Source organism: Sminthopsis crassicaudata, chromosome 2 (genome assembly GCF_048593235.1).
Source record: "Sminthopsis crassicaudata isolate SCR6 chromosome 2, ASM4859323v1, whole genome shotgun sequence".
NCBI lineage: Eukaryota > Metazoa > Chordata > Mammalia > Dasyuromorphia > Dasyuridae > Sminthopsis > Sminthopsis crassicaudata.
The window spans coordinates 4,753,312-4,825,400 of NC_133618.1; the positions used below are offsets into that span (position 1 = coordinate 4,753,312).

The following is a 72,089-nucleotide window of genomic DNA, read 5'->3' on the forward strand; positions in this document are numbered from 1 at the left end:
GGAATTATATGAGAAAAATTACAAAATACTTGCCACAAAAATAAAATCAGATTTAAATAATTGGAAAGACATTCAGTGCTCTTGGATAGGCTGAGCGAATATAATAAAGATGACAATACTCCCCAAACTAATCTATTTATTTAGTGCTATACCAATCCATCTCCCGAGAAACTATTTCAACGACCTAGAAAAAATAACAACAAAATTCATATGGAAGAATAAAAGGTCGAGAATTGCAAGGGAACTAATGAAAAAAAACTCAGAGGAAGGTGGTCTAAGTGTACCTGATCTAAAGCTATATTATATAGCAGCAGTCACCAAAACCATTTGGTATTGGCTAAGAAATAGACCGGTAGATCAGTGGAACAGATTAGATACAAAGGACAAAAAAGGGTACATATATAGCAACCTAATCTTTGACAAACCCAAAGATACCAACATTAGGGATAAAAATTCATTATTCGGAAAAAACTGTTGGGAAAACTGGAAATTAGTATGGCAGAAATTAGATATGGATCCACACTTAACACCATATACCAAGATAAGATCAAAATGGGTCCATGATTTAGGCATAAAGAGGGAGATAATAAATAGATTAGAGGAACAGAGGATAATCTACCTCTCAGACTTGTGGAGGAGGAAGGAATTTATGACCAGAGGAGAACTAGAGATCATTATAGATCACAAAATAGAAGATTTTGATTACATCAAACTAAAAAGTTTCTGTACAAATAATACTAATGCAAACAAGATTAGAAGGGAAGTAACAAATTGGGAAAATATTTTTAAAAACAAAGGTTCTGACAAAGGTCTCATTTCCAAAATATATAGAGAACTGACCCTAATTTATAAGAAACCGAACCATTCTCCAATTGATAAATGGTCAAAGGATATGAACAGACAATTCTCAGAGGAAGAAATTGAAACTATATCCACTCACATGAAAGAGTGTTCCAAATCACTACTGATCAGAGAAATGCAAATTAAGACCACTCTGAGATACCACTACACACCTGTCAGATTGGCTAAGATGACAGGAACAAATAATGATGAATGTTGGAGGGGATGTGGGGAAACTGGGACACTAATACATTGCTGGTGGAGTTGCGAAAGAATCCAGCCAATCTGGAATTATGCCCAAAAAGTTATCAAACTGTGCATACCCTTTGACCCAGCAGCGCTACTGCTGGGATTATATCCCAAAGAAATACTAAAGAGCGGAAAGAGACATATATGTGCCAAAATGTTTGTGGCAGCTCTTTTTGTTGTAGCTAGAAACTGGAAGATGAATGGATGTCCATCAGTTGGAGAATGGTTGGGTAAATTGTGGTATATGAAGGTTATGGAATATTATTGCTCGGTAAGAAATGACCAGCAGGAGGAATACAGAGAGGCCTGGAGAGACTTAAATCAACTGATGCTGCGTGAAATGAGCAGAACCAGAAGATCACTGTATACTTCAACAACAATACTGTATGAGGATGTATTCTGATGGAAGTGGAAATCTTCAACATAAAGAGGATCCAACTCACTTCCAGTTGATCAATGATGGACAGAGGTAGCTACACCCAGAGAAGAAACACTGGGAAGTGAATGTAAATTGTTAGCACTAATATCTGTCTGCCCAGGTTGCATGTACCTTCGGATTCTAATGTTTATTGTGCAACAAGAAAATGATATTCACACACATGTATTGTACCTAGACTATATTGTAACACATGTAAAATGTATGGGATTGCTTGTCATCGGGGGGAGGGAATAGAGGGAGGGGGGGATAATTTGGAAAAATGAATACAAGGGATAATATTAAAAATATATATATAATAAAAAATTAAAAAAAAAATACCACTCTTGGACACAGAGCTAGAAAGACATCATCAAAGCAAAATCCCATTACCGGCCATCTCGGATCTGCTAGTTTCAGTTTTCTCTCATAGAAGGAGAAGTTTTAGAAATAAAAAGCCTCAGAATTTCCCAGTGGGAGCCGGCAGCCTCCACCCACTGCTAACATATTCTGGAGGGCCGAGGAGCTCCGTCCTCTCTGCTGCTTCTGTGCCAAGAACGCACGCACTTCCATTTCATGAGTACCATTGCTCGAGTCCTTAGATGAACTCTGAGTCAAGAAATTCATGGATTCTACTCATTTCCTCTTCTGTCGTATTTTTTCTCAGACACTTCCAAAACCCAATGAGGTGAAATCCTTTCACGACTTCTTTCTGTTCTTCATGCTCACAGCATCCTCTTCATCTTCACTCTTAAATTAAAATATCGAATATCTAGCACCTACTGTGTGCAGAGCCCAGTGCCAGGCTTAGGGGAGCCCTAAATTTAGATGAGACATAGTAAGTCCACAGGCTAATGAGGGAGTGATATGCATACATAGATTAAGAACAAAGCACAGTGTCACATAATGTATATGTTAGAGAGACTGCTTGGAAAAGTCCAATGGGCAAGTTGGTACCAATTGTGAAAGCAAATCAAGCTTCCTGGAGGAAGAGGCAAGGCAAGCTAGGCTTTTGAGCAGAGGAAGAATGTGGCTAGATTCGTGCAGGAGCAGATTATGTGGTGGATAGATGGGTGACTTGGGGATGATGGAGGCTGGAGGGAGGGGAGAAGACCAGAAAGGAAACCATCAGATCTGCCCCTTTAGGCCAGCGGTTCCTGGGGGCTGCTGTAAGATGGTGGTAGCACTAGTGGAAAGAAGGCAATGGATGCTAGAGACCCTGAGGAAGCAGAATCCACAGGACTCAAATGGCCGGTAATAAGAAAATAAAGTCTGTGGACTAAAGAACCGAATGCAAGGCTCCGAGGACAGGGACTGTCCAGAATAGGATCATGGTGTTAAAAGTAAAATTTATCTTTGAGATCATCTAGATCTTTTCTGATGATAATAAGATAATTCCGCTTTGTAGAGTAGGAGGTGGAGGAGATGGTGGAGAAGGAGGGGATAGTGGAGGAGAAAGAGGAGGAGGAGGAGGAGGAGGAGGAGGAGGAGGAAGAAGAGAAGGAGGAGGAGAAGGAAGAGGAGGAGATGGTGGAGGAGGAGGAGGAGGAGGAGAAGGAGGATTAGGAGGAAATGGAGGAAGAGAAGGAGGAGGATGTTGAACAGGAGGAGGAGGAGATGGTGGAGAAGGAAGAGGTGATAGAGGAGGAGGAAGAAGAGGAGATGGTGGAGGAGAAGGTAGAGGTGGTGGTGGAGGAGATGGTGGAAGAGGAGGAGCAGGAGGAAGAGGAGGAGGAGGAGGAGGGAGAAAGAGGCAGCTTGTCCAGGTGCACAGAGCTAGGTACCACCACCTCATCCTTCTCCTCCACCATCTCCTAATTCTCCACCATGGAGAAGGAGGAGATGGTGGAGAGGGAGAAGATGGTGGAGGAAAAGGAAGCGGAGGAGGAGCAGGAGGAGGAGGAGGAGGAAGAGGAGGAGGGAGAAAGAGGCAGCTTGTCCAGGTGCACAGAGCTAGGTACCACCACCTCATCCTTCTCCTCGACCATCTTCCTTCTAGAAGAGATGGTGGAGAAGGAGGAGATGGTGGAGATGGAGAAGATGGTGGAGGAAAACGAGGAGGAGGAGGAGGAGGAGGAGGAGGAAGAGGAAAAGGAGGAGGAGGAGAGGAGGAGGAGGAGGTGGAAGAGGAGGAGGAGGAGGTGGAGGAGGACAAGGACATGGAGAAGGAGAAGGAGGAGGAGATGGTGAATGAGGAGAATGAAGAAAAATTAGGAGGAGATGGTGGAGGAAAAGGAGGAGGAGGAGGATTAGAAGGAAATAGAGGAGAAGAAGGAGATGGTGGAGAAGGAGGAGATAGATGGTGGAGGAAAAGGAGAAGGGGGTGGAGATGATAGAGAACAAGGAGGTGATGGAGGAGGAGGAAGAGGAGAAGGAGGAGGAGAACGAGATCATGGAGGAGGAGAAGAGATGGTCAAGGAGGAGGCGGAGAAGGAGGAAGAGGAAGAACAGAAGGAGATAGTGGAGAAGGAGCAGATGGTGGAAGAGGAGGAGGTGTTGAAGAAGGAAGTGGAGGAGATGGTGGAGGAGGAGGAGGAGGACATGGGGGAGGAAGAGGAGGAGGAGATGGTGGAGAAGGAGCAGATGGTGGAAGAGAAGGAAAAGGTGTTGAAGAAGGAGGTGGAGGAGATACTGGAAAAGGAGGAGATAGTGGAGGAGAAGGATGAGGTGAAGGTGGAGGAGATGGTGGAGGAGGAGGAGGAGGAGGTAGAGGAGGAGATGGTGGAGAATTAGGAGATGGTGGAGGAAAAGGATGAGGTGATGGTACCTAGCTCTGTGCACCTGGACAAGCTTCCTCTTTCTCCCTCCTCCTGCTCTTCCTCCTCCACCATCTCCTCCTCCTCCTCCTCCTCCTCTTCCTCCACCTCCTCCTCCTCCACCTTCTCTTCCGCCTCCTCCTTTTCCACCATCTCCTCCTCCTGCAGGAGATAGTGGAGGAGGAGGAACAGGAGGAAGAGGAGGAGGGAGAAAGAGGCAGCTTGTCCAGGTGCACAGAGCTAGGTACCATCACCTCATCCTTTTCCTCCATCATCTCCTAATTCTCCACCATCTCCTCCTCTACCTCCTCCTCCTCCTCCTCCTCCACCATCTCCTCCACCACCACCTCATCCTTCTCCAATATATGTATACATTGGAGACGCACTCCCCTCCTAGTCTGTGTCAAGGTGTGCACAAGCAAGATAAGGAAGAGGAGGAGGAGATGGTGGAAGAGAAGGAGAAGGAGGAGGTGGTGGTACCCAAACAAATAAAAAGAAAATAGAAAAGCATCTATTTGTGCTATATAGATAGATAGAGATAGATAGATAGATAGATATAGATATGTATATATATATAGCATATATATGTGTGTGTATATTATATTATATTATATATTACACACACACACACACACACACACACACACACACACACACACACACACACACACTCACCACCGTTCTGTTATGGTGGCAGAGCATTGGAATGGAGGAACGGCCCCTGAGTTGGGCAGCTCCAGTCGTGCTCCGTGCCTGGGTTGAAAGGGCACAAGGGGACAAACAGATTTGGGAAACCCTGGGAAAGGCTTCCGTGAGCCGGCGCCCATCAGAGTGAGCACAAACAGAGCTTTGTGCACAGTCACAGCGATGGGGTCCAAGAACCAGTTCTCAGCCGGGCGGAGATGCAGGCCCATTCCCAAGGACTCCGGCTGAAAGACCCTCTAGAGAAAAACCAAAGGAAACGAAACGAAACCAAAAAACGAAAAACAAAACCAAACAACAACAAAACCCGAAGGAGAACGGATGAGAATCAGGCAGACTTTTAAAAAACACGTTTCTTTGTCTTGGCTTGGCTTGGGTTGGGGGGGGGGGTTGGGAATTCTTTAAAAACACATCCATGCGGATGCATGAATGAAATGTTGCCCCTAAGACCCTGTGAGCTCCGTGCTCCGGCTGAGGGCCTTCCAGCGAGTGTAGAAGGGGAGGACGTGCTCGATGGCCACCCCCGCCTCGTGCGCAGCCTCGAAGGCCGAGCTCAGGGGAGGGGACAAGGGCCCGGCCCCCGCCAGGTCCAGAGCCGTGAGGACGGTCACCATCCCCCTGGCGCTGTCCGCCTCCTCCCCGACGGCGCGCAGCAGCTCCCCGTAGCCGCGGAGGATGCTGTGGAGGTTCCAGGCAGCCGCGTTTTCTCCTCCTATCTTGGGCCACCTCCACTTGCCCCGCACTTGCACCTGGCACCGAAAGCGCCCGTTCCTTTGCTTCAGCTGCTCTTCCAAGAACCGCAGGGCGAACCGGGCCGGGGCCTCCTTCTTCCTCCGGTCCAACTCGTCGATCACGATCCTGGGTACTATGAGCACGAACCTCCCGCTCTGGGCCATCTCCCGCACGAGGGGCAGGTGCTGCCACAGAGCCACGGCGTCTGGGATGAGGTAAGGGGAAAGGGCCGTCTGAATGCGGAGCAGCCGCAGGGCCGTCTCCATGGACTGCACTTGTCTCTGCAGCTGGGCCGGACCTTCCCGGGCCGGGGGCGGCGCCCCTTTCTCCCGAGCCTCCCCCGAAGGAGGAACCGTCCAGAGAAAGAGGCCCAGCTTCGGATCGAACACGACGAGACTGTCAGGCAGGTGGGCAGCGAAGTGGCCAAACGTGCGCAGGACGCAGGCGCGCAGAGCCACGTCTTCCCTGGAAAAAGTGGGAAACACGTCGAGGTCAAAGTTTAAGCTCGCGTGGGCAGCCTGGAAGGGGAGGAGGGAGCGCAGGATGGTGTCCTCCAGGAGGGGCATAGAGATGGGGGGGCTGGGCCGCTCAAAGTGGGGGAGCAGCTCGCGGAGCCGGGGGGGGCAGCCCGAGGTGGGGGGTTTCCGAGCTCCTGGGCGCTGGGCAGCAGGTTGAGCAGCAGCAGCAGGTCCCTCCAGAGGCCCGGCCACGCGCGCATGCTGAGGGCGCTGAGGGCCGGCTCGGTGAGCAGCCACTGCAGGACGACCCGGAGAGCCGGGAGCAGCCCTTCTGCGCACAGAATGTCCAGCCGCTCTTGCAAAGCCTGGGAGTTGGGCAGGGTCCACCTGCTGTAAATGGCGTTTTCCTCCGAGGCTCTCTCCTCTTCTCCTTTTTCTGAGGCTACTTCGCTGAAGCTGCTGTCCGAGTCGGGGAGCGAACAGAAAGAAACGTCCCCCCAATCTTCGCCGTCGTCTAAGACATGGTAGGAGTCCCGGGGGAGTCCCGGCTCCCGTCCGGCTCCCAGACTTCCATGGACTCGCTGTCCTCCCAGGAATCTTCAGGGCAGGAAGGTGGAATGGAGAAACGCGGCTCCTGATCGCTCTCTGGGAACTCGCCGACGAAAACCGAGACGGAGTGGGGAGCGGGAAACTCTGGTCCCGGTTCTCCCTCTTCCAGCCAAGGCTTCTCAGGCTCCTGCGTTTCGTCCCTCCCTGGCGCCACCCGGCTGTGCAGCGCCTCCCGGATGTTGCCCGCCCACCAGACGCACGATATGAGAGAAGAAAACCAGGCTGAAGGAGATGGCCGTGTGGCTCAGTTCCGAGCCGGCTCTCTTCAAGTTCTCCAGAGTCAAGAGGCAGAGGATGACCATTTGGAAGACCAGTTGATTTGGCAAGAGCGAGGAGCCATGCCCCTGCTCCGTCCCCGCTCTCCTGGCCCAGCCTTGCCCGGCTTGGATCGACAGGTGGGAGAGACACAGCTGAAAGTCCTCCAGGACCCTCCCGCACAGCCTCTCCAGCGCCGGGTGTCTTCTGCCTTGGGGCGTCAGGAGGCTCTGGAGATACATAAAGCTGACCAGCAGCCTTCTCACATCTTCCCGCGCCTGGTGCTCTGGACCTAGTTTCCCCAGCGGAACACTCGGGAGCTGTCTGTATTCCTCCTGAATCTTCAGATAGATCTGCTCCAGACCCAGGAAGGCTGCAGCGTGGGGGACTTTGGAATGGATGCAACACTGATAAAAACACGTGGCCTCGACGTAAGAAAATTTAGCTCTCCGGACAGAGTTGCCAGGTGCACGAAGGGCAAGCCCAGGTCGGGTATGAGCGACAGAGCTCGGTAGTAGTAGAGCTTAGCTTGCTCCTCTCCCTCGGAGGCCGTGAACTCCCTCAGATAGTGGTACAAGTCTCCAATCCGAAGCAGACAAAGATGGCAGAACTTCCTGGCCCAGTCCATCTCTTCTGCGGAGGGAGAGCCCGCCCTCCTCGCTTGGCTCCCAGGCTGGCTGGAAGGCCAGTAGATGTAGTTTTCCAATTGCAGCTCGAACTGTGCTTGCATAGAAAAGAAAAGGCAATGATAGACATGAATTCCATTTTTGAGGTGCTCCCGGTAAGCACCTTCTGGGCCCCAAGCGTCCATAAGGGCTCCCCTGGTCTTCCGGAGGGTTTGCAGATCGTAGTACACTTTCCTCCACAGCAGCTCTTCCGCGACCATCCCATAATATCGTGGGCTCAGCAGGATGAGGCAAACGGCAGATTGTTCCAGTTGGCTCCTCAGGGCCGCATTCTGGGGCTGGAAAACTTCTTGGTGGGCCGTCTCCCTCGCGAGGAGGGCGTCCAGCTGCTGTGCTGATCCCACCATCTTCAGGAGAAGTCCTTTGGTTTGGTTGAGTTCCATAGTTCCAGATCGCTCTTCACGCGTCGCTTTGGTAACTGGCTCAGTGAGCTCCAAGTCCGCTCTCCCCAGAAAATCAGGGATCTCCTCAGGGAAAGAAAGGGAGACCGAGAGAACCCGTCCTCTCCCTAATCGGCGCAGTGAAAATCAAGAACACTTTTCCCAAAAAAATCACGAAAGGGAGACCGAGAGAGAACTATCTCGTCACTTACCTAGTGCAGTGAAATCCAAGTCCACTCTTCCTAGAAAATCACGAATCTCTTCAGGGAGAGAACCAGTCCGTCACCAGTGCAGTGAAAGAATGACAAGCCCGCAGGCAGAACCTGCTTTATATACTCCTCCTCCACCACTTCCTCCTCCTCCTCCTCCTCATCCTCCTCCTCCTCCTCCTCCTCCTCCTCCTCCTCCTCCTCCTCCTCCTCCTTTTTCAAAATTGACCCTAGCAAAACTTTTCCCCCTCTCCTTCCCCCACCTCCTCCCCTTGTAGTCCAAAAACATGTTAAATATGTTAAAATACATGTTAAATCCAATATATATACAATTATCGTGCTTGTGAAGACTAGGAGACCCACTCCGGGCCTGTATCCCAAAGAAATAAAAAGCAAAATAGAAAAACATCTATTTGTGCAAAATATATCTACAACCGTTCTGTAAAGCATTGGAGTGGAGGCATCGCCCCTCAAGTGGGCAGCTCCAGTTGTGCTCCGTGACTGGGTTGAAAGAATTCTAAAAGGGGACAAACAGATTTAAGAAAACCCTCGGAAAGACTTCAATGAAATGAGGCAAAGCAGAGTGAGCAGAAACAGAACTTTGGCCACAGTCACAGCGATTTGGTCCAATGATCCAGTCTGAACAAATTGTCTCAGCAGTGCGGAGATGCAGGACGATTCCAAAGGAGTCTGCATGAAAGATGCTATCCCCTCTAGAGGAACAGCCAAACCAAACCCCAAAACAAAAGGAAAATGAAGGAGAATCAGGCAGACTTTTAAAAAACTCTGCCTTTTTTCAACTCAGACTTTTTAAAAACTCATTTCTTTCTCTGGGGTTGGGGTGGGAGGAGGGGAAGCAGGTACTTAAGGAAGTGCTCAGTCCCGGAAAGTCCCTGAAGATGTAAACTCTTGGCACAGTTTTCAGAGTGCCCCTTGAAGGCCTGTTCCTAGTCCCAAAACACTGTTTAGAAAAAAACAAAACAAAACAAAACAAAACAAAACAAAACAAAACAAAACAACCTTTATTGTCACCACTAAAAAGAAAAAAAAAAGATCATTTTCATTTTTTTATTTGTTTATTTTTGGATTGATATAGACTTGGTAATAGTATTGCTGATCAAAGGGTTTGCGGTTTTACAGCTTTTTGGGCACAGCGCCAAAGTAATCCCCAGACTGGTGCGAACAATATACACCTTCCAGGACTTTGCCCCAGGTGCTTTGCTCCGAGCACATAAAGCAGGGTTCTGCCTGCCGGCCACTCATTCCTTCCCTGCACCAGTTAGGTGAGGGACGGGTTCTCTCCGTCTCTCTTCTGTTCAATTAAATTCAACTCAATTCTGTAAATATTTATGAAGAGCTGGAATGTCCTGGTCCTGAATTGGTCAGGCAAGCCCATGTCTTCTGAGTCCCAGCCTTCCCTATGCTTCTGCACACATCCCCCAGATGTGCTATTCAATGCAAGGAAATGCAAAAAGCCAGAGAACCTGGATTCCAGTCCTGGTCTATTAGTGCCTAGCTCTGTACCCCTGGACAAGCTGCCTCTTTCTTTCCTCCTCCTCCTCCTCCTGCTCCTTCTTCTCCTTCTCCTCCTCCTGCTCCTTCTCCTCCTCCTCCTCCTCCTCCTCCTCCTCCTCCTCCTCCTCCTCCTCCTCCTCCTCCTCCTCCTCCTCCTCCTCCTCCTCCTCCTCCTCCTCCTCCTCCTCCTCCTTCTTCTTCTTCTTCTCTCTCTCTCTCTCTCTCTCTCTCTCTCTCTCTCTCTCTCTCTCTCTCTCTCTCTCTCTCTCTCTCTCTCTCTCAAAAGCAAATATTCTCTTCTTTAATTTTTTGTACCACATTTATCTGTGAGATGTTGTCCCCCAGTAGAATGTAAGTCCCTTGGGGCCAGACACTAGATGATTATCCTTGCTGATTTTCAGATGGAAAGCACTTTAGATGCCATTGAACCCATCCTTCACTTTACAGGTAAAGAAAAATGAAGCAGAAGAAATAACAGAAGGGACTTATCAGTGTCTGAGTCCGAATTTCAGTTTATGTCTTTTGGATGTCTAGACAATCCACCATTATTTCAATTCACCGTGGCTTCTGGAACACTGGTTGATTTTTGTCTAACGTAGTAACGTGAGAAGTGTTGTTGGATTGAATCAAATGAGAACCTAGGGAAGGGTGTTAGAATTGGACCAGAGTCCAGTAGGATGTGATCATTCTACTCACAGAAGCTGGCCCTTTGCCTGGCTCTTTCTTTGTCTTGTTAAAAATTTTCGAGACCCACCTCTACCATGAAGTTTTCTTGGATGTCCCTAATTGGGAGTGCTTTCTCTTTCCTCACATTTTCGGGAGACTCTTTTATCTACATTTCTCCTTTGTTTCTCCTATCACATTTGCTCTTATGACCCTTTTATATAATCAGTTCGACAATTTTTAGTAATATAATAATATAATCTTTATATAATGACCCTTTAAAAAAATCTTCACTAGACTCTGGTTCATGGAGTTACAAGAATGTCTGGTACATAGTAGGCGATAAATACTTGGTTTTGAATGAGTTAATTGATCTGGTCAAATTTCATTTTAAAGAGAAGGCAAATAAGGGTCAAAGAGGAGACCTCCGCAGTATTATCTTGGGAACCTTTCATCTTTGGGACATTCACTTCCAAGCACCCCATGGTGCAAAATAGTTGTTCGTTAAAATTGAGTTTTTCATCAATTGGGAATGACTAAACAAACATGATTGTAATGGAACATTATTGTGCTGTAAGAAATGATAAGCAGGATGATTTCAGAAAAAAAAAAAAAACCTGAAAAGATTTATGTGAACTGATACAGAGTGAACAGAAGCACAAGAACATTGTGCACAGTAACAGCCACAGAGTTTGATGAAGAATTGTGAACGACTTAATTATTCTCAGTAATACAATGATCCGAGACAATCCCAAAGCATTCACGATGAAGATACCGTCCACCGCCAGAGAAAGAACTGATATCGATTGAATTCATAAAACCTGCTGTTTTTCACTTTCTTTATTTCCTTTTTTGTCAAGTCTTCTTGTTTTACATAATTGCTCTTGTATCTGATTGTTTACCATCTGGGTGGGGGGAAGTAAGTAGGGGAAGGAGGCAGGGATAGAATTTAGAACTCAAAACTTGAGTTTAAATAAAATAAAATAAATAAAATATAATTTTACATTTATATTATATGTACATAATATAAGTATACACAATATTAATAAAATAAAATAAAAATAATTAAAATGTTTTAAAATTGCAAAAAGTAATTGTATTTCTTCACTTCCATCCCAGGAACATGGTGGTTTGGAAGCCAGATTCTGGATGGGAAGAAGGCATACAAATGTTCCAGAAAATGGGCAATAGGGGAACACCGGATGAAACATGGGGGATTCCTTGGGGGTGAATGTGGAGCGTAAGAAGAATACAAGTCCTCCCTGGAGCGCCAACCTTAGAGTCACAGAATCCCAATTCTGTCACCTCTCACTTGTGTGACCCCTGGCAGATTGTGTCACTTTCTCGGGCACTCAGTTCCCTTGAGGGGGTTGGAATAGTGGCAAATTAATTTCTCAAGTACTACAGCCTCCCCCCACCAAAAAAAAAACCCTCTTAGTAAGATCTAAGGTGAATAATTTAATGTTCCTGGACTTATTTCCTCGTCTAAGCTTTCTTCCAGCTCCAGGCCTCTGATCCTATGATCCCTCTCCTCTAAAGGTAGAACAAGGATGGGACACAAGGTTGGGAAGGAAATTCCCATTTCTAATGACAGTGTCTGGATCCCCATAGGGATGAAGAGACACATTAATAGAACATCAGACTGGCCCATGAGAGCATAAATGCTTGTTAAATTACTGACTGATTAATAAATGAACTTTAGCGGGCATATGTACAATTTCTCCCACAGTTCGGGGTACATTGGACAGAGCTCTGCTCTTGGATTCAAGACCAGTTTACTGCAGTCAATAGTTTCCTTCGGATTGGACAAGTCACTTCCCCCCTTTCTCCTCAATTTCTTCATCTGTAAAGAGAATGAAATGGTGAACCACTCCAAGATCTTAGCCAAGAAAGCACCAAATGCGATCACCAAGAGTTGGACACATTTTAATTGACTGAAGATCACCACCACAAAGCTGTCTACTAAGAAATAGTTAGGGAGACCCATAGCCACCTAAGATGATTATTGACTCTAGCATGGAGGGCCTGTGATCTCAGCAAAATGTCTGACTACATGACCAATGACCCTCCCTCCTTTATGGATTATAAGATCCATGAGGCAGGGTCTGGCTTTGCCTTTGTATCTCCCCCATGTCTTAGCAGAGAGTCTTAGTGAGACTTCATCAGTTAGGATTAGAGTTAGCTTTGTGGAATGAAGGCATGAAGAGCCCCCTCTCTGGGCTTACCCTCTCGATTCCAGCTGGACCAGCCATATGGGAGTCCAAGGGCAAATGACTATTTCTTTCCCTTAATATTCGAGGCAATCGAGGTTTAGTGCTTTTAATACTATTGTTCATAAGTAACCCACAAGCATTTAACTAGTGTTTCTATTAAGCTCTGGTGATATAAGTACAGAGAAAGGTAATGAGCCCCCATCGGTGTATCGCTCAATATCATATAACCAGTTCATATCCCTCTAATAATAATTAACACCAATCGGATTTTACAAAGAAATATTTACTGAGAAAACAGAGCAAGGTCCGAAGTAGAACATCTTCCCAAACCGAGAGGTTCACATCATCCCTACACTCCCACTGAGTTCTAGAAAAACTTGACTCAGCCTGAAAATGGTTGTTTAAAAAATCGTCACCTAATTTTGTGCTTCTTTATGGAATCCCCTCACGTTCACTTCTGGAGATGACATAACTGTGGACAAGGTGAATTGCTCTCTTGCTTCTGTGGGATGGGTCTTTGATGGGTTGAGTCAAGTAGGTCACTCCTTGGGGCTGTCCTTGGGGAGTCCTCCCTGGTTCCTGGCTGCTGATGTGAGCTGTGATAGCTTGATGGATCACGCCATCTCACCAGGCACCTGGGTGCTGTCATCTCAGTATATTCATTCCCAGCAATCATTTCTTCTCAAAAGCCATCAGAGAAGAGAGAGAGAGAGAGGAGACAGAGGCAGAGACAGAGAGACAGAGACAGAGACAGACAGACAGACAGACAAAGAGGCAGAGAAAGAGAAAGGAGACAGAGAAAGAGATAGCGAGACATAGAGAGAGAAGGAACATTTGCTGTGTGCCTAGCACACCCTAAGCCCTAGGTTAGAAAAATAAGAAAACAAAATGGTACTTCTCTGGAACAAACCTACAAAGACTGGAGGGGAGCAGGAGAACAAGGGGCCTGTGGAGAGAGGCTTGAGGGTCCCAGTAGCCCGGTGGGGAGGTGGGTCAGAGGGTGGACAGCATGACTGGGGAGTTGCCACTACTCATTGGTCATTGTGCACAGTGACCCTCCATTGTGTGCAATGTCCCCGGCTGAGGGAACACATCCCTGCAGCATCCAAAAATCTCAGCTCCCCAGATCGCAGTTGTTCAGAATTCCTCCCTGAAGGAATTGGAGAGGATTCCCTGGCCATCTAGTCTACCTCCTCCCTGACCGACAAACCCTTACAGAATATTCCCAACAAGGGATCATCCAAGGTCTTCTGGGAAACATCCAGGAAGGGGGACCCCGCCTTCCACTCTGGAACAGCTCTCCCCTCTGAGAAGTTCCTTCCCACACCCGGCCTCCTAGGGCCTCTTTGTAACTTCTCTTCATCACTCCTGGGGCCAAGCAGAGCAAGATTAAACTGACTTCTATTCCTCAAAGGCTGTTCCATTATCCACCTTCCATCCCCTAGAACCTAGAATTTTAGGTTCTAAAGTTCTCTTCTAGCTCTGACATTCTATGTTCTAAGTTTTCCTCTAGTTCTGACATTCTATGTTCTAAATTCCACCCCCAGCTCTGATCTTTATTCTATGTTCTAAATAATTCTGACATTCTACATTCTGAGCTCTGTCCCAGATCTGGACTTCTCTGTTTTAAGCACCCACACACATAGCTCTTACACTATGTTCCAAGGTTCTTTTCAGCTCTAAATTGTTCTAAAATATTCTCATGCTCTTGTTCTAAGATTCATCCAAGATCTAAGGTTCTAGGATTCTCTTTCCCAAGAGAGAGCAGATAAGTATTTATGGACATTAGCATTATCAGCACTTTGATGGAAATAAAGGAAGCTGGAACACCTCAGGGTCCCTGTGCCAATGAATGGTTATTCTTGCTGTCCAAGGTAGGACTTTGGTCCTTCATCATCTCAAGTCAATGAGAACCTCTCATAGCATCCAATGCACTTTTATTTTTCTTTCAAACCTCCTTTGATTCCCTTCCCCTGGAGGGTCTTTAGTAAGAATAGCCATTGGGCTATTCCTGAACAACCTTAGCTGCCATTAGAGTGGCTCAGTGGAAATGGCTGAGGACCCATTCTTAAGCTTATGGGGACTTCACAATGGATAGAAGGACAAGAGCAGTAGACCCAAGGCTGGTTCTAGGTACATCATAATTGTCTGAGCTGATGATTGGGATGGCTAAAGAATGTATGACACAAAGAGTTTGGTAACTTGCCCAACCACACAGCTGGGAACTCTCTGAGGTAAGATTTGAACCCAGGGATTCCTGACCCAAAAAGTGCAATACTCTACTCTCTCAGCCACACTGCTTCTAAAGCTCTATGACATTGGGTAAGAGCAGTTCTCTTCCTAAGATCCATTTTCCTCATTTCAAAAATGGGGATAATAATTGGTGCGATCCCTGTCTCATTGAGTGGGTGTGTGATTGAATCTCAGTAAAATACAAATTGAATGATCACTATGGCTTTTGGTAAAAATAAAATCTGAATCGTATTCAGCGTTTTAGGATTTGCTTTACTCTTCCACTAAAGTGAGCTCACAACACACTAATTAAGCACTTATTTCCTCCAGATATCACATTCTTTGGAGGAAAGGTGGAGATAGGATGAGTTTCCTCCATAAGTTTCCATTCTGCTGGAGGAGGGGGAAACATCTAGGATCTCAGTAATATAGACATCACCTCCATGATGCAGGTTACGGCCCTTCAAGCAAGAACCTTGTCCATATCTTCATCAGAGAAGGTCCATCTAATGCAATGAGGGCCTTGATTCCTCTGGATATTGTCAGAGTCGCCAGGGGAACCATACGGGCTGCTGTAGTCCAGCTCTCAACATTATCCTGTGACCAGTTCATCTTCCACACCATTCTTAGATGACATCCTTCATTGTGCATTGGCTGAGTGGCTGATGCTGCTTTTTCTTTGCAGATTCCCTTTGGTACGTGTCACAACCTGCTCATACCCAGCATCCACCTCTTCTTTGACCTCTGGGAGATACTCATTTTTAATTCCTTGGAGGCTTTAGTATTCTATGACTCACAATCATTCAAGCAGCCTGAGAGAATCTTGGCATTGAGAATGTGAGCTTTTATTCCAAGGAGACATTGGGGGTGTTTAAAAGAGCTTTGCAATGTCCAAAACATTTCAGATTATTCTTTTTCTGTTTCATTCGGGACCTAACTCAAGGTCATTTGCTGGGTGTGACCAACTGAGACAGAGATACAGAGAGACAGAAGCAGAGATAGGCAGAGAGACAGAGACAGAGATGAGAAAGAAAGTGAAATAGAGGCAGAGTCACATAAACAGAGAGAGAGAAGGATGGAAAAAAGGAGAGAAGAAGGCAAAGGGAGGGAGGGAGGGACAGAGAGACAAAGAGTAAAAGGCAAATAGGCAGAGACAAAACCAGATAGGGTTAGAGAGGAAGACAATAAATACTTGCATACAAGCTCCACGGGTTGTCCATCTAACAATAATCCAGACAATGAGCATTTTTGATCCACTTGGGTTTTTTTTCGGTCCCAAGCTCTCCTGAGTGGCTACAAACCATGTCCAGTTAGTTATTCAATAAACATTTATTAAGTCTCTACTATTTGCCACGTACCATGCTAAGCCCTGGGGAAAAGAAGGCACAAACATACCCTTTTCCCTCTAGTGGGGGAGACAACCTGTAAACGCCCATGTCCGTGCGAGGCATCTCTGCAATCAGCATGGAGTCATCCATGAAGAACAGCATCCTCCTCATCCTCAGAGGATGGTCCTTCCACTTCTATCTTCGGCCTCCCCTTGATGATGGCAAACACCTAAGACAAGCTTCAGGCACCCGGTTTTACACCCCAGCTGGTACCAATGACCAGAGAGCTGCTGAACAAGCTTCTTTCTTCTCTTAAGAAAGCTGGAATAATTTTCACTTAAACATGGGCAACCCCCATTATTGTACAGGCTCCAAAGTTTTATGTCATTGTCTTGGACATATATGTGTATATAACCAGCAGTTCATAAGCCCAACTTCTTCCCACCTAATATTCTCTTCATCTTCCCACTAATTATGTGATGGTAAAAGTGGGATGTCTCTTGCAAAGGCCTGTCTGCTCACTACTAGTGAGCGCCTCTTCCAGTCATGACTTTAATATGTGTTTATTAATCTCGTGAACATTTGTGTAGGTGGAAAACTAGAACTCGCAGAAGTTGGCGGTAGATGTCTCATTTTATTGTACAAAGTCCAAGCAACTTTTCTATTTCTTGATGGAGTAGCGTAGGATTCAAGCTTCAAAAATCCTGGAAACCACTTTGTTCAGAACCTTCCTTTTTACCAAGATGACATCTAAGTCGAAGAGAGGGTGAGTCTCGGCTCACACGGCCCGCAATCAACAGAAGCAAGTGTGTAACTGAAGCCAGTTCTCTCCATGGGACTGTCCTGCTCCTTTCTTCCCCATGACTTCTCCATCAAAGCTGCAATTGCCTCCCAGCTTGTCGCCTTCAGCCTGGATCTCTTGTCTAGGCTTTTTATCTTTCCAATATCTTTCTACTCCAACAGACATTCAGTAGTGTAATGGTTAAGTCCAAATGTGATGAGCCTTTTCTCTTTGATGATAAAGAGATTCTGCAGATCTTTCACATTCTCTTTTGTTTGTTTCTTGCTTCTGATAAAATCTTCAAATACTCTGAGGATGATTTGACCTGGATCTTTTGCCAAGCTTTCTTTAAGCTAGTTTTCCCTTTCACTATTGCTCATTGACTCATTATTTGATATTGCTTATCATCCTTTCTCTAGAAGACTTGACAAATATGTTTATATTCCAAACCTGCCTCATCCTTGCTCGCCATAGCTCTCCACTTATCAACTGTCAAGCCAAGATATATTTATTAAGCACTTTGTGCCAAGCATCTGGAATACAAATACAAGTAGAAATATTGCTCTCAAGTAGTACACATTCTAATGAGGTGAAACAATACATAAAAGGAAACTGGAAAGGAGAAGAGATGAGGGAATTAAATTAACTTATAAACCAAGTGTTTGCTGATTGAGGCTCTTCTAATCTTGTGTCATTTGATTTATAACTATTAAATTAGCTTAGTGCAGTGCCTGGCACATAGTAGGTACTTATTAATGAATGAGTGATTAAAATTTCTCTATATTTTTCAATTATTAAAAGCATTTAAGTGTTACTTTCTTCTCAGTATTTGCTTTACTTCTTCCTTTTACAAAGTTTCACGGAGTTCACAGCTTTGTACCATAAAATGAAAGGAGGCCAGGATATTTGTTTATTAAATATTGCAGAGCTGTCTCACCATGATTGATTTTTAAAAAAGAAATTTCTGCACAACAGTACTGTAATTGATATGCACATGTTTTCCTCCCTCCAAATCCCAATTTTGTCATCAATAACTTCCACAAATAATTCCAATCGAAATGATATTAATTGTATGCCATATTTTTCCCCTGAGTTTTACTCTTTCCTCTAGCTTTGTGCTAATTCTGATCCTGGCTCTAAATCTCAGTGCACACAGACAGATGATTCAGAAATGAAGCTCACACTAGTAACCAAATTGAATGCTGTTAGTCAATTGTCTAGCACTTTCTGATAAGAAGTCTTGTAAAGGTGTTCAGCTTTTGTTCTTGTGGTAGTAGTAGTAGAGGTAGTAATAGTAGTAGTAGTAGTGAGGGAGTGAGGAGAATGATAGACATAGTAGTAGTAGTAGTAGTAGTAGTAGTAGTAGTAGTAGTAGTAGTAGTAGTAGTAGTAGTGGTAGTAGTAGGTAGTAATAGTGATAATAGTTCATAGTGGCAGTAATGGTAGTAATGGTAGTAGTAGTGGTGGTGATAGGGATTGGGTGGGAATGGTAGAAGTAGTAGTAGTAGTTGTTGTAGTACTAATAGTAGTAGAAATGATAGTAATAGTAGTAGTGGTAGTAATGGTAGTAGTAGTGGTGGTAGTGATAGAAGTAGTGGTAATGAGGGTGTGTGGGGATGGTAGAAGTAGTAGTAATACTAGTAGTGGTAGTAATAGCAATAATGATAGTAGTAGTGGTAGTAATGGTAGTAAGATGTGTACAAAGACTGTGACCCTGTGTTGCAAGAATCAGCCACACAAATCACATTGTAGACTCTTCGGTTCACAAGTGTCCTTGCTCAGACCTGCAGTAGAGCCTGGAGGACCTGCAACATCGTCCCTCCTCCTTTTCGGAATATCTCAATACATCTCGCCAAGGCCATGGCAGCATGGTCCGGGGGCTGGAGAGTTGCCATAGAGACAGGGAGAGCAGTCCCAGTCCTGCTGCTTTCACCCTGGCTGTGTGTCCCTGAAAAAATCACTCCCAGTGACCCCATCTCTCAGTTCTCGAACAACTCTGAACATAAGTTGCAGAGAAGAGGCTGGCCTGTATGGATGGAACAACTTCCCTAAACATGGAATTGCTGGTCACCAGTGATGCCTCAGCTTCAGCATCCTTCTGATCCCTTCTAAGGAAGACTCCAATGTCCACAGCAAGTCCTACGGATCCCTGTGGCAATAAAAGTCTTCTTCTCCCCATGGATCTCACAGAGCTTTGTATTCTGTACCTCCGAAGAATGTATCATGCATTATGTATTATAGTCATCTATTTGTATCGGTTTCTCATTTCTTTACATGACTGGTGAGCTCCAATGAACCTTTCTGTTTTGCAAAGGGCTCTAAAACATCCTTTATTAGTTATTTGATTTTTCACTTCATATTTATGGGAAAGGGGGAGAGAGAAAAATGAAGCAATAAAGACAAATGGCTTTGAAAAACGAGCTAGGCTCTCTCCATGAAAATTCCCAGAGATATCCAAAATCGATACACAACTAACACGAATATATATGACCAAAAGTCGCTGTTAGATATATCAGAGGTAAAAAGATTTGAATGAACAGTTTTCAAAGGAAGAATTCCAAACTAACAGCTAATATATAGTATTACGTGTGTGTACATCTATCAATAGAAATTTCTTGGATCACTCCCATGGCTTATCACGTTTACACACGTGCTGCCGCGTGAAGAGAAAAATCTCACAACCATTGAATGGACCCACTACAATCTCAGGGAGACCCTCATTGCTGCTCAACAATCCATACCACCCTTGCCAGCTCACTCTCCCACTCTCCTCAATGGCTCTTTGATGGCTTTCCGTCCCTCTTCAAAGCTTCCATGACTCCCCTAACCCCCCCATCCAAGAACCTTGATTCACAGTTTACAGAAAAACAGCTGAGTCCATTGGCCATGAGCTCCCTTTTTTCCTCTCTTCCTATTTCCTGTCACCCAGAGGCCTTCTGCCTCCCTCTCCTCTTTCATCCCTGTCTCACATAAAGAGGCAGCCCTCCTCCTTGCCCAAGCCAACCCATCTACTAGTTCAAGTGACCCTATTCCATCCCATTTCTTCCAACATATCACCCACTGTGACACTGCCATTTTTTCACTGACCTTCCTGTCTATTGGTTCCTTCCTTATTGCCTATAAACATGACATCATATCTCCCCATCCTCAAAAGCGCACCCCTTCATCTTTCTATCCCTGCTACCTATTGCTCTATATTTCTTCTGCCTTCTGTGTCAACACTTCTTGAGAAGACCAGGCACAGTAGGTGCCTCCACTTTCTCACCTCTCATTCTCTTCTGCTAACCCTTATAATCTGCTTCCAACCTCATCACTCCACCATTAACCCACTTCGGGACTATTGCAATAGCTGCCAAAGAGCCTTCTTGCCTCAAATCTCCCCCTACTCCAGTCTATCCTCTATTCAACCACTAACGGGACTTTTCCTAAAGAGCAGATGTGATTAACTCACCCCCTACTCAATAAATTTCAATGGCTCCCTGTTATTTCCAGAGTCAGACACAAAATCCTGTTTAGTGTTCAGCCTTCATAACAACTGTTTTCTGGTAAACCTTTCCAGTCTTACTCTTTACTCCCCACCACATGTCCTCCATGACACTGGATTGCTTACTTTCCAAAACAATTTCTTGGCTCTAGGCATTCTCTCTGGCTCATAGCCAGAATTCTCTTCCTCCTCATCTCTGCTCTCTGACTTTCTTAAGTCCCAACTGAAACCTCATCTGTGGGAAGTCATTCCCAACCCCTCTTAATTCTAGTCACTTCCCTCTGTTAATTATTTTCTATTAATCCCATATATATTTGGCTTTATACGTATTTGCTTGTATACCATCTGCTCCCTTGGACTGCAAATTTCTTGTTTTATTTATTTGTTTTTATTTTCAATATGACTTTTTAGTCATAAGTTAGTTTTCAACATTTACCCTTGCAGATCCTTGTTTTCCAAATGTTTCTCCCTCCATTCCTCCACCACCTCTCCTACACAGCAAGTAATCCAATATGTGTCAAACACTAAACAATTCTACACATATTTCCAGATTTATCATGCTGCATAAGAAAAATGAGACCAAGAAGGAGGAAAAATGAGAAAGAAAGAAAAAGCAAGCAAACAAGAACAAAAAGGTGAATATATTATGTTGTGATCTACATTCAGTCCCCATAGGACTCTCTCTGGAAATGGCTCTCTCCATCACAAGTCTATTGAAATTGTCCTGAATCACCTCATTGTAGAAAAGAGCCACGTGCATCAGAATTGATTATCTCATAATGTTGTTGCTGTATATGATGCTCTCTTGGTTCTACACATTTCACTTAGAATTAATTCACATAAGTCTCTCCAGGCCTCTCTGAAATCATCCCACTGATCATTTCTTATAGAATCATCCTATTCTATCACATTCATATACCATAACTGATTCAGCCATTCCCCCACTGATGGGCAGCCACTCGGTTTCCAGTTCCTTGCCACTTTTACAAAAAAAGGCTACCACAAACATTTTTACCCTTGTGGATCCTTTTCCCTTTTAATATCTCTTTGGATACAGACCCAGACTGCAAATTCCTTGAAGGCAGGGACTCATTTGCCTCTTTTGGTATCCCCAATTCTTAGCCCAGTACTTGATCTAGAGTAGGCTCTTTAGAAAGTCTTATTGACTAACTTGATAAATGTTTGCTAATTATTTGAACTATTAAATCTTCCACTAGCACACAATCCCAGCATATGCAAAGTGCAACTAATGAATTATTCCTTTAAACTTTCTTCTCTTCTCAATGTGTCTCTTTCTGTTCACAGCCCCATCATCCTTTGAGGCACTCAGCTTTCAAACTTCTATATCTCAATATGCTGGAAGTTCTTCAGACCTATTAATTCTAATTGATCAGTAATGAGCAGAACCAGCTACACCCAGTGAAAGAATACTGGGAAATGAGTGTGGACCACAACATACCATTTGCACTCTTTCTTTTATTGTTTGCTCGCATTTTTGTTTTTCTTCCCAGGTTATTTTTACCTTCTTTCTAAATCCGATTTTTCTTGTGTAACAAGACAACTGTATAAATATGTACATGTATATTGTATTTAACATATATTTTAACATGTTTAATATGTATGGGACTACCTGCCCTTAGATGGCAGGTGGAGAGAAGGAGGGGAAAATTGGAACAGAAGGTTTTGCAAGAGTTAGTGTTGAAAAATTCCCCATGCATATGCTTTGTAACTAAAAAGCTATAATAAAATATTAAAAAGCTATTGATTCTCCTCCAACAACATCTCCCAAAGAGAGTTTTTCCTTTCTTCTTACTACTTCACCAGTCTAAGCTCCCATGTCATGTCTTCTCCCCTCCACATGATCAAAAATATTCCAACCAAAGTAGCTGGTGCTAAAATTGCAGATGGACATGGGTTCCGATGCAGGTGGAGATGGAACCTGATGATTCTCCTCCTCAGGGATCCTTTGGTTCCATTGGTCTATGAATCTCATTACTGGGAGCCTGGAAATGATCAAGGAGCCAACAATGGGCTAAGGAAGCAGGCTGCGTGAGAAAGACTTTCCAGGGGGTGACACTTGTCCTGAAAGGCTGGACAATCTTGGAATAAGCAGAGAAGAGAGGAGACAGAAGGGTATCTCAGGCCATGGGCGGAGCATCAAGGAGATTCATTAGTGCATCACTTTCTCACAAATAAATTTTTATAACCTTCCTTTCAGATTCCATCACTTTCCCAAAATGCCATGCCCCACCCTCTAGATTAGGGACATTGTTCCTTGGACAAATTTAGACGCTCAACAATCGCTCTATTTTGGGGCATCTGAGTCTCAAAACTTGGCGGAGATGAGAATTACAACTGAAATAGAACAACTAATTTTTAGGAATAAACACTGGCTTCTATTTCTGTTTTTGCTTCATTTAAAAAAATGATCATGTCCTAAGGAAAGTCCTCAGAGAAGTCTGCAGATGCTCGGAGGTGGGGAGATAAGGTCCCTCACGCTCCCAACCCATCCTAGCCCAGTGGGGCTAACACAAGGACAGCTGATGGATGTCTACCTCCAAACCTGGGGGTGCAGACAAAGCCTTTTTCCCCTCAACCTGTCCCTGGTGCCTGACGATAAAGCAGTCCCTGGGTTATCTTGCTGTTTCACTAGGCTTGTGCTGTCTTAGCTGTCCTTGGAACATTTGAAGGGATGGGATGGCCCAGGATTTGGGCAGAGGAAGAGTGTTTGAGAATTCAGGAAGGATATAGAGCTGTCAAGAGGAATATATATCCACAAAGCAAGTGATGGCAAAGGCGCTCCCATTTAAGAAAGGTGATCGGACGCTGCCCTGTGAAGACAAAATGAGAACATTGGGGTGCCGGCTTTGAGGGAGGAAGGGAGAGCACCTCCCTGTGCAAGGGGGAAGGAGAGAGGGAGACCCTGAGACTAGACTGCCCACGTGAGGCTGGTATTGAGGAGTGGAGAGGAGCCAGGCGCCATCTTGATATGGGCGGATTATGAGACCCTAATGCAAGACCACAGCCAGAGAGGCTGAGCTGAAGACAAGGATAGAGGATATTTATTCTTATAACTTCAGGCTGAGCTTTGGTGCAGAATTTCTGAATTGCTGCATGATGATAAGAGCTGGCAGAGATCTCTCAATCTGGCTTTCTGTTGCAGTTCTGGCTAGCAAGCCTTGGTTATGGCCCCAGTGAGAGGAAACAAGGACGCAGTGAGGACTCTGATCTTGAGATACAACAACATATCTGTCACTACTTATTACCCATGTGGCCTGAACTTAGGCACTGAGACTCCCCAAAAGGTCATTTCCTCAGCTGTAAAATAGATATTAATCCCCATGCTATTTCTTTAAGGGCTGTTGTAATGATCTAGGGAGAGAAGAAACAGAAAGTGTTTTATGGAGCAGAAAGAGCTCTAGTCACGTAATCCATTGCTAGGAAAACACCACAAAAGGTGGCAAGTTCTTACCTATACCATGGTCTGGAACACTTCAGAGGCTTAATAAATGTTGGTGAATGGAACAAAAGTCAACATTATTTGCCAGAATTCAATAGGATCAAATAGGATGGGATGGGATGGGATAATTCTAGAAAACCCTCCAGAATGAACAAGCAAGAACTTGAAGAAGGAGAAGCCACAGCTCTCTTGCACATTAAATCAGAAAATCTCTGAGATAGAAATGTGCTGAAAACATTTTCATCTTCCACCAGAACAAAAATCTCCCATCCAACATTCTCAATAATAGGCCATCTGGTCCAGAGCTAAGGACCGTAAGGGCTTCTTTTTCAGGCAGTCCATTACAATTTTGGAATACCTCTAATTATTGAGAAATTTTCCCCTGACCTTGAAGATAATTTGTCTCTTTGCAACTCCCCTTCCTACTGAGTCTGTTCTCTGAAGCCAATCAGAACAAGGGAAACACCTCTGCCATATTATGGCTCTTCAGATATTGAAGTATCTGGTTAACCAATTTCTTAAGGATTTATCAAGGCTTCACGATGCTCCAAGTCCTGTCAGAACACTTGAAACAAGAACCATGAGGCCTTTATTCTTCTCTTCTCCAGAATAACCATCCCCAGCTCCTCTAACTGATTCTCCTAGATCATAGATTCCAGAGAAGGTTCTTCATGCTGGGGGCTAGACATTTTCCAACTTATTGACATCCTGTTTCAATCACCAAACATCCCATCCTATCACATGTTGCCTGATGAGGGCATAATGCCAGAGAAATAATTGTTATCTCCTTCATCCTCAATCCCAAGGTGCCGCTCATGAGGCTTTGTTCTCATTAGCCCTGATCAGTCCTCCTAAGCTGCTCCAACACCAAGGTAGTACATGGGGCACTTACAGTCCTCCCTGGCTGCATGGTTGTATGTTTCCAAAAAAGGAGCCATATTCTGCCTGACTGATACTATCTGTGCAAACATGGACAAGGCACCATGTTTATAAAGCTTCATGTCATGAGTGGGTTGGACTAGACAAAGTCCAGTTTGATTTGAGCAGGTAGGTGGCACAGTGGACAGAATACTGGACCTAGAGGCGGGAGGATTCATTTTTCTGAGTTCAAATTCGGCTGTAGGCATGTACTGTGTGATCCTAGGCAAGTCACTTTGCCTTATTCGTCTCAGTTTCCTCATCAGTAAAATGAGCTAGAAAAGTAAATGGCAAATTACCCCAAATGGAGCCCCAGATAGTCCAACACCACTGAAAACGACTGAATTCCAGCTTCAAATATTGTGCTCCTATTAGAATTCCTCCCAGAGGCTGGTGACTGAGCACTTTTTCATCAGTGAATGAAAATCAGAGAAGGAAGTCTAAGATTATAGTATTGTAGCATGAGTCAGGTTACCAAGAGCCCCATTATGGTTCAGCTACATTTATCTCCCATATCCAAGTCCATAAGTCAGCAAGTCATCAGTTTCCATTTGTATAGAAGAAAGTCCAACAAAGGATACTGAGAAATAATGCCCTGGGGAGCGGATACTCTGAGGTCCTGAGTGTTTCACTCTGCAGTGAGCTAAATTTTGGGTCGGTTCCTGTTCCAGTCTGGGAGAGAAATCCGGGCCTGTCCTGTTCACAACTGGTGGTGCAGTGCCGACAGTGCTAGACTTGGAGTCAGCACCCACCTCGAAGACTTGGGCGAGGATCAAATGAGATGATATTTGTAAATCACTTAGCACAGTGGGGGGCACACAGCAGGCACTTAATAAGTACTTATTTTCCTCTCCTTCTGCATGAACTTGGAGTGCCTGCTGATTAGATACCAGTCTTCTCGTTGTCAGTCGCTCTCCTTTTCTATTTTGGAACATAGTTATTTATGGCTGCCATGACATCCTCCTTTGATATCTTAGCATAGAGAGTACCTTGGGCCAGTGGAGTAGAACCTCTCAGAGGTCCAACTGAGCTGGAAAGGTTTGAAGTATAGACCCAGCAATGGACTAGAGGTCATCCAGGAAAAAGATGCTTTGTCACAAATGGCTTAGCCCCAGAAGCCCTGATGAGCTCAATGCCAGAGGGATGGAGAGCTCACCACCAGGGGGAGATGCTCAGAACCATAGGGTCCTAGAGAAGGAGGTGAGTGCCAGTAGGTACAGTGAGCTCAGCACCAGAGGGATGGAGAGCTCACCACCAGGGGGAGATGCTCAGAACCATAGGATTCTAGAGAAGGAGGTGAGTGCCAGTAGGTACAGTGAGCTCAGCACCAGAGGGATGGAGAGCTCACCACCAGGGGGAGCTGCTTAGAACCATAGGGTCCTAGAGAAGGAGGTGAGTGCCAGTAGGTACAGTGAGCTCAGCACCAGAGGGATGGAGAGCTCACCACCAGGGGGAAATGCTCAGAACCATAGGGTCCTAGAGAAGGAGGTGAGTGCCAGTAGGTACAGTGAGCTCAGCACCAGAGGGATGGAGAGCTCACCACCAGGGGGAGATGCTCAGAACCATAGGGTCCTAGAGAAGGAGGAGAGTACCAGTAGGTACAGTGAGCTCAGCACCAGAGGGATGGAGAGCTCACCACCAGGGGGAGATGCTCAGAACCATAGGGTCCTAGAGAAGGAGGTGAGTACCAGTACCTACAGTGCCAGGTGAAGGATTATTGTTTTTAGGCACAGCAAGTCACAAAACCATTTAACTGATGCTGAAAGAAGCTGTGAACTTTATGGATGTGGGAGGCTGAAGGGGATTTTTATCCTCAAGTTTCATTCTTATGACCAGGATGTATCTCATCCAACCCCTGATTTTATAAAGAAATAAACAAAGGGATAAAGAGATTTATATACAGCATCCCAAAAATCCTAATTCAGTTTTGGGCTTTGATAATATCAGAAGTAAAAATGCTACAAGTGTATGAAAAATATAATTTGATATTTTAATTATTTTTATACTTATTTCATTTCATACATTTTGAATAACATTTTAAGGTTTTGTTTGTTTCAGCCCTTTTGAATGAAGATGGCAAAAACTAAAGAATAAAGGCAACTGAATTCTCTGGTTAGTCCAACTCAAATCCATAGTAGAGAATTCTTGGGGCCTCAGTTTCCTCATCTGTAATCATAATAGCTTACCTTTATATAGTATTTTAATATTTGCAGAACATTTTACAAATTATCTTCTGATGTATAAAAAGTTTGAGAAACAGTTTCTGGGTAATTAATCATTATATTAATCATACCAGCATATAATTAATAAAATGGGTCAGTAAGACTCTTGAATGGGTATTCCTAAGGGTGGCAATAAACTTTGATTTGTTAACAGATAAAGAGAGAGTTGAATATTATAATAAAAGGTGCATCTATTTTAATGAAAGGCTGAGGGACATGACTTTGATCACTCAGTTCGAGTCAAAGAGACTTATCTATACTCTCATCACACATCTGACAAAAGGGAGAATCCACATGATCCCAGAACTGCAGAATAAAACATAATGGGCTCAATTTTCCTTTTGAACAGATCTGAGTTTTTTCTTTTAGTATTGACAGTTCAAAGGCTGAATGAATAAGCTTTTGTTTTGTTTTGTTTTTGTTTTTGTTTTCATGAGGCTGGGGTTAAGTGACTTGCCCAGGGTCACACATCTAGGAAGTGTTAAGTGTCTGAGACCAGATTTGAACTCAGGTTCTCCTGAGTTCATGGCTGCTGCTCAATCCACTGCCCCACCTAGCTGCCCGATGAATAAGTTACAGGGGCTAATTTCTGGGTGACAAAAATAGAAAAGGGGAAAATTCAATAATTGGTTATTAATACAAGCAAGAAATAATAATTTCTCTCAATCTAATTTGACCCTTAAAAATAACACTATAAGTTAGGTATATTTTATTATCCCCATTTTACAGAAAAGCATACCAAAAGTGAGTAAATTTCTGCTTTTGGCTTTCATTTTCAGTCTAAGATCATTCTGAACTTTAGCATTATTGACATTAAGCAGATAGGACTTATATCACCTCCTAAAATACATCCTTTGTTGCTTGCTCATGGTTCTGCCATATACCAGTATAAGTGTGCATGTGTATGTATATATGTGTGTGTGTGTTTGTGTATGTATATATCTATGTGTGTATACAAATATGTCATTAAGCATATATATATATATATATATATATATATATATATATATATATATATATATATATAATCTAGATGTGTCTATGGATATATCTATGTGCCTATGTGTATACATGTGTGTATGTATATGGAAATCAAAATTGTTTGATGAATTCTCTTGACATAAGTTCCTAAAGTTTTTTCTTCATCAGAATTGTTTCCTTTGTTTCTTCAGAATTTGAATCATATTGAGAATTTCCCATCTTTTCTCAGCTGATTTCCCCCATATAATTTTGATCCCAAGATCCCGTCTCTTTTTGAAATCTGCTCCCCCCAAAGCAACATCATACACTGGCTCTGCCTCCATTTCTCTGCCCTGACACAGTTTCTGAGATGATAAGCCCTGCTGGCTTATCAGTACTTCCATGAAGTCCCCAGTTCCTTCCTGTTAATGAAAATTAGGCCCAGCATCGAATTTATCCTCCATCTTTTGAAGGATGAAATTGTCATTAAGGCAAGTGGAGCATTTGATGGCTGCTCTGCTTTGGGGAGACAGAGTCGCAGCCAAAGTCTGGAAAATTGAATTACCTCATCACAGCAATATTGTTCCTCCATGCCAGGCTACTGATCTATTCCCTGGGTTACTCATCCATCTTCTTTCTGTCCAGTTGGTCTATATGGATAGACCCTGCTGACCAAATCTGTTTGGTTTTGTTTCTGCCCCCACTGTATTCCCAAAAAAGGCTCCTCCCTCTCTAGTTCTTCCTCCTTTCTGTCCAGGCCACACTCGTCTGGACTCCTCCATCATGCCCCAGAAACTTCCTGGAGCCTTGGAGTCCCCACCCAGACATCCTCCGATATTTCAGCCTCCCTCTGGTGGGAGGGCTCTTCCCAGAACTTCCAAATAAGGAGGGTATTCAGGAGAGCAGGGCCTGCCTTTCTCAGGAGACCCAGGCTGCCCTCACCCAGACTTCATCACACACCCCAACCTCTTCTCAGGTCACTGTATAAGTGGGCTTCTCCCATTCGAATGGGAGCTCCTTGGGGGCAAGTGTCATCCTCCTTTGGGCTTCTGTGCACATTCCCAGCATTTAGCAATGTCTAGAACTTAGGAAGCACTTAATAAATACTTGTTAACTGGCTACTGATAGACTTCAGTTCCAGCATTTTCTCCCATGAATATACCTTTGTACCAGATTTACCAGAATTTGCCAGTTATTACCCACTGATTCTGCTTGTTTCTTTTTTGAATAAGGCATGACCGTTCAGACCCATGTTCTAATGACTGATTTCATCCCACTATAGTTCACTGATGCCTTTTGGGTCAAATTTCCCCCCTTTTATTAGGACATTTAATTTCTCTTATTTCTTATCTCAACATTGGCCTTTAAAAAATCTACAGCTCTAGGGCAGTTAGGTGGCTCAGTGGATAGAGCACCAGCCTTGAAGTCGGGAGGACCTCAGTTCCAATCTGGCCTCAGACACTTAACACTTCCCAGCTGTGTGACCTTGGGCAAGTCACTTAACTCCCAATTGCCTCAGGAAAAAATAATAATCTACAGCTCTGGATTTTATTCCTTTCAATTAACAAAAATATTGATTAAACACCTACTATGTGTCAGTTACTATACCAGGTGCTAGAACTACATACACAAATGTGAAAATAGGGCCCTGTTCTCCAGGAATTCAGAGACAGTAAGAGAAACAATATTAAAACAAAGACAAGGGGAAAGGGAAGGAAGGGAGGCACTAGTTTCTGAGGGGAATCAGGAAAGGCCTCAAGTAGAAGAGTTTGGAAGGACCCTTTTTTTTTGTTTGGCATCTAATTGTTCATGACCCCATTGGAGATTTTTCTTGACAGAGATATTGGGGTGGTTTGCCATTTCCTTCTCCAGCTGGATTTGAACTCAGGAACATGAGTCATTCTGACTCTGGGTCTGGGGCTCTATCGACCCTACTTCCCCCTTCAAGGAAACTAGGGTCTCTGAAAAATGGATGTGAGGAGGGAGTTGATCAGGGGTGGGGGAAAGGGAAGAATATGCAAAGCAATTTAAATGGGGAATATTCATCTTTAGAACAGTAGAAAGTATGGTCAGTTTTTGTGGATGGGGGTATTAGGTCATTTAAAACAGAAAGACTAAAAATCAATCTAATTAATATAAATAGGTTAATAATTTCTTCAAATTGATGCCTTTCAATTAAAATATAAGCTCTTTAAGAACAGACTCTTCCTTTCTTTTTTTCTCTGTTTTCTCCCTATCCACCTATCTCCCTCTCTGTGTGTCTCCCTCCTTTCCTTCCTTCCTCTTTCTCTCCCTCCTTTCCCCCAATTCCCTTCTCTGTCTTTGTCTGTCTCTTTCTGTCCCTCTCTGTGTATGTTTCTCTTTCTGGCTCTCTCTCCCTCTGTCTCTGTCTCTGTCTCTGTCTCTCTCTTTCTCCCTCTCCCTCCTTCCTTTCTTTCCTTTCTTCCTTCCCACTTACCAGTTCCTGATACATAGTAATAGTTGCTTAATACATTTTTGTTGATTAAAACAAAAGACTAGAGAAAGAAAAGGCTGTCAGCTTGTGATGGGCTTCCAAATCTAAGAGGTAGTAGGTAGCCCTTGAAGTTTATTGAGCAGGAGAATGCCATAGTCAGATCTGTGCTTAAAGAAAATTACTTTGCAAACTAAGTGGAGCATGGATAATATACAGGAGCGACAAAGCCAATTAAGTCAATAGCCAATTAAGAAGCTATTATAACAGTCCAGGGGAGAGGTGATGAAATGCTGAGCTAGGGTGAAAGGCGAGAGAACAGTCTGGATGCAGGAGATGTTATAGAGGCTGAGATTGTTTTTAAATGGCAGCTCATTGGATAAATAGATTAAATGAGAGTAATTGATGACAACGCCAGAGCACTAAGGTGGGAGATGGGAAAGATGATAGTGTCTTCTACAATAATGTGGGTGTGCACAAGATGGCTCCGCTTGTGAGGGAGAGAAAGCGGTAAGATCCATTATGGATATGTTGGGTTTGAGATGCCTTCGGGACGTTCCTTTGGAAATGTCCATTCGGCAGCAGACAATGAGGAACTGGAGCTGAGAAGAGAGACTAGTGGTACACGGGGAGTTTGATTCATTATCTACGTTGATATAATAATTAAATCCGTGGGATCTGAGGAAATCACCAGGACAGAAAACTCCAAGTAGTCTGGAAGAACACCCATGTTTGGTAGAGGATGGATGCAGGACAACATCCCAAAGGGGGAAGCCTCCGGATGTTTGTCTTGAAAGGGTCTCTGTTACAGCTTGGATATGTACTCAGTGAAAACCACTGACCTTTCTATTGAGGTTACCTGATGGACAAACAGCCACTCCACTGCTCCCCAGGGCTCTGGGTCTTCCTCTTGCCCTTTCTAAGTGAGCTCCCACTTACAAATATCCGTGAGTTCTTGACCAACAAACTGCCTCTTGCTCCCTAGAGCCCTCATCTCCTCCCGCCCAGAAGGAACCTCAAATGTGTCTTATCACTCAGGGGAATCTTCTTCCACCCTCCAACCGCCTAGCACAGGGCCGTCATCCCCATCCTTCCTCTTAGGGCATTTCACACGGAAAGAGTCCCTCGCTGTCCCCCTGAATGTCTGGAGTACAGAGAGTTCCCCTTCTCTTCCAGGAGGAGAGTCATTCGCCCTTGGTGAATGACATAGCAATTACTCACTCGGCCATGGCAGACATCACACACTCAGATAGACACAAAATTCCCTTTGCCTTTCCTTGCCCTGCTGCTCCCTCTCTCTTTATTTCCTGGACAGGCTGTGGAGCCAGAGCCACTCCTTCTGGGCAGAACAACTCCCTCCTGGGGGACCCAGACAGCTCGCCCAAACAGCCCAGAGAAGGACCAGAATATTTATGTAATGCTGATAAGCAGTCTGAGGCTGAGGGAGGGGTGGCTGGGGATGCTGGGAGTCCTGGGACTGTGTCATAATGATATTTCCTTCGGTGGAAAGGAAGAAAGTAGGGAAGGAGAAATAGAATGTACTGGAATAGACCTACATATAGGGAGAAACTGGAGTAATTGTTTACTATTTTTTTAATGTCACCAGTGCAAAAGTGTCGAAAGCAATATAAAATATGACATTTTTCTAGGAATGTTTTAAACTCATTATGTTTCTTCTTGACATTAACTCCATGATCATCTCTTCTTAAGACAATTAAATATGGCTTCCAAGCAGGTGTGGTGTGAAGCTCAAATAAAACAATAGATGTCTAGCATTTTGCAAATCTTCAAGCTCTATATAAAGGTCAGTTATGATCACATCATGGCCATCATTAGCTTCTAATCCCATCAGGCCACTAATGTTGTCTAGCCTTCACTCCCAGAGGCCTGAGCTCAAGCAGTGTTTACAGAGCAGTGTAGGGCCACTGATCAGTGTTTAACAACTGGGCTCTCTAGGATTAAATTTTAAAAGTATGCACATACATGTTTAGATTTAATCTTCATTATTTACACCTTCTTAAACCTAGACAATTAACAACAAGTTAGATCGCTCTACCAAAGGGCACAAAAATAAAAATCAGCTCAGAGAATCTCCAATGATATCAGACTGTAATATTGAATCAGTAAGCATGAAATTATTAATTTTGTCAAGAAACTATAGAGAAGGAAATATTTGAACTTTAATCCAGGGTTCATATGGAGTCATCAGGTCAAAGTGATATTTCTACTACCCTTGGTCTTCTCTAGGCAAAACACATTGACCATAAAGCTATCCAGAAGAAAGCTAGGGCCGTCTATGTCAAGATGAAATACTGATGCCATTCTGAGGGCAGAGTTGGAGGAAAAGTCTACTTTGAGTGATGAAACACCTTCACAATTTCAGTATTAATGTGCATTTTAGAAAGAGTAAAAAATGGATGGCAACAGTTCTAGAAGAAATCCAAGGAGCTGTACAATATAAATGAAACATGTGCCCCATTTGCCCCAAGGGAACTAGCGAAAGATTAAATACTCTGCATTAAAAAAAAGGAAGATTAATACTTTCAGAAGACATGACAAGCAGGTTAAAATGTTCAGAAATCATACTGGACCAGAGACATATCCCTTCATAGCACAAGAGTACAAGCTAAAAATAGGGACTTTTAACAGGATTTATTGATTATAATCATTATGGGTTATATATTGATTTCCTGATATAACCTATGAAATGGCTAAGATCTTAGAGTGGAATCAAAAAATCCTACATGGATGACATCACATAAATTCAATCAACAAATATGTAAACAAAGGGGTGCTTAAAACTTTTCCAAGTCATGTGAATTAATTTATAAAAATAGGATTTATGATAGCAATTCATGACCAAATAATGGACAATATAAATTATTTCAAGACCCTAAACTTATCACCAGTGAAGATTATACAATGAATTGTTTTGAATTGTGTAACACATTAGAGGACATTCTAAAATTTCAACACCGACTCAGTCTTTAGGACAATGAAATCAAATAGTCTGAATTATATGTCTGAAGCTCCAGAGCTTATAAATCATTATACAACAAATATAAATCTGCTAATATCCTTAAGGAGCCAATAAATAAAATGAGCTAAAACTAGAACCTCATCGCAGATAAAATCATTATTCCTAATGGCCTAGACATAAGACCAACCCACAGACCTTTAAGAGTAACTTTGAATGGATGTCACCATCCAGAAGTCTCCCACATTCACAGACAGAGTTCCAAAGCACATGCAAAGTACAAATATAGATAACTAGCCCCCGAAAATCTGAAACATGTAGGGAAAGGGTGAGTGTATTTCACCCCCATGGTTGTGGTTGGTCCTGGGCTAGGGGTTCTCAAGTTGTTTCAGTGAATCTGATGAGAGTACACCCCAAATTGTCAACCAGTTACAAGACTGATTCACCCAAGCAACAGTCCAGATAACATCAAGCCCAAAAGAGCAATGATAAAATTATCTCTGGCCGCAGGGTTCTTTCTATTTGAATTCCATTGAATGTAACATGAGGAGAATGATAACAATGATATATATTGCTTTAAAGCTTGGGAAGTGGTCTAGATCTCCTGTATCATTTGAGGAGAAATATCCCCCCAAAGCTCATTAGCCAAAGCCAAAGCATGACTGACCAGCTTCTAGCTCCAGCCATGGCCTTTAAGGAACAGCATGGAGTATGGATAAAGTACCAGACTTAGATCCAGAAAGACCTAGATTCAACCACTCTATTTGCTACTGACTCTGACTAAATCATATCTTTACCTATGACCTAATCTCCCTCACCTCCCCCAACTTTGCCCTAAGGACAGTTCTTCTATCTCCCTCATGACCATCCAAGTTGTTTCTAAAGACTTTAGAGGGACAGATTATGCATTTTTAAGGGACAGAAATATCCTTTAGGGATGGGGAAAATACAATAGCTGCAGGCCTCTGGAACTCCTTCAAAACAGACCTACTCCCCGCAGGTCTATAATGTGGAAGTCACTTTGCTGGGCAAAGAGCCAAAGGAGGTGTTTTTGTTTTATTTTGATTTTAATGACAGCGCGTTGTAAATGAACTGATGATTCCCTGGAGGGGAGGGAGACAAATTTGATACAAGAGAGAGTGGGACTGGACAAGAAAAAAGAATTTTAATGTGAAAATTTTAAAAAGTTTATGTGGAAGAGAATGGAAAGGTTTTGGTGGATAATGATTTGCATCAAGGAAGAGAATAGCAACATTTAGGAAGTCATAAGGGCAGCTAGATTGTGCAGTGGATAGAGCACCAGCCCTGAAGGCAGGAGGACCTGAGTTCAAATGTGGCTTAAACACTTAACACTTTCTAGTTGTGTGACTTAACCCCAATTGCCTCGGGGGGAAAGGAAGTCATAGAGCTGTGGAAGTATGAAAGCCAGAATCACTTGTAGCTTCACAAAATGATTTTGGGAAAGGATGTTCTCCCCAGGTTGCCCTAAACCTCTGGGGAGCAGACTCAGTAGGGAAAGAACCTATATAGAGTGAGGGGAGGAAAATCTATAATCACCCAGGATAAACTGGAGATTTAGAAACCTTGAGGAATAGGGGGAATGTCCCCCAAACTTAGAGAACCCAGCTCTTCATTTTGAAACACTGTGAACCTTTAATTTAGGGGAAAGTGCTGATACTTGGAAGCTTTTCCATCAAATAGCTCATGTTCTTCAGGCTCTTGTTTTGTCCAAATGGGGGAGCAGGCTGGAAATCTTAAGGGGGGAATATCTCCTTGTACACTGCAGGAAACATTCTTCCCTGAATCATTTTCTGGGCTGCTTCGAAGGTCATTTTTTTGCTTCCACTCAGATGTGAAATGACTTCTCAGAATCCACGTCTTGTGCTGCTCTGGAATTTCAGTCACTTAATCAACTTCACTCCAGAAATGCTCAGGGTTTTCCTCAAAGCAAATGTGTTGCACCGCTTAAAAAGGTTTCAGAAACCAAATTTCTGGGTAATTGAATCATTTTGTTAATAATTCCAGCATGTTTGTTAACGAATGGCTGGTCTTTTGGCTTTGGCTTTGGCTTTGGCTCTCCCTCTCTCCCTCTCTCTCTCCCCCTCTCCTTCCCCCTCCCCCTCTCCTTTCCCCTCCCCCTTTCCCTCTCCTCCCTCTCCCTCTCTCTCCAATCATAGTGACAGATTCAAGGCTTATATGCTCATTAGAAGAGAGGTGTTCCCAAGGGTAGCAATCAACTCTGACTGGTTAACAATTAATGAAAGGATGAATATTGCAATGATGGACTGAACCTGAACTTTAAACCAGAGTAGAATACAATGGCTTCCCCATCTTAATCTAATTTCATGATCTTCAATGTCCTTCAGGAGATTACATTTTTAAAATCAGGACTTTAAAAAAGAGAAAAGCTTGGGATCTCCCCAAGTCATTGGCGATTAATAACCATTTTTCTCACAAAAGATTCCTAGGAATCCTGTGGTACCCCCTGTTCATGTTGGCTATATACTCTGGGGGATCCTTTGCCCAATCCTTACTTGTATTTGTGAGAGGGCTCACTAGTATAAATCTTCTATCTTTCCCCCTCTTGGGAATCTAGGGGTAACTTGTGTTTTTCCTCTCTTCTTAATTTCCTCTCTTTCTTAACTGCCTGCATTTGAGTTAGGATGGAAGGACTGATAGGAGCTTCTAGGTGCATAGAAAGATCAAGCACCAGCAGGTTAAAATGGAGCCGTGAGTACTTGACCTTGGTGCTTTGGTCCCTCTTGTTTCTCTTTGCTGCCTTAAGAGAAAGAACACCAGCTCCAACACGGATCAGACTTCAATTACACGCTTGGAAGTGGGAAAAGTGGAACCATTCAAGCCCTAGTGATGGCGGTCCATTCAGGCTTGAGTTTGTGGACAGACAAGTGGGGTCTGCTAGCAACTTGCGAGAACCAGTGAAGCAATGGATCAAAGGCAACCGAGAAGGAATGGCTGCTCCACTGGCTATGCTAGCAGGGAATGTGAACTTATCTGGGGGAGAATGACAGTGCATGGTGGTGTTTTTTTTTTTAATTTCCTATCAGTTCCTCTGCTTGAGTTTGACTCCAGGTGCAGCCTGCCCCAGCATCAGCTGCCTTCTCACAACCTTCCTGAGCAACTTTCCAGCTTAGTGTTGTGTGCTGTCTTCCCCTTGTAAATTCCTTGAAACAAAAACTTTCTTTTTTAAAAATTTGCCTTCACTCTTTGCAGTTGACATGATGGTACACCAGAGATTCTAGTAAAAAGTTATTAGAAATAATTCACAACTTTAGCAAAGTTGCAGGATACAAAATAAATCCACATAAATCCTCAGCATTTTTATACATCATCAACAAAATGAAACAGCAAGAGATACAAAGAGAAATTCCATTCAAAAAAATCTCAAGAGTATAAAATATCTGGGAATCTATCTACCAAAAGAAAGTCAGGAATTATATGAGCAAAATTACAAAACACATGCCACAAAAATAAAGTCAGATTTAAATAATTGGAAAGACATCAAGTGCTCATAGATAGGCCCATTGAATATAATAAAGATGACAATACTCCCCAAACTAATCTATTTATTTAGTGCTATACCAATCAGACTCCCAAGAAACTATTTTAATGACCTAGAAAAAATAACAACAAAATTCATATGGAAGAATAAAAGGTGGAGAATTTCAAGGGAATTAATGAAAAAAAATCAGAGGAAGGTGGTCTAGGTGTACCTGATCTAAAGCTATATTATAAAGCAACAGTCACCAAAACCATTTGGTACTGGCTAAGAAATAGACCAGTCGATCAGTGGAACAGATTAGGTATACAGGACAAAATAGGGTACAACTATAGCAATCTAGTGTTTGACAAACCCAAAGATACCAACATTTGGGATAAGAATTCATTATTTGAAAAAAAAAAACTGTTGGGAAAACTGGAAATGAGTATGGCAGAAATTAGATATGGATCCACTCTTAATACCGCATACTAAGATAAGATCAAAATGGGTCCATGATTTAGGCATAAAGAATGAGATCATAAATAGATTAGAGGAACAGAGAATAGTCTACCTCTCAGACCTGTGGAAGAGGAAGGAATTTATGACCAGAGGAGAACTAGAGATCATTATTGATCACAAAATAGAAGATTTTGATTACATCAAACTAAAAAGTTTCTGTACAAACAATACTAATGCAAACAAGATTAGAAGGGAAGTAACAAACTGGGAAAAAATTTTTGCAGTTAAAGGTTCTGATAAAGGCCTCATTTCCAAAATCTATAGAGAACTGACCCCAATTTATAAGAAATCAAACCATTCTCCAATTGATAAATGGTCAAAGGATATGAACAGACAATTCTCAGATGATGAAATTGAAATTATATCCACTCATATGAAAGAGTGTTCCAAATCATGTTGATCAGAGAAATGCAAATTAAGACAACTCTGAGATACCACTACACACCTTTCAGATTGGCTAAGATGACAGGAACAAATAATGATGAATGTTGGAGGGGATGTGGGAAAACTGGGATGCTAATACATTGTTGGTGGAGTTGTGAAAGAATCCAGCCATTCTGGAGAGCAATCTGGAACTATGCCCCAAAAGTTATCAAACTGTGCATACCCTTTCATCCAGCAGTGCTAGTACTGGGCTTATATACCAAGGAAATACTAAAGAGGGGAAAGGGACCTGTATGTGCCAAAATGTTTGTGGCAGCCCTTTTTGTAGTGGCCAGAAACTGGAAAATGAATGGATGTCCATCCATTGGAGAATGGTTGGGTAAATTGTGGTATATGAAGGGTATGGAATATTATTGTTCTGTAAGAAATGACCAGCAGGAGGAATACAGAGAGGCCTAGAGAGACTTACATCAACTGATGCTGAGTGAAATGAATAGAACCAGAAGATCGCTGTACAATTCAACAACAATACTGTATGAGGACGAATTCTGATGGAAGTGGAAATCTTCAACATAGAGAAGATCCAACTCACTTCCAGATGATCAATGATGGACATAAATAGCTACACCCAGAGAAGGAACACTGGGAAGTGAATGTAAACTATTAGCAATACTGTCTATCTACCCAGCTTACTTATACCTTCGGAATCCAATTCTTACCATGAAACAAGACATTTGGATTTACACACATATATTGTACCTAGGTTATACTGTAACACATTTAATATGTATGGGATTGCCTGTCATGTAGGGGAGGGAGTAGAGGGAGGGAGGGGAAAATTTGGAAAAATGAATACAAAGGATAATGTTATAAAAAATTACTCATGATATATACTGTCAAAAATTATAAATATAAAATTAATTTTTAAAAAAAGATACTAAGGATATTTAAGAGGTTTTACAAGGGTAAAACTGACAGGTTCTGGCAAAAGATTGGATGGGGTGGTGTTAGGATTACAAGGTGATAACTCAGGTTGTCTAAACAATTCTCTAGCTCACAGTTCACACCTTTAGGAGTTTACACCTTTAGACTTCTGAAAAGGAGTTTGCACATTTAAAGGAGTTTACACCTCCAAAGGGAGTTTACACCTTCAAAGGGAGTTTACACCTTCAAAGGGAGCAAGTTCATTGGCTGAAGGAGTTCCCACAAGCCCCTGGGAGTTCTCCCAAGCCCATTCTCTGCTAGCATAAAAGAAGGCAACATTGAGTCTGAGAGTCACTCTAGACTGGGAGAACCTTCAGGGAAGCTGGAGGAGATTCAAAGCCAGGATTCAGGGAGAAGAGGATTCCAGATTCTACCTTCACTCTGGCTAGAGGCTCCAGAACCCTCCCAAGAAACCTGATCACAGAGAAAAGGATTCTCAGAGGATTTCAACTGAGAGCCTCTCAGAACATTACAATTGGCGCCCAACGTGGGGCAAAGACTTTGGCTCATCCTGACAAAGGCTGATTCTGAGGCCTTCAGACTGAGCTAGCCCGGACCTTTCTCTTTTGGCACCTGAACGGGGACTTGAACCCTGGACCCTCAGAAGAGCAAAGGTCTCCATTCAGTGAGCGTTTTGCACTTAAGAGACCTAGATATGAAGACTCAGAGAAAACATTTGCAGGCAGCCCGGCATCAAGATATTCAAGCAGACAAGAATACAAGAAAGCAGAGACTCACAGCATTACTTGAAGATAGACGGTTATTTGATGGAGCTTCTAGGCCATCTGTAGCAAGGGCAGATGGCCCAACTAAAAGGATTTTTGAAGGACCTAATAAGCCCAACCCGAGAATTGATGGACCTCCAACACCCGCTTCTGTTCGGTTTCAAGGCTCACCACGACAGAGGGGGGGAGGGGGGCCCATGAGGTTTGAAGGACCACAAGGTCAGCTAGAAAGTGGGTGCCCTTTGAGATTTGAAGGTCCTCAAAGACCAGGAGGGACTCCTTTGAGGTTTAAAAGGCCACTTAAACAGGCAGGAGGAGGTGGCTTAAGGTTTAAAGGAGCTGTTGGTTTGCAGTTTGAGGGTCCCACAGGTGGTTTGAGGTTTGAGGGCCCTGCTGGCCAGAATGTGGGTGGTCTTAGATTTGAGGGACGTCATTGTCAGCCTGTAGGTGGAATGAGATTTGAGGGGAGCCATAGTGCATCAGGAAGCAGAATTAGGTTTGAGGGACCCCATGGTCAGCCAGGTGGTAGAATCATATTTGAAGGCCCTTTGCTCCAGCAAGGTGGTAGAATGAGATTTGAGGGTCCTTCTGTACAAGGAGGTAGTATGAGATTTGAAGGACCATTAGGCCAAGGTGGTCCAAGATTTGACGGGTGTCATGTTTCAAGATTTGATGGTCAGCCAGGTCAACCATCTCTCTTGCCAAGATCTAAGGGCTTGCACGGTCAATATGGTCCTGAGTTTGAAAGAACTCCTGGTCAACAGGGCCCACAAAGGTTTGATGGGCCACCTGGTCAGCAGGTACAACCAAGATTGGGGCCTCAGGGATTTGATGGTCCACAACACCTGCAAGCATCAAGATTTGATATTCCTCTTGGTCTTCAAGGTGCAAGGTTTGACAATCATCCTTCACAGAGACTTGATGACAGTGACTCTTTTAGTCACACTGGCCCATATAATGACCCTCCTAACAGTGTGTTGAATGCACCATCGCAAGGAAGACAGTTCCAAAGACATGAGCAAATGTTTGATACACCGCAGGAACCAAATTTTGATGGACCACATGGCCCTGGAGCGCAAAAGTTCTCAAAGCCACTGAACAGAGCATCTGGACATTATCTTGAGGAAAAGAATCCTCAGGGTCCTCAGTATGGAAACTTTAGTAATCTGCCCACACCAACTGCACTTGGGAATATTCAGCCATCTCAGCAGCTTGTCTCTGGAGTTACTCAGCCTGTATCTTTGGGACAAGGACAGCAGTTTTTACCAGTTCATGCACAAAATCCTGGTACTTTTGTTCAGAATCCAGCAGGTGCTCTTCCAAGAGCATATCCTGATAATCATCTCAGCCAGGTTGATGTGAATGAACTCTTCTCAAAACTGCTAAAAGCAGGAATACTGAAATTATCCCAACCTGATTCAGCAACAACTCAAGGAAATGACATTGCTGCACAGCCTCCTCCTGAGGAAAAAGGAGAAGCTCCAAGTGAACATCAAGATGTTCCTGACCTCACTAATTTCACAGTTGAAGAATTGAAACAGCGTTATGCTAGTGTTATAAACTGCCTGTATACTGGTATCCAGTGTTCTTCTTGTGGACTGAGGTTTACATCCCAGGCTGACGATTATGCACACCACTTGGACTGGCATTACCGACAAAATAGAGCTAAAAAGGATGTTAGCAGAAAAGTTACACATAGGAGGTGGTACTGTAGTCTAACGGACTGGATAGAATTTGAGGAAATAGCTGATGAGGAACATGCAAAGAGCCAGGTTTTTGAAAAACTACATGAAGAGGTTCTGTTGAAAAACCAAGAAGCTGCTAAAGAAAAGGAGTTTCAGAGTGTCCCTGCTGGACCCGCTGGGACAGTTGAGAGCTGTGAAATATGTCAGGAACAATTTGATCAATACTGGGATGAAGAGAAAGAGGAATGGCATCTTAAAAATGCTATCAGAGTAGATGGAAAGATTTACCATCCATCATGTTATGAAGATTATTAAAATACATCTTCATTTGATTGTACACCAACTCCCAGCAAGTATTCTTTTTTTGACAATGTTTAAGGGATTTTGTTGAAAATCCCTTGAACATTGTCAAAAAAAAAATTGCAGGAACCTTGTGACAGTTCCAAAGTTAAAGAAGAACCAGTTGATATCACACCAGCTTGTACAGATGATAGCGTAGATTCACCTACTGAAATTAAAACAGAATCTGATAGAGTTGAGTCAGTTTAAATAAAATAAGAGGCATGGTTTTCTTTAAAAAAAAAATACAAAAAGGAGCTGCTGTGTTATAGTTTAATCTAGAAGGGGGAGAATTTTTATACATGTGTATGTATATCTCTATCTATCTACATCTCTATCTATGTATATATGAGTATATACAGGAATTACTTAGGTGAGGCAGGGTAATTAGCTATCATTTGGTTAATAAATACATTTTAGTATTTGTATTTCCTACTGCCTGCATAGTTTCAAGTGCTCGTTGTGTGAAAGTTCTGTAGATGCATGCAAATGTAACAAAATGAAAGTGTATGTGTAAAATATGTATAATTTTCACTTGTGGAACTGTAAATTATAAATAAAAATATTTTTGCTATCCAGGGTTTGGGAATGTTTATGCACATCAACACTAAAGACAGTGTTTCTGTACATAGTATTGGGTGGAATTAAATAGCAACCTCAGCATAGACTTTTTTTTTTAACTAGAAGCCTCCCATGATTAAAAAAGAAAAGAACAATAACCAAACAAACCTTAAGATAATTTTCATCCTTCAAAAGGGGATAATCAGCACTGCAGGGCCTTTCTGAAATAGTAAAGTCTAGATTAAAAAAAAAAAAAAGAATTTCAGGCTCCCTTTCAATGGGGGCTTCCCCTCCTCTGAGGAGGTTTTCTCAAGCCTTTATGCTCTGAGAAGGAAGGCCACTGCCTCCTAGACTGGGAGCTGAGAAGTACCCCTGGGGAGAACCAAACTAGGCACTTGGTTCCCTAGGAACTGCTACTGGAGGGGGGAGGGTGAGAGCATCCTTTCAAGGCTATCCAGGCCATCCCCATGAGCCGGCTCCTGGCCCAGCACCCCACTCCTCTCCCTTGCCTCTTCCTTCTCCCTTGGGTCCCAGGGAGCCCTTCCCTGAGCCAGCTCTCCTTGCCAGGGTCAGGGGCAGTCTCCTGGGCAAACATAGAGATCCAGGGCAGTGCTGCAGCCAGCTGCTTCTTCTGGATCGGCTCCGGTCTTAGAAGTTACGGTTCCCCCCAAACCTGTGGTCTTTGGGAGTCCTCACACCAGCTCCTCACTGCCTTGGTTGGGAATTTCCTCCAGAATCCTGTGGTGCAGCTGGATGCGCCAACCTCCGGCTCTAACATTCATTGTGCCTCTGACGGTCCCACCCAGATCCGGCCTCCTCTACTTCTCTCAGTCAGTGGGCGGGGTCCTGCCCGGGATGTCACAGACACCCTGGTGTCCAGCTTGGTGAGGGGGAGCCTGGGAGCGGCCTTCTGAGCAGGAAGGGATTCTTGAGACTGGGAGGAAGAAAATGAGGGTGAAGTTGTATGTTCTCAAGGACAGAGCTTGCTTGCCCAGCTGTCCATCTGGGAAAGACCCATCAAACCTAGGTAGACCAGAAACCTTGAACCTGGAGAACTGGCTGGGGCTATCCAAAGGAGACTTTGGCCCCACAGAGGCATTTGCAGGACTGGGAAAGACCAATCAAACCTCAGGCCAACCAGAGACCTAGAACCACAAAAAGTGCCCGAGGCTGTCCAAAAGAGACTTCGGCCCTATAGAGATGTTGACAGGACTGGCCCAAGACTGTGGCAGGTCTGGGGTCCTTTGTTCTTTCTCATGTCCAATCTGGGCCTTCTGACTTGGACGCCTCTTGTTCTCTGAGAATTTGGACCTGCCATTTATGTTGGATCCCACCCTGGCTCGCTCCCAAGCTGGCTCAGTGCACAGATCTATTTGGGTTGGTCCAAGGACCCGCCCTCAAGCAGCACCTCACACAATGTCCTCCCGGGGAGCCCCAAATGGATCCTCTGTCCATGAGAAGGAAGGCTCGCCACATGGGCTCATCCATGGACATAGAACCTCCGGGACACAGAACAGCAGAGCTGGAAGGTCTTGGAACAGAAGATGGAGAGAGAGGGAAGAAATTGGCTCCCAAGGGCAGGAAACTGCATCTTTGCAAAGGAGTTTAGACCCAGGCCCTGATGAGAGCCGGGTCTGGCTGGGGGGTGACAGAGCCCAAGGGCTGGGGAAGATGGGGCTGGGGGCGCACTCTTTAATGTGGCACAGATTCTAAAAAAGACATCATGCTGGGGAGGGGGATCCTCCCCCTCAGGGAATAAGAAATAAATTCTTACATCTGTAAGCAGCCATCTGACTTTTCCTGGCAGGCACAAATCCAGAAGAGTTAGCAGAAAGATGGAGAGTGTCAGAGTTGGTCCTCAATTTCCCCGTCTCTCAAAAGGGGGTCAGTAAACTCCACCCTGGGCCTCTATGGGGTTCCACAGTGGACAGCCTGGAGACTGGAGGCAGGAGGCTCATCTTCCCGAATTCAATTCTGGCTTCTGACGCTTAGTAGCTGTGTGATATTGGGCAAGTCTCTCCACCTTGTTCTCCTCGGTTTGCTCATCTGTGAAATGAGCTGGAAATGGCAAAGCCCCCCGAGATCTCCACCGAGAAAACCCCAAATGGGATCAGAGCAAATGACAAATCGTGCTTCATGAGGATCATGAGCATGAACAAAGAAGAAAATGCTTTGTCCCTCATGTGCCATAATGAGAGCTGAAGGTTTCCCATTTCTTTCTCCGGCTCATTGTGCAGGTGAGGAAAATGAGAAACAGGGACAAGGGACTTTCCCAGTGTCACCCGGCCAGGAAGTGTCTGAGACCAGATTTGAACTGGGGAAGAGTCTTCCAGGCCCAAGCCAAGTCCTCTGTGCACTACGGCATCCCCTAGCGGCCATCTAAGGTAGATCAATCACTTTACTGTAGCTGTGAGAAGTCAGGTTTTAAGCTGACAAGCAGAAAGGGGCCAGGAGAATACTTCTGCTACTTCTCACTTTTTCCTCAGGTCAGTGGGTTTTGCTAAGTATTCAGGATGGCTTTGTGGGGTACGCTAGAACCCGGCTGCTGGTGATGCTGCCAGATGGGAGTCCTGTAGGTTGGGATTAATTAACCCATTAGGTATCGATCATTATATGACGTGGATTAAGTGAAGGGATAGATTTACATTTAGTTAGGCTTATGGTAACTTGTGTTAGAGACAGAGGGAGAGAACTATGGTCTCCACACCCCCCACTCCCCATGAATGTTTGAGGAGAACCCCGCTCTGAGACCCGCATCCCTGGGCTTCTCTGCCCTCTCACCTAAGGTTCAAAACTTCTCACGCAACTTCCAGAGTCCTGCTGATGAGCATCTCCTTTAATCCTGTATTGTGATATTAAAAGAAAGTTTGGATTTGCTCCTTTAAATGACGCTCTCAAGCTCAGTTAAAAAGTAAAAGTAAAAAGTTTTAATCAAATAAGACAAAGTATAGATAGTTTAGATTTGCATAAAAAAAACCAAATAGAAATAAGAACAATTCACAATATGACAATTATAGCAGATAGAGGAAGAGAATACATCACCAACTCAAGGGAACATACAAGATCATCAAACGGCTGGGAGCCCCCCTTTTTCAGCCTTCTCAACTTGAGTTGGGTAAAGATTTTTATGGGCGAAGCGTCCTCCCCACGGATGAGGCTCGGTCATAGTATGGGACACTGACTTTTTATAGGTCTTTAGACAAAGAAGGATTTTTGCCAAAAACTTATATAAGGGTTTGGCACATGCATCTGTGCAGGTGCGGGGTACAGGAGGGCTTCACTAGTTGACTCGTTCCATATCGTCTGTATCTTGACAGTTCTTTATTAATTGTCTATGCCCAGGGAGGGAGCCACTCTTCTCTGGAGCACAAACATCTCTAGGAATGGCTAGTTCCCAGCATCTAGTGTCAAAAATATACAGAGTTCATGGAACGGTGAAGTTCCTATAATTTGGAAGCTCAGGCCTGTTAGATATGAGCGAGCTTATAATGCTAATATGAAATTTTAAATTTCTTATTCAAATCCATATAAGATTTCCCCCATTTTGCAGCTGACCGATCATGAACACGTGACACCCAGATCGTACAGTTATTAGAGGGGCCAATTGGCCCAGTCACTGGCCAAAGATTAAGGCAGACACCTACATGACTGAATAACCTGAGTTCTCACCTAACATCAGAGAACTCTCCAGACATTATTAGTTCTCACCTTGTAATCCTAATAACTATAGCAATCTAGTGTTTGACAAACCAAAGATACCAACATTTGGAATAAGAATTCATTATCTGAAAAAAACTCTTGGGAAAACTGGAAATTGGTATGGCAGAAATTAGATATGGATCCACTCTTAATACCGCATACTAAGATAAGATCAAAATGGGTCCATGATTTAGGCATAAAGAATGAGATCATAAATAGATTAGAGGAACAGAGAATAGTCTACCTCTCAGACCTGTGGAAGAGGAAGGAATTTATGACCAGAGGAGAACTAGAGATCATTATTGATCACAAAATAGAAGATTTTGATTACATCAAACTAAAACGTTTCTGTACAAACAATACTAATGCAAAGAAGATTAGAAGGGAAGTAACAAACTCGGAAAAAAAATTTTACAGTTAAAGGTTCTGATAAAGGCCTCATTTCCAAAATCTATAGAGAAATGACCCTAATTTATAAGAAATCAAACCATTCTCCAATTGATAAATGGTCAAAGGATATGAACAGACAATTCTCAGATGATGAAATTGAAATTATATCCACTCATATGAAAGAGTGTTCCAAATCATGCTGATCAGAGAAATGCAAATTAAGACAACTCTGAGATACCACTACACACCTGTCAGATTGGCTAAGATGACAGGAACAAATAATGATGAATGTTGGAGGGGATGTGAGAAAACTGGGATGCTAATACATTGTTGGTGGAGCTGTGAAAGAATCCAGCCATTCTGGAGAGCAATCTGGAACTATGCCCCAGAAGTTATCAAACTGTGCATACCCTTTCATCCAGCAGTGCTAGTACTGGGCTTATATACCAAGGAAATACTAAAGAGGGGAAAGGGACCTGTATGTGCCAAAAGTTTGTGGCAGCCCTTTTTGTAGTGGCCAGAAACTGGAAAATGAATGGATGTCCATCCATTGGAGAATAGTTGGGTAAATTATGGTATATGAAGGGTATGGAATATTATTGTTCTGTAAGAAATGACCAGCAGGAGGAATACAGAGAGGCTTGGAGAGACTTACATCAACTGATGCTGAGTGAAATGAATAGAACCAGAAGATCGCTGTACACTTCAATAACAATACTGTATGAGGACGAATTCTGATGGAAGTGGATATCTTCAACATAGAGAAGATCCAACTCACTTCCAGTTGATCAATGATGGACATAAATAGCTACACCCAGAGAAGGAACACTGGGAAGTGAATGTAAACTATTAGCAATACTGTCTATCTACCCAGCTTACTTATACCTTCGGAATCCAATTCTTACCATGAAACAAGAAAATTGGATTTACACACATATATTGTACCAAGGTTATACTGTAACACATTTAATATGTATGGGATTGCCTGTCATGTAGGGGAGGGAGTAGAGGGAGGGAGGGGAAAATTTGGAAAAATGAATACAAAGGATAATGTTATAAAAAAAATTACTCATGATATATACTGTCAAAAAATTATAAATATAAAATTAATTTTTAAAAAAAGATACTAAGGATATTTAAGAGGTTTTACAAGGGTAAAACTGACAGGTTCTGGCAAAAGATTGGATGGGGTGTTGTTAGGATTACAAGGTGATAACTCAGGTTGTCTAAACAATTCTCTAGCTCACAGTTCACACCTTTAGGAGTTTACACCTTTAGACTTCTGAAAAGGAGTTTGCACCTTCAAAGGGAGTTTATACCTCCAAAGGGAGTTTACACCTTCAAAGGGAGTTTACACCTCCAAAGGGAGTTTACACCTTCAAAGGGAGTTTACACCTTCAAAGGGAGCAAGTTCATTGGCTGAAGGAGTTCCCACAAGCCCCTGGGAGTTCTCCCAAGCCCATTCTCTGCTAGCATAAAAGAAGGCAACATTGAGTCTGAGAGTCACTCTAGACTGGGAGAACCTTCAGGGAAGCTGGAGGAGATTCAGAGTCAGGATTCAGGGAGAAGAGGATTCCAGATTCTACCTTCACTCTGGCTAGAGGCTCCAGAACCCTCCCAAGAAACCTGATCACAGAGAAAAGGATTCTCAGAGGATTTCAACTGAGAGCCTCTCAGAACATTACAATTGGCGCCCAACGTGGGGCAAAGACTTTGGCTCATCCTGACAAAAGCTGATTCTGAGCCCTTCAGCCTGAGCTAGCCCGGACCTTTCTCTTTTGGCACCTGAACAGGGACTTGAACCCTGCATCCTCAGAAGAGCAAAGGTCTCCATTCAGTGAGCGTTTTGCACTTAAGAGACCTAGATATGAAGACTCAGAGAAAACATTTGCAGGCAGCCCGGCATCAAGATATTCAAGCAGACAAGAATACAAGAAAGCAGAGACTCACAGCATTACTTGAAGATAGACGATTATTTGATGGAGCTTCTAGGCCATCTGTAGCAAGGGCAGATGACCCAACTAAAAGGATTTTTGAAGGACCTAATAAGCCCAACCCGAGAATTGATGGACCTCCAACACCCGCTTCTGTTCGGTTTCAAGACTCACCAGGACAGAGGGGGGGAGGGGGGCCCATGAGGTTTGAAGGACCACAAGGTCAGCTAGAAAGTGGGTGCCCTTTGAGATTTGAAGGTCCTCAAAGACCAGGAGGGACTCCTTTGAGGTTTAAAGGGCCACTTGGACAGGCAGGAGGAGGTGGCTTAAGGTTTGAAGGAGCTGCTGATTTGAGGTTTGAGGGCCCAGCTGGCCACAATGTGGGTGGTCTTAGGTATGAAGGTCCCCGTGGCCAGCCTGTGGGTGGTCTTAGATCTGAGGGACCACATGGTCAGCCAGGGGTTGGGGTCAGATTTGAAGGACCCTTAGTCCAACAGGGAAGTGGAAGGAGATTTGAGGGTCCTTCTGTACAAGGAGGTAGTATGAGATTTGAAGGACCATTAGGCCAAGGTGGTCCAAGATTTGGGGGGTGTCATGTTTCAAGATTTGCTGGTCAGCTAGGTCAACCATCTCTCTTGCCAAGATCTGAGGGCTTACACGGTCGACCTGGTCCTGGGTTTGAAAGAAGTCCTCGTCAACAGGGCTCACAAAGGCTTGCTGGACCACCTGGTCAGCAGGTACAACCAAGATTTGATACAGGGCCTCAGAGATTTGATGGTGCACAACACCTGCAAGCATCAAGATTTGATATTCCTCCTGGTCTTCAAGGTGCAAGGTTTGACAATCATCCTTCACAGAGACTTGATGCAGTCTCTTTTAGTCACACTGGCCCATATAATGACCCTCCTAACAGTGTGTTGAATGCACCATCGCAAGGAAGACAGTTCCAAAGACATGAGCAAATGTTTGATACACCTCAGGAACCAAATTTTAATGGACCACATGGCCCTGGAGCGCAAAAGTCCGCAAATCCACTGAACAGAGCATCTGGACGTTATCTTGAGGAAAAGAATCCTCAGGGTCCTCAGTATGGAAACTTTAGTAATCTGCCCACACCAATTGCACTTGGGAATATTCAGCCATCTCAGCAGCTTGTCTCTGGAGTTGCTCAGCCTGTATCTTTTGGACAAGGACAGCAGTTTTTACCAGTTCATGCACAAAATCCTGGTACTTTTGTTCAGAATCCAGCAGGTGCTCTTCCAAGAGCATATCCTGATAATCATCTCAGCCAGGTTGATGTGCATGAACTCTTCTCAAAACTGCTAAAAGCAGGAATACTGAAATTATCCCAACCTGATTCAGCAACAACTCAAGGAAATGACGTTGCTGCACAGCCTCCTCCTGAGGAAAAAGGAGAAGCTCCAAGTGAACATCAAGATGTTCCTGACCTCACTAATTTCACAGTTGAAGAATTGAAACAGCGTTATGCTAGTGTGATAAACTGCCTGTATACTGGTATCCGGTGTTATTCTTGTGGACTGAGGTTTACACCATCACAGGCTAACGATTATGCACACCACTTGGACTGGCATTACCGACAAAATAGAGCTGAAAAGGATGTTAGCAGAAAAGTTACACATAGGAGGTGGTACTGTAGTCTAACGGACTGGATAGAATTTGAGGAAATAGCTGATTTGGAGGAACGTGCAAAGAGCCAGTGTTGTGACAAAGTACATGAAGAGGTTGTGTTGAAAAACCAAGAAGCTGCTAAAGAAAAGGAGTTTCAGAGTGTCCCTGCTGGACCAGCTGGGGCAGGTGAGAGCTCTGAAATATGTCAGGACAATTTGAACAATACTGGGAAGAAGAGGAAGAGGAATGGCATTTTAAAAATGCTATCCGAGTAGATGGAAAGATTTACCATCCATCATGTTATGAAGATTATCAAAATACATCTTCATTTCATTGTACACCAACGCCCAGCAAGACACCTGTTGAAAATCCCTTGAATATTATATTGAACATTGTCAAAAAAGAATTGCAGGAACCTTGTGATAGTTCCAAAGTTAAAGCAGAACCAGTTGATATCACACCAGCTTGTACAGATGATAGCATAGATTCACCTACTGAAATTAAAACAGAATCTGATACAGTTGAGTCAATTTAAATAAAATGAGAAGTATGTTTTTCTTTAAAAAAAAAAAAAAGGGAGCTGCTGTGTTATAGTTGAATCTGGAAGGTGGAGAATTTTATATATGTGTATATATCTATATATCTCCATCCATATCTATGTATCTATATATGTGTGTGTGTGTTTATATATATATATATATATATATATATATATATATACATATAAATAAATTACTTAAGTGAGGCAGGGTGCTTAGCTATCATTTGGTTAATAAATACATTTTAGTATTTGTATTTCCTACTGCCTGCACAGTTTCCTACTGCCTGCTCGTTGTGGGAAAGTTCTGTAGAAGTGTGCAAATTTAACAAATTGAAAGTGTATGTGTAAAATATGCATAATTTTCACTAGTGGAACTGTAAATTATAAATAAAAATATTTTTGCTATCCATGGTGTGGGAACGTTTATGCACACCAACAAATAAAGACAGTGTTTCTGGACTTAGTATTTTGGGGAATTAAATAGCAACCACAGCATAGACCATTTTTTTTCTTTTTTTTTTAAACTAGAAGGCTCCCATGACTAAAAAAGAAAAGAACGATAACCAAATAACCTGAAGTTAATTTTCATCCTTAAAAAGAGGATAATCAGCACTGCAGGGCCTTTCTGAAATAGTACAATCTAGATTAAAAAAAAAAAAAGAATTTCAGGCTCCCTTTCAATGGAGGCTTCCCCTCCTCTGAGGAGGTTTTCTCAAGCCTTTATGCTCTGAGAAGGAAGGCCACTGCCTCCTAGACTGGGAGCTGAAAAGTACCCCTGGGGAGAACCAAACTAGGGATTCGGTTCCCTAGGAACTGCAACTGGGGGGGAGGGTGAGAGCATCCTTTCAAGTCTATCCAGGCCATCCCCATGAGCCAGCTTCTGGCCCAGCACCCCACTCCTCTCCCTTGCCTCTTCCTTCTCCCTTGGGTCCCAGGGAGCCCTTCCCTGAGCCAGCTCTCCTCGCCAGGGTCAGGAGCAGTCTCCTGGGCAAACAGAGAGATCCAGGGCAGTGCTGCAGCCAGCTGCTTCTTCTGAATCGGCTCCAGGCTGCTTTTAGAAGTTATGGTTCCCCCCAAACCTGCGGTCCTCGGGAGTCCTCACACCAGCTCCTCACTGCCTTGGTTGGGAATTTCCTCCAGAATCCCGTAGTGCAGCTGGATGCGCCAACCTCTGGCTCTAACATTCATTGTGCCTTTCACGGTCCCACCCAAATCTAACGTTCTCTACTTCTCTCAGTCAGTGAGCGGGGTCCTGCCCGGGATGTCACAGACACCTGGTGTCCAGCTTGGTGAGGGGGAGCCTGGGAGCGGCCTTCTGAGCAGGAAGGGATTCTTGAGACCGGGAGGAAGAAAATGAGGGTGAAGTTGTATGTTCTCAAGGACAGAGCTTGCTTGCCCAGCTGTCCATCTGGGAAAGACCCATCAAACCTAGGTAGACCAGAAACCTTGAACCTGGAGAACTGGCTGGGGCTATCCAAAGGAGACTTTGGCCCCACAGAGGCATTTGCAGGACTGGGAAAGACCAATCAAACCTCAGGCCAACCAGAGACCTAGAACCACAAAAAGTGCCCGAGGCTGTCCAAAAGAGACTTTGGCCCTACAGAGATGTTGACAGGACTGGCCCAAGACTGTGGCAGGTCTGGGTTCCTTTGTTCTTTCTCACGCCCAGTCCGGGCCTTCTGACTTGGACACCTCTTGTTCTCTGAGAATTTGGACCTGCCATTTATGTTGGATCCCACCCTGGCTCGCTCCCAAGCTGGCTCAGTGCACAGATCTATTTGGGTTGGCCCCAGGACCCGCCCTCAAGCAGCACCTCACACAATGTCCTCCCCGGGAGCCCCAAATGGATCCTCCGTCCATGAGAAGGAAGGCTCGCCACATGGGCTCATCCATGGACATAGAACCTCCGGGACACAGAACAGCACAGCTGGAAGGTCTTGGAACAGAAGATGGAGAGAGAGGGAAGAAATTGGCTCCCAAGGGCAGGAAACTGCATCTTTGCAAAGGAGTTTAGACCCTGGCCCCGATGAGAGCCGGGTCTGGCTGGAGGGTGACAGAGCCCAAGGGGTGGGGAAGATGGGGCTGGGGGCGCACTCTTTAATGTTGCACAGATTCTAAAAAAGGCATCATGCTGGGGAGGGGGATCCTCCCCCTCAGGGGATAAGAAATAAATTCTTACATCTGTAAGCAGCCATCTGACTTTTCCTGGCAGGCACAAATCCAGAAGTGTTAGCAGAAAGATGGAGAGTGTCAGAGTTGGTCCTCAATTTCCCCGTCTCTCAAAAGGGGGTCAGTAAACTCCACCCTGGGCCTCTATGGGGCTCCACAGTGGACAGCCTGGAGACTGGAGGCAGGGAGGCTCATCTTCCCGAATTCAATTCTGGCTTCTGACGCTTAGTAGCTGTGTGATATTGGGCAAGTCTCTCCACCTTGTTCCCCTCGGTTTCCTCATCTGTGAAATGAGCTGGAAATGGCAAAGCCCCCCGAGATCTCCACCGAGAAAATCCCAAATGGGATCAGAGCAAATGACAAATCGTGCCTCATGAGGATTATGAGCATGAACACAGAAGAAAATGCTTTGTCCCTCATGTGCCATAATGAGAGCTGAAGGTTTCCCATTTCTTTCTCCGGCTCATTGTGCAGGTGAGGAAAATGAGAAACAGGGACAAGGGACTTTCCCAGTGTCACCCGGCCAGGAAGTGTCTGAGACCAGATTTGAACTGGGGAAGAGTCTTCCAGGCCCAAGCCAAGTCCTCTGTGCACTACGGCATCCCCTAGCGGCCATCTAAGGTAGATCAATCACTTTACTGTAGCTGTGAGAAGTCAGGTTTTAAGCTGACAAGCAGAAAGGGGCCAGGAGAATACTTCTGCTACTTCTCACTTTTTCCTCAGGTCAGTGGGTTTTGCTAAGTATTCAGGATGGCTTTGTGGGGTACGCTAGAACCCGGCTGCTGGTGATGCTGCCAGATGGGAGTCCTGTAGGTTGGGATTAATTAACCCATTAGGTATCGATCATTATATGACGTAGATTAAGTGAGGGGATAGATTTACGCTTAGTTAGGCTTATGGTAATTTGTGTTAGAGACAGAGGGAGAGAACTGTGGTCTCCACACCCCCCACTCCACATGAATGTGTGAGGATAACCCCGCTCTGAGACCCGCAATCCCTGGGCTTCACTGCCCTCTCACCTAAGGTTCAAAACTTCTCACGCAACTTCCAGAGTCCTGCTGATGAGCATCTCCTTTAATCCATCTAAGATTTCCCCCATTTTGCAGCTGACCGATCATGAACACGTAACTATCATGGACATATAACACCCTTTAATGGCCTCTGAATGTATCAATAAACCCCAGACTGTGAGCAAAGGAATTCTTGATCAAAAGGGAGGTTGTCGAGTCAATTGTTAAGGACTACGAGTCCCTCTAATAAAATGACACATACTCAGATCTCTGCCTCAGTTGCCCTTTGTGACAGGTCATTTTTTTTTTGTTCCACATTGTTGGCGATTGGTGAAATACAAAGTGCAGATCTCAGCCCCTTTAGTCTGTGGTCTCCAATGGACCCCCCAAAATAGCACTCCCCAGACATCTCCCACAAGAAAGACTGTCTAGGATTTTACAGAATCACATCAGATTCTGCAAGATACAGGTAAGCCTCCCCAAACTGAAGGTGATGAGTCTGACTTTATGTCTAAATGCCTTTTTACTTTGATTTTGAAACTTGGACAGACAAGAGAGAGTGGGGTTCTCTGGAGCACTATGGTCAGTGAGGTCCCAGCTTTTGGACATGACTGAACAATAAGCACAACAATGAATTTGTGCATTTATGCTATGCCAGTGATTAGCTGGGCCAGATCCTGGGGTGCAAGGATGAGGAAGGTTGCCTTTTTCAATCAATCCCTGTCTAAGATCAGGCAGAGCTTTTAAGAGCACTAAACTAGGGGGGCTTGAAAAAAACAGGCAAATTCAAAGCTATTATTCCAACTTAGCCCCATTCAGAGGCCCTTTCCACACTCTACATCTTCACTAAACAAGGGAATGTTTTCATTGTTAATAAATAATTATTTTGAATTACTTTGAATTAAATAAATCTTTATTTATTTAATAAATAATCAAATAAAAATAAATAAGTAAATAATGATGCATAAATGAATAAAATTAATAAATAAATAGATAAATAGAAATAAATAATAAATAAATAAATGAATGATGAATCAGCTGAGAAATAAATAAATAATGAAGAAATGATAAAAATAAATAAATGAATAGAATGAATAAATAAGAACAAAATAAAGATGAAAATATGTAAAAATTAAAAATTAATTTAAATTAAATAAAAATAAAATTATAATTTTATAATAAATGTTATTATAAATAAATCAATCTCACTCAGAACTGTTTAAAGAAAAAGGAAGGCTATGAAGGCCAAAGGTTTCATGGCAGCGTCAATGAACCCAAAGGGCAAAATGGTAATAGACTTTGGGGGTCACTGACACAGAATCTAATTAGATACTTAAATTGGTGACTAAGAACTAATTTAAAGATCAAGATTTGACCTCTAACTTCTCAACTCTCAACAAAACCTGTCACCATCATTTTTGATCAATAATTTTGATCAATGATTCCAAAGTGGTTTAAAGGGTGTACTTTTAAAAAGCTTAAAGAGGATAACTTGTGTATTGCAGAGTATAAATAATGTAAATGTGGATTTTTTGTTTAAGATCACCTTCAGTGTCCAAAGGGACAGAGCTAGGGCAAGTTAGAATTCATTTATTTTTTATTGCTTGCTGCTTCTAAACAACCAACTTGAGAAGACTGAGAAAATCCTGTTATTGATTTAACATTGGGGATTCCCAGAGTGAAGGAGCATCTCATGTAAACCCAGAGAGAGTGAACATTTGTATTAAAACTATGAAGTGACTAAAAGATAAAAAAAATTCTATATTTCTAGTTAAGGCCATCATAAGTCAGGGTAAGAGTGGCTGAAGACTGAATTTTACCAGAACATAGACAGTGGGTTAAATTAAAAACAAACAAACAAACAAACTAAAGAAATGGACATGACTTCTGAGTAATTTTTTAAAAATAGACCAAAAATTATACCTGCAGTCTCCAGAGAGTTTTTCCAGTAGTACAATTTCTATTAGCTCTGATTAATATTTCTGTTCATGTTTTTAATTAAAGCAGATACTTAAAATCACGAAATTATTATGCTACAAATCAAAGGATCTTTTTAATGCAAGCTATTGTTAATCATTTAACACTGAGATGAATTTTATTGTAGATCATAAAGAATAGTCATATGCTTTACTATCAAAGGTATAGTGAAATTGATATAACAGTTCTAAGCTACTCATATGTCAATTTAATTTATATTTAATTGGATCAATGTGAGGTGCACAATGATATCCCAAAAGTTGAAGTGTCACCTTCTCTTTTCTTTCTTCCCCCCCCCCCCCAGACTGGGGTTAAGTGACTTGCCCAGGGTCACCCAGCTAGGAAGTGTTAAGTGTCTGAGATCAGATTTAAACTCAGGTCCTCCTGAATTCAGGGCTGGTGCTCTCTCCACTGAGCCACCTACCTGCCCCATCACCTTCTCTTTTCAAAGTAATTCGATTTTGAAAAGTAAAAGTAAAAGCTGATTGAGAAAATGGATCTTGATCCTTGAAATTCTGGCAATTGGTGATTGTTGATATTAGTGACAATACATTTATATTTGATTTGGTTTTATCCAAAAAATTAAATTGGAGTAAGAAGGATTTCCCTTCACTTAAAATCACTATAAAATTAAAATTTTATATATATATACATATATATATATAATTAATAATATAAAATCACTATAAAATTTTTGATGAGAAGCAAATTGACTGATCAGTTAGATACAATAATAACTTACAAAATTGTAATTTGTAAAAGGAGGAGGCAATTCAAACTAAAGCTGTTCAAAAGCAAAGCTGATTATCAGCCTCTTTATCTGCACCCAAGTGAAAGCTGGCTCTTTACAGCAGACTAAAATTGAATTTATATAAAAGCAACTTTCATATAAAACCTGATAAATCCATAGTGAAAACTAAGAGGGACATCTGCCTTTGAGACCCCAATAATACATGACAGTGTTGCAGTTCACTGGTCTTATGTCACAAATACTTGAAGAGTTCACTTGAAGTGAACATTCCCTAGAATAAAGATTATTAAGAGTAGAAGAATTGAGCAAGTAGATGAAAAAGAAGAGGGTTTTTATTTCTTTGCAATAAAAAGGACCTGAAGAAATGTCTCTTTGGCAAATACTGCACATCTCCCTTCTCCAATCAATAAATCACAAAGGACATTTTTTTAAGACTGAAGCATTGTATGGAAATTTGGCAAATACATATTATCTGATTGATTGTTAGAGAAAGGGCTATTTTTTTTAGTCTGGCTCAAATAGTTATGCTTAAGATTTTAGAAGAGCAAATTAAGAAAATAAAAGAAATTGATTTTGCTGTTTTGGTGATTCTTAAAAATCAAGAAACAATTGCAGGGAGTTCAGAATGCCACCATATTTTTTAATGAGTCAGCTGAAAAATGTATATACTTAGGAAAAATGAGATTTCAATACAGCAATTAGTAATTATAACTCAAGAATTCATGTGGGTAATTTTTTTGTTCTGAAACAAAAAAAAATAATAAAGTGGTCTCCTTTACAGTGAGATGAAATATTTAAACATATTGGGAGAAGCACATGATTGGAAAGTACTTCATACAGTATCTTGCTTGTGTAGAAGAGAACCAGTAGAATATTCAGACCTTAGAGGAATTTGGTTGGACAAAATACTTGCCACTTTGAAAGGTGCTGTTTAAGCCAGTGTTTCTGATAAAGGCCTCATTTCTAAAACATATGGAGAAGTGACTTAGATTTATAAGACTACAAGTCATTCCATAATTGGTAAATTGTTCATTTTCATTTGGAGAAATTAAAGCCATTTCTAGTCAGGTGAAAAAATGCTCTAAATCGTTATTTATTAAAGAAATGCAAATTAAGACAGCTCAGAAGTACCACCTCATGCCTAATAGATTGGCTAAGATGACAGGAAAAGATAGTGATAAATCCTGGAGGGGATGTGGACACTAATATATTGTTGGTAGAATTGTGAAATGATCCAACCGTTCTGGAGAGTTCTTGGATCTGTACCTTAAAGCTATCTTAAAAGAGGGAAATGTGCAAAAATATTTGTGGCAGCCCTTTTTCGTAGTGCCAAGAAACTGGAAACTGAGGGGATGCCCATCAGTTGGAGAATGGCTGAATAAACTATGTTATATGAATATTATGGAATATTATTTTTCTGTAAGAAAGAACCAGCAGGGTGATTTCAGAGAGGCCTGGAGAGACTTACATGAAGTGATGCTGAGGGAAATGAGCAGAACTAAGAGAACATTTTACATGGCAATAAGATTATACAATGATCAATTCTGATGGAAATGGTTCTTCAACAACAAGATGATTCAGGCCACTTCCAATAGTCTTATGATGGAGAGAGCCATCTGCACCCAGAGAGAGGACTGTGGATCGCAACATAGCATTTTGACTCTTTTTGTTGTTGTTTGCATTTTTTTTCTTTCTCATTTTTTTCCTGTTTGATCTGATTTTTATTATGCAGAATAATTGTGGAAATATATAGAGAAAATTGCACATGTTTAACATATATTGGATTACTTGCCTCTAGGAGAAGGGGTGGGGGAAGGCAGGGATAAATATTGTTGAAAACTATCCATTTTGATATTTATTTTGAAAATAAAAAGCTTTTTTTAAAAATATGGTGATTCAAGGCAATTCCAATAGACTTGGGATGGAAAGTGCCAACCATATCCAAAGAGAACTATGGAAACTAAGTGGGGAATCAAAGCATAGTATTTTTACTCTTTGCTGTTGTTGTTGGTTTATTTGCTTAGTTTTGTCCTTTCTTCTGTTTCTTCTCCCTTTTAATCTGATTTTTCTTTATAACATGATGATATGGAAATACATTTAGTAGAATTACACAGTATTATCCTATATCAGATTGCTTGATGTCTTGGGGAGGGAAGGAGGGAAAAGGGAAGGAGAAAAATTTGGAACACAAAGCTTTGCAAAGGTTAATGTAGAAAACTATCTTTGCATGTATTTGGAAAGTGAAAATTCTATAAAAAGGGAAAACGGTACTTTTCATTTTGGCATGGAAAGTTAACAAAATGCTGATCCATTTCACAGATTACAGCTGGAAATCAAACATTAAACTACAGTCTGAAGTATAATGGGAGACTTGGCTCTGGAGTTCTTCAAATTAAGCTTCAGAAAGCAACCCTGGCATGTAGGGAACACTGTATAAATAATTGGGACGTGGCTAAAATGATCTAACAGGCAGGATCAGAGAAATTATTTCCAAGCACCTGATCAATAACATCAGTAGAACTAAAACCTTTCTTACATTGTGAAATCTGAGAAAGCAGTGTAACAGAAGTGCCCTTAGAAAGGAAACACCCTTTTATCTAGATGCTGCTGGGGGAACTCTTAAAACCTATGTATATGACAAAAACATTTGGCACTTTCTAAATATTTGATCAGTTAATTTAGTTTTAAATTATAAAATCTTAATAATGATCACAGTGGGAAGAAAAGAGAAGAGAACTCTATCTATAAGATACTTCAGTAAGGGTCTCAATGTTCATTAACACTTCCTCCTCAGTCTGGATCATAGGATCTGAGCATCCCTTCTGGTATGAAGTGAAGTATGAAACTCCACAGGGCGGCAGTTTTAGGGAGCTGGGACTTCTTCCAGCCAAAGCAGAGAGATTTATCAGTTAAGCTTTAAATAAGTGAGTTTAATTGAAAATCATTTGGAAAATCATCTGTTAGTAATCATTATGCAATAATTGAACCAACTATTCACTTTATGGACGACTTGGTGCAGAAGTGTTTTGTTTTGGAGTCTCCATATCAATACTTAAATACTTTTTAGTACCTGATTCCACTACTGTTGGTGGAAATGATTGGCTAAGGGTTACATAGATGGACAAGAAAAGAGGAGTTGACTGTCAAACCATATTCGAATTCAATGCAGAGTAATCCTAATAAGTGAGGGGATCCACAATTTCCTTGGCAGATCTACGAGGATGTGGTCACAGCATGGTCAGTGTGGGGTATTGGGGACAAAGGATCCCATGGAGTCTCATTAATATTATACCATGATGGTGGCAATGGGATCAAGTACATGGCTGGAGGGCTGGAAATCACATGGACAAAGGCTTAGTCAATCTGATATAAAAAACACTTGCTCATTGAAAGCATTTAAGTGGGTGCTAGGGATTCAATGATGCTGGATGGGTGGAAGAAGGATGCAACATGCATGAGTAAACACAAAGTAATTTAGATGTGTCACGGATGACTGGAAGAGCCAGGCGTTCTGTATTACCCTTGGAATCCACATGGATGCTCTATGTCCTAAGTAAGAACAAACACCTCTTTGATTGAGTTTTAAAATCGATCAGTCCAAGATGTCATCTAGTTGTGAGCAATTGCTAGACACTTCTATTAATCAATCAGTGCAAGATATGGAACTAGGAGTGAAGGAGCCTTGAAGAATTGGAAGTGGCAACAATGTCTATCAATCTTAAAATAACTAAACAAGTTATACCTATGGTTGCAATGGAAATTATTGAGATAGATGAAATGATAAGCAGGGCACTTTCAGAAAAACCTGGGAAAGCTTACATAACTGATGCAAAGTGAAAGAAGCAGAACCAGGAAAACTTTGTGCACAGTAACTGCAATTTAGTATGATGAGCAACTATTAATGACAGCAGTTCCCGGCAATAAAATGATCTAAGACACTTACAAAAGTGTGAATTGGCATTTCTACTTCTCTAATAAGTAGCGATTGAAATTAATTAAAATTAGCTGAGATGCCAGCTCAACCTATCAGATTATCTGACACAACATAAAGAAGAAATGGCAAATATTGGAAATGATGTGGAAGAATTGGGACACAATGCAGTGAACTGATCCATCCATGCTGGAAAGCAATTTGGAATAAACAAAAGGCTACAGAACTGTGTGTGCAGGGTCTTTAATCCAGCAATACCACCACTAGTTCTGGATTCCAAAGAGAAAATAGAAAAGGGGAAAGCACCTATTTGTTTTTGTTTTGTTTTATTTATTTTTCTCACTAGTATTTATCTTTCCAAATACATGTAAAGATAATTTTCAACATTCAGTTTTGCAAGAATTTATGTTCCAATTTTTCTTCTCTCCTTTACTTTCCTTTTCCCCAAAACAGCAAGAAATCTGATATAGGTTAAATATATGCAGTCTTTTAAAATATATTTCCATGTTTGTCATGTTATGTAAGAAAAATCGGACCAAGAGGGGGAAAAAAAACCACAAGAAAAAAAACTAACAAAAAAAGGCAAAAATACTATTCTTTGATCCACAACCATTTTACATAGTTCTCTCTTTGGATGTGGATGGTACTTTCCATCCCAAGTGTATTAGAATTGCCTTGAATCACCACATTATTAAGAAGAGCCAAATCCATCACAGTGTATCATTACATAAGTCTTGTTATTACTGCATCTTTTCAGGTTTTTCTGAAATAATATAATAATATTCCATTGTATTCATATATCATAACTTATTTAGCTGTTCCTCAATTGATAGGCATCCACTCATTTTCCAGTTTCTACTACACAAAAGGCTCATACAAACATTTTTTGTACATGTGGGTTCTTTACCCTCTTTTATGATCTCTTTGGGATATAAGCCCAGTAGTCACTGCTGCATCAAAGGGTATGCACAGTTGGTCTTTAAGCATAATTCCAAATTGCTCTCCAGAATGATTAGATCATTTCACAATTCCACCAACAATGTATTAGTGTCCCAGTTCTCCCACAGCCCCTCCAATATTCATCATTATCTTTTCCTGTCATCTTAGTCAATATGAGAAGTGTGAGGTGGTAGCTCAGAGTTGTCTTAATTTGCATTTCTCTAATCAATAGTGATTTGGAGCATTTTTTTTCTATGACTAGAAAATGGTTTTAATTTCTTCATCTGATAATTGTCTGTTTGTATCCTTTGACCATTTATCCAATTGGAGATTGGCTTGTATTCTTATAAATTTGAGTCAATTCTCTGACTTTAATTTATAAGAAATCAAGCCATTCTCCAAGTGATAAATGGTCAAAGGATATGAACAATTTTCAGATGATGAAATTAAAACTATTTCCACTCATATGAAAGTGTTCCAAATCACTATTGATCAAAGAAATGCAAATTAAGACAACTCTGAGATATCATTACACACCTGTCAGATTGGCTAAGATGACAAGAACAAATAATGATGACTGTTGGGGGGGATGTGGAAAAAGTGGGACACTACTATATTGGTGGTGGAGTTGTGAAAGAATCCGGCCATTCTGGAGAGCAATCTGGAATTATGCCCAAAAATTATCAAACTGTGCATCCCCTTTGATCTAGCAGTGCTACTACTGGGCTTATATCCCAAGGAAATACTAAAGAAGGGAAAGGGACCTGTATGTGCCAAAATGTTTGTGGCAGCCCTTTTTGTAGTGGCTAGAAACTGGAAAATGGATGGATGTCCATCAATTGGAGAATGGCTGGGTGAATGTTATGGAATATTATTGTTCTGTAAGAAATGACCAACAGGAGGAATATAGAGAGGCTTGGAGAGACTTGCATCAACTGATGCTGAGTGAAACGAGCAGAACCAGGAGATCACTATACACTTCAACAACAATAGTGTATGAGGATGTATTCTGATGGAAGTAGATATCTGCAACATAGAGAAGAGCTAATCCAATTGATCAACGATGGACAGAATCAGCTACACCCAGAAAAGGAACACTGGGAAATGAGTGTAAACTGTGAGCATTTTTTTGTTTTTCTTCCCATATTATTTTTACCTTCCGAATACAATTCTTCCTTTGCAACAACAACAACAACACTTCTGCACATATATATTGTACCTAGGATATACTATAAGATATTAAATATGTATGGGAATGCCTGCCATCTAGGGGAGGGGGTGGAGGGAAGGAGGGGAAAAATTTGCAACAGAAGGGAGTACAAGGGATAATGTTGTAAAAAAAAAAATTACCTATGCATATGTACTGTCAAAGAAAATGTTATAATTATAAAACTAAAAAAAATTTTAAAAGTGTAGACTGTAGACATAATGGAAATTAACTGCAATGTAATTAAGACTGATAAAAGAGATACACAAATAAATGTAGAAAGATATGGAAAAAAATTTGAGTCAATTCTCTATATATTTTAGAAATGAGGCCTTTATCAGAACCTTTAAATGGAAATTTTTCCCTTCTAATCTTGGCTGCATTGGTTTTGTTCGTTTAAAAAAACACTTTCTTTCTTAATTTAATATAATCAAAATTATCCATTTTGCATTTCATAATGTTCTCTAGTTCTTTTTTATTATAAATCCCTTCCTTTTCTACAGATCTCAAAGGTAAAACTATCCCTTCTTTTCCTAATTTGCTTATGGTATCACCCTCTAAGTTATGAGCCTATTTTGACCTTATTTTGGTAGACAGTAGAGTTTCTGCCATACTATTTTTCAATTTTCCTAGCAATTTGACAAATAGGAAGTTCTTATCCCAGAAGCTGGAATCTCTGAGTTTATCAAATACTAGATTACTACAATCATTGACTGTTGGGTCTTATGTACCTAATCTGTTTCAGTGATCCAGTACTCTATTTCTTAGCCAGTACCATATGGCTTTGACCACCACAAAAAACACCTATTTGCACAAAAATATTTATAGCAGCTCTTTTTGTAGTGACAAAGAATTGGAAATTAAAGGTATATCCATCAATTGGGGAATGACTGAACAAGTTGTGGTATATGATTGTGAAGGAGTATTATTAGGTTAAAAAGAAATGATGAGTAGGACTTTTTTAGAAAACCCTAAGACTTATATGAACTGATACAAAATAAAGTGAGCAAAATAGAATGCTGTACACAGTAATAGGTGTATTTTAAGAGTAATCAACTGAAAGACCTAGCTACCCCAATTAAGACAATTATTCAAGATAATTCCAAAGGACCTATGATGAAAAATGCCAGGGTGAGAAAGAACTTGTGAATCCCAAATGCAGAAGAAATCAAAGTTTTTAAACCTTATAGCTTTGTTTGCACTTTCTTTTGCCTTTTGTCTAATGTGAAATGTGTTTTGCATGACTTCACATGAATAAACAATATCAAATTTCTTACCTTCTCAATGAGAATGGAGAGGAAGGATAGAGAGAATTTTGAATTCGTTTTTTAATGATTGCTAAAAAATTTAAGTGTAATTGGGAAATATTTTAAAATAATGATGATGATGATAAATTATGGTGAGGATGAGTGTTTCTGGCATTCAAGTATACTAATTAGATCTGGTTCCTTCCTGGATCATTATAAAGAAAGTGCTCCCTACACCCAGAAGCTCTGAAGACACATGAGTAGCTCTTATTCTGGTCACCGCTATCTCAGACAGAGAAAGGGACCAACATTTTACAGCAGAAAAAGAATGGGTTTGGAAATCCCCTAAGATATAGCAACCAGACAGTTCAGACAGATGTTTTATGATCCTATAAAATGAAAAAAAAGGGAAAAATAGTCCCTTTCTTCCCTGGAACTTAATACTCATCAATATGTCAAGCTCTTACATTCTCTAACTTGAGAAAATGTCGCTGAATCCAACTCCCCAAGAACCAGAGAGACACTTCAAAAGCCAGACCTTGTTTTTTACCTTTGGTGGCAGAAAACAGCACCACAAACCAAAGCAACTCTGAATGTTCCAGGCGGGACATTACAACAGGGCTCTGAGGACAGAGCTATGCCCAGAGGAACCGTCATTCTATGAGACTGGGAGAGGGTCCTTTCCAATGGGAAGACCATGGGTCACAGGGGAGAATACCCTTCCTGGGCTTCCAGTTAAACTTCTATGAAATCAAAAATATTAAATATTTATTGAACTCTCCTGAGCACAGGAAGGGTCCTGCTGGGAAGCGTCACTCTGACCTTGAAATTTATACATTGGGAGGACCCTCTGCCCCATGGCCATTCTCTCTCTGGAAGATTCCTCTAAGAACGCATATTATAGGGGAAATTTAGCTAATTCATAATGAGGTCATTTCTTTGACCTTTCTTTCCTTCCTATTTGTCCTTCACTCTTCAGAGAGCATTAGCTCGCTTAATACTCCACAGATTCCAAATCATGAGAGTTGAACTTTTTCATTCTTAACAATTCTTCTCAGGGCATCTGGGTGGAGCAATGGATAGAGCAGCAGCCTAAGTCAGAAAGACCTGAGTCATATGTGCTTATTAGCTATGTGACCCTGGACAAGTCACTTAACCCAACTTGCCTCAGTTTCTTCATCTGTAAAACAAGCTAAAAAAGGAAATGCCAAATCATGCCAGTATCTTTACCAAGAAAACCTGAGTCACAAAGAGTGAATGAAACACGGCTGAAACAACTAAACAACTTACACAAATGGTTTTTCTAATGGCAACATATAATTCTAAACATTATTTGCTGACATTCTGAAATGACCACATGGGCGGCAAACTTTGATCAAAATATATCTTAAAGGCAAGTCATAAATGTTTATAAAATGGGTGGGGATAAGGGTTAAGAGCTCTTTCCCTGTCTTATTTCTTACTTGATTATAGCTAAAAATAAACAAACAAATAAACAAACCAACAACAACAACCACCACAACAACAATAACCATTTTTTCTTTTTTGAAAAAAAAATTAAGTTTTCGCTTTACTCTTGTCCTCCAAGGAAAACAACAACAATAACAACTCTAGTTTAACTTAAACATGGATATCGCCAATGCTCCATTATAAGCAAAAACATGGAGCTACCAAGAAAACATTACCCTAGTTCACAATTTTCCAGTAGAAGCTGAGACATCTCTTTAAAACTATTTTTCAAGGCTTTGAATAAGGTTTAAGCAGAAGTAGGGTGTGTCCATGGAAAAGATTTAAGTCTCACTTCTAATGTTCTAAGCTATATATCCAAGGCTTGACTCCCTTCATATCAAATGTCAGTTCCCCAATAAACACACCTAGAAAACAGCAGATAAACCCATTTGTCCAATCAGTAGGAAAACAGAAATACAGCACATCCATAGGAGAATGTACAGCAGCCAACACAGACTGAAGAGCAAGGTGACGGCTCAGCAAGAGAGATTGTCCTGAATCTTACCCGAGGGGGATGTTCCCTGAAGTCTCCCGTGTAGCAAATGGCAGAAAGCCACATCATTGAAGTCTCGGTTCCTTTACATGTCAACTTCTTCCCAAAATCGATTTTCTTTTTTCAGGGACTTGAAGAGAATCTGGAATTGTCTGTCTTTTCTCTCAAAGCCAGAAGACCGGGATCTCTCTTCTCCCAAGTTCTCACCAGCTCTGCTTTTTCCTGGGATTGGAAACTTTGAGTAGTAATCTCTGTCGGGGAAGACAGTTTTATACAAATGAGACAACTAAATAGGCAGTGGATTTTGTTGTTGTTCCTGGAGTCAGGAAGATCATCTTCCTGAGTTCAAGTCTGGCCTCAGACACTTACTAGTTGTGCAACATTTAACCATGGCCCCAGTTTCCTCATCTGTAAAATGAGCTGGAGAAGGGGAATAGTGAACTGCTCCAGTGTCTTTCCCAAGAAAGCCCCAAATGGGTTCCAAAGCATTGCCCAACCCATAGCAAAATTACCCTGGGGAGTTTACCCCTTGGAGGTGCTCTACCCCTCTGTGTCTGATTGGATGGCTTCTCCAACTCCTTCCTACACACACACACACACACACACACACACACACACTCAAAACACACTCACACTCACACGCCTCTATAAGATGCTGATATGTGACTCCCCTACACTGATGGAAAAGTACAAGATATGGCTTCGCATTTGCACTAAGTCCTTCCTTAATTAGCCCTCATTCCCATATGCTTTTAAGGTTAGAAAGCAGGCTCTTCTCAATAACCCTTTTCTGAGGAGAGAACAAAAGCTCACAGAGATTAGTGGCTTCTCCAATCTGACCCACCTAATGTGTGTCTGAGCTGGAATTTGAGCACAGGGGTCCTGGCTCTTCCCATAGGATTACTGACCCTCAGTTTAACTCTTCCTTCCCCCACCAGCTGAAGGCCATCCCGAGCCCATCCAAGATCATGTCTACAAGACTCAGACGAGCCTCTGAACATCCCACTCTCCCGCCACTGCCACTTCTGCACCAGGATTGGGAGGAAACCCAAACTCTTCAGGCTGTTTAAAATCAGGACTAAGTCCCACCCTCCATCACATACCCAAACGCTCCTGTTTCTTTTCATGAGAGACAACATGAAGCGACGGACAGAGAACAGAATTGAGGGACAAGAAGACTTGTCCGTGTCCAGTTCACACAGGAAACAGACACTCGCTGGGTGACCTTCAACAAGTCACTCCACCTTCCTTCGCCCTGATCAGTTTTCTCATCTGTAAAATGAGGGTAATATCACCTACCACCGAGGGAGATAAAATGGGTTGTACTTGATCAGCACATTGTAAACCTTAAAGTACTACACAAATTCTAGCTGTGATCATTATAATTATCATTTTCTAAGAAAGTTTCAAAATGGGATAAATAACCACATTTCAAGGCCTCCCCCCCTTGTTTTGCCTTGTCACCGTGACCAAGCCCAGTAGAGATCACAACTACACAGAAAGTTCCCCAACATATTTTCATGCTTCCAGACCATCGCTTACTTGTCCAATAGAAGCAGCCGGTCCCCTCATGACCACTTCCTGGGGCCACTTACGGTGATAATTTCTACCATTTCTTTCTGCCCAAATGAAGAAGAAGCCTATGGAGATATCCTTGCTTCAGTCACCGTGTGGCCCCGCTGATGTATTCTTTTGCTCACTCAGTGGATGATTTTGTATTTAGTGTGGCTGTCCCCGAATGATTGGATATTTAGCCCCATAAACATAAGGCCCTGGAAGAAGGAGGTACCTCGGACATGAGGAAGATCTGGGGCCCACTTCATTTCAGGGGATCAAGGACGCTTGGATAAGGTACCACTGGGTCAGACTCTGCCTCAGTCTCTCTTGTTGGAGGTGGAACAGTTTGAATCAGTCTCTCTTGTAGGGAGAATAGCTTTAATCTCCACAAAAGGGGTTTGTATGCTCAAAGCTCAGGTCTGATCAAGGAAGCCTGCTGCTCAGTAAATGCCACAGGTTCCCCATTAATTCCATGATCAAATATAAAATTCTGTTTATCATTTAACTTCCTTTATACCCCGGTCCCTTCCTGCCTCTCCAGTCTTTTCATCCTTGCCTCCCTTTTGGGGCTCCCAGTGACACACATCACTCATTCCCCCACTCCCTAACTTTGCCCCCACCTGAAAAGTAATCCTTTCTCCTCTTCACTTCTGGGCTTTCCTGGCTCCTTTAAGACCAATTCGAATGACTCTTCCCTCTGGTGTTACCCTCCACGTCCACTATATCTGTCTCTGATGGATACACTCCTATCCTGGCTCCCCCTTAGAACGGGGGCTCTTTGAAGAAAGGGACTTAGCATGATGTCTGGTACATGGGACACACTTGTCTGACTTCCTGACTAGTAGTGATGGACTTCAATTAGCCAGACATCTCTCCCTCTGTCTCTCTATCTCTGACTGTCTGGCTATCTACCTCTGTCTTTGTTTCTTTCTCTTTGTCTTTTTCTTTCTCAGTCTCTCTTTCTCTGTATCTATTTCCCTGTCTTTCTCTCTCTCTCTATCTCTGACTGTCTCTCTTTGTCTCTGTTTCCCTCTTTCGCTGTTTATCTCTCTTCATCTCTATCTCTGACTGACTGTCTGACTATCTCTGTGTCCCTCTCTCTGTATCTGTCTGTCTCTGTCTCCTTGTCTCTCTCTTTTTTCTCTTCATCTCTCTATATCTCTGTCTGTCTATCTCTATGCCTCTCTCTCCGTATCTCTGCCTGTATCTCTTTGCATCTCTGTCTGTCTATATGTCTCTCTCTTCTCCTTTTTTCTCTTCATCTCTCCATATCTCTGTCTGCCTCTCTCTCTGTCTCTATCTGACTATCTGATTATCTGACTATTTTTATCTCTGTCTGTCTGTCTCTATTTTTGTCTCTCTGTCTCCCTCTTTTTTCTCTTCATTTCTCCATATCTCATCTGTCTGTCTCTCTCTGCATCTTTCTGTCTCTGCCTCCCAAAGAGTAGAACGGTCACCAACCCTTGTTTTGTCTGACCCAGAATTCCATGTGGCAAAGCATGGCGGCCCCAACGATGGTGAATTCTCCTCTGGGTCTGCATCCCACTGAAGGAGAAGAGCATTTCTGAGATGGGAGCGACGGGCACCTCGGGAGCAAGTGTCCCCTCAGAGTTTCTAATGAAGGAGGTGGAGAAGTTGGGTATACTCTGATGTGGACCCTAGAGGAGGAGGCCCTGGGTTCCTTGGCCTGGGACATCTCAAAATGGGATAGTGAAGACCCAAAGGGAAGAAGTCCTGACCTAGCCCTGAGCTCCCAGCTCTAAAACAGGGGCTGGCGACCCAATGGGGACAAATCCGGATGGGACTGCAGATCCAAAGGTCTGAGCTCAAGACCCCTCCTTTGTGAATGTGGAGACGTTGCTTCAGCTGAATGGGCCTCAGTTTCCCCATCTGTTAAAGATGATGCAGGATTGCTGCACAGCCTCCTTGAGACATGGGACTTTCAGGCATTGTAGTCACAGAAATAACTGCACATTTGGACCATTTTGCCAGCTCATTGGGGTCAAGCCCGTTCCCATTTCTGGAGCAGCAGCTGCTTCCTTTGGTCAGACACTGGACTGATCTGGGCTGAGACTGACCACTGCCCTTCATTTCCCTTCCCTCCCTTCCTCCCATCTGCAGACAGCTCCGGGGTGGGGGGAGGTACAGAGAAGCTCTCACAGTGGGGTCTGGGAAACCATTTCCCCCAAATGGCTGCTCCAGATCTCATCCACCATCTGCAGCAGCCTCTGGACAGCTTCCCACCTCAATGAGCTTGGAGCCAGGCCTGGGTCCAAATGGACCACCCGGGTGGAAGTGGGGGTGGAGGGGGCAACCAACATGAGCCCTGCCAAGGCAGTGAAGGCTCGGCCCTGAGGGCTAATGGTTCGCTCTGCCTAGGAGTTCTGCGGGCTGAGCAATATGCCAGGGAAAGGGGCAGGGCGGCAAGAGGTCAGCCGGACCCGGGCCCTCATTTCAGAGAGGGGGATCCAAAGGAAGAAATGCTCTGAGGGCTGGAGCCCTTAGCCTTACTCAGAGGCTCGTGGGCAGCATGACCTCAGGGGAGCGCAGCTTTCTCATCCAGAAAAAATAGCCATGTGAATATTCCAGCAGCTAAGGGTTTTCTAGAAAACAAAACAAAACAAAACAAAACAAAAAAAAAAAACCAAAAAAAAAAAAACCAGAAGTGCTTCTGAGGAGCCTGGCGAGCACAAGAGCTCGTCCATGAGGAAACGTCCTCCGGTCCAGCTCAGGGAACAGGGGGCACCAGAACCGCCGACTCCTTCTAAGCCCCGAGATGCCAGGGTTCGCTGGCTGATTCTGGAGGTCTGCAGGGAGCACTTAGAGTTGTGGAGGGACACTCTGGACCCCAGGCTCTCAGGTCAGCTCCGGCCCACTCAGAGAGGCTGTGGGACCTTAGGGAAATCACTCAACTTGGCTCGTTTTCTGGGCAGCTAGAGGGCATGCTTGATAGAGTGCCAAGGCTAGATTCAGGAAGATCTGGCTTCAGATATTCCCTATCTGTATGACCCTGGGCAAGTCACCGAACCCCATTTGCCTCAGTTTCCCCATTTGTAAAATGAGCTGGAGAAGGAAATGGCCAACCATTCCAGCATCTCTGCCAAGAAAACCCCAAAGGATTTAACATGTACTTTAACATATTTAACATGTATGGGACAACCTGCCCTCTGGGGGAGGGGGTGGGGGAAGGCGGGAAAACTTAGAGCTGTTTAAACCCTGTTTGCCTCAGTTTCCTCATCTGTAAAATGAACTAGGGAAGGAAATGGCGAACCCCTCCAGTGTCTGCCAAAAAAATACCCCCAATGGGGTCTGACCAACCGGCTAATGACCACAAAGCTAGGGCTTCCAGGGGCGGAGGAGAGCAAGAAGCACCACCGGGCAGCCCCCGTAGAAAGGCAGGAAGGGTTAGAGCTGGCGTCACCCAGGGAGCAGCTGGCAGGCCAGCAGGGGTGAAATAGCCCTGACGTGGGAGCAAGTGTGGACAGAAATATGGGACGTGGCTCAGACGCACCCGTTGGGATCATTTTTCAGCTTCCCCAAAGCTTGAAGCGGGGGCCTCGGGCCTCCCTCACCCCAAAGCTGTCATTAGCTCGTTCTTTATATTCATCTCCAGACACACCATTGTCCCGAGTCAGGGCCTGCCGCTAAATCGCCCTGGCCATCGAGGGGCTGCCGCTGAGGGGCCGACACATTTATAAGCTCCCTGGGCTGGCAGGAAAGCATCCCCTGCATCCTGAGGCCCGCATCAATCAGGCCGAACGGCTCCAACCCCACAGACAAATTACAGTCTTTACTTGCCAGGAAATGGCGCTCTCCCCTCGCAACCAAGGGAGAAAGCACCCAGGGTCCCAAGCAACCCCCTCACCAGCCCCTCGCTTTCCCGAGGAGCGTGGGCCTGAATACTTAGCACTCGGGGCTGCAGAGCCCAAGTCCGGGCTCAATTCTGCCTCAGGAGCTCCAAATAAATGGGAGGTGATCTACTTGTCCCTTTCATGGAGGGCTGGGAGGGTGGAACCACTTCTTGCACAAGGAGGGGCTTTAGCTGAGCTTGGAAGGAAGCTGGGAAAGCCAGAGGCAGAAATCAGCTGGAGAAGAATCCCAGGCACACAGACAGTCATGGAAAATGCCCCGCTTGGGAAGAGGGAGCGATGTGGGCAAGGAGAGCGAAGAGTTCACCGGGAAAGTTGGGGCTACTCCTCCCTGGCACTGATCAGGTTCCGGATTTGGGGTCAGAGAACCTCACTCAGGATCCTAGATCTGCCCAGCTTTAAATTCAACCTCCCTAGCCAGGAGCAAGGCAGCCCCTTCCTCCCTTCCAGAGTCCAGAGCACTTAGAACCTCGTAAACTCTTCTAAGTTTCCCTGTCACAAAGCCCTGGGTGCGAGCAGCACCTTGGACAGGACTTCACTGCCAAACACGGACGTCATTAGCCTCCCGGGGCCCAGGTCACCTTTTCTAACTTAATTTACAGGTGATGGGCCAAACTCATCCTCCGTGACGGGAGTTCTGATGTCCCGTTGAAATGGAAGATGAAACCCACCCACGGAAGGGGAGACCACAAGTCAGTGTTTGCTGATGGAAGGATGGCCGCTCCTGCCCGACGGGAGGGAGGGCAGCGGGTGTAGACATGGGGCCGAAGAGAGCCTTCGCTTCGGGCTGCTGAGGAAGGAGCTCGTGTTCTGGCAGCGATGGAGACGTTCACAGATGGAGGAAGGGCTCTGGCAGGATTCCCGCATCGTTACGTCCGGCTGCCGGGAACACATCGCCCATAAAAGATGTTCTGCCAACCTCGCCTCCTACACAACACACTAGCACACATACTCACTCTCACATAGCACACATACTCACACACACACAAAACCCCTGCAGCCAGATGGCTTCCGTCCCTTGGTGGCCCTGCCTAGAACCGAGCCC

The 72,089-nt window shown here is 43.1% G+C and overlaps 1 protein-coding gene and 2 pseudogenes across 1 annotated transcript; 2 read left to right on the top strand and 1 right to left on the bottom strand.

Moving 5' to 3' along the window:
• Positions 1-5,405: 5,405 nt before the first annotated feature.
• LOC141552551 (nonsense-mediated mRNA decay factor SMG5-like) lies at positions 5,406-8,085 on the bottom strand. Its single transcript, XM_074284679.1, has 4 exons — positions 7,480-8,085; positions 6,945-7,423; positions 6,305-6,749; positions 5,406-6,212 (listed from the first exon to the last, which is right to left on the bottom strand). The coding sequence occupies exons 1-4, from the start codon at positions 8,083-8,085 to the stop codon at positions 5,406-5,408; spliced, it is 2,337 nt and encodes a 778-aa protein (XP_074140780.1).
• Positions 8,086-26,316: 18,231 nt separating this feature from the next.
• LOC141552552 (pre-mRNA cleavage complex 2 protein Pcf11 pseudogene) lies at positions 26,317-41,841 on the top strand (annotated as a pseudogene).
• Positions 41,842-42,659: 818 nt separating this feature from the next.
• On the top strand, positions 42,660-50,387 carry LOC141552553 (pre-mRNA cleavage complex 2 protein Pcf11 pseudogene; annotated as a pseudogene).
• The last annotated feature ends 21,702 nt before the right edge of the window (positions 50,388-72,089 follow it).

Bases quoted from the DNA above. Each gene is read 5' to 3' on its own strand.
- LOC141552551 (XM_074284679.1), bottom strand. From the start codon at position 8,085: ATGGAACTCAACCAAACCAAAGGACTTCTCCTGAAGATGGTGGGATCA. The intron at 7,424-7,479 runs GCAACTCTGTCC...TGTTTTTATCAG, and splicing joins GCTTGCCCTTCGTGCACCTG to TGTTGCATCCATTCCAAAGT. The intron at 6,750-6,944 runs GCAACATCCGGG...CCTGCCCTGAAG, and splicing joins ATCGTGCGTCTGGTGGGCGG to ATTCCTGGGAGGACAGCGAG.